The following is a 72089-nucleotide window of genomic DNA, read 5'->3' as shown; positions in this document are numbered from 1 at the left end:
ATATGATTATATTTTAATATTCTTAAATATTGGCTTATCTTTTTCATAAATATGAAAGAGACTGTGTTTTTGCCAAAAAGGAAGGCACATTTAAAAATAAAAATCAGGTAGGTGGATTGTTTCAGATAGACTTTTAGTATGAGGGATGAAAATGTCCCCAAATTTTGAATTATAATAGTACTAATTTTATTAAATTATCACTATATTAACTTATACTAAATATGACTTTAAAGTTTTAAATTATTGCAAAATATACATGGCTTATTTGGTAAATATTTTTTACTCTGATGCACCCTAACTTTTTTCAAATAATTTTAAACTTATAGAAAAGTTCAAGGATATTGTGAAGAACTCTCAAATAACCTTAACATGTATCCCCAGTTTTCAATCCTTTTTTGCATTAGAGGCATGTTATAAAAGATATTAAATATAATATAATCGTATTTAATTTTATTCCCTGTTTTTGTTGATTTTTTTTTTTTTTTGCATTTCAGGATCATGGTTTCTAGTTGCAGTGTTCCTTTAGTCTTCTATAACCTGAGACAGTGCTTCAGTCTCTGTCTTTAAGGACATTGACATTTTTTGAAACACATTACTGTTTTTAAAGGAAATGTGCCATCATTTGGGATTTCCTTTTTTTCCTCATCTCCAATTTGTAGGTTAGCATTTTTTACCATAGTATTACATTAGGATCAAACTCAAGGCACACTATGAGAAGATATCTTTATTTTATTCAATGGATTTTGAGATGTTACTGTTTTTATTTATTTCTACTCCAGCTGTGATCTCTGGGGCTTGGGAGATTAACACCTATGAATACAAAGGAAAGAGAGGTTTCTAAATTGGTAATTAGTAACTCAGATATGGGCCTGAGGTTTGGTCACTGCCCCTGAGGTTTCAGGGATTCTACGTCTTGTTGGGAGAACTTGTATCATAGGTTCCCACTGGGAGGTGCTGTTTCAGTACAACGCATACTGGATTCCTCCTTTCCTTCACTTCTTCCAAATTTCCATAATGGAAAGACAAGATTAAAAAAGTTAAATAATTTATTGTTTTCACAATCTTAAAATATCAGTGACACAATGTATTACTTCCACACTAACATCAATACAACGTCCTGCTTATATAAAATAGTTGAAAATTCATTATTGAGCTTTTTTCCCTTCTAGATTAAATACATATATTCTGAGTTCACTGTGGAAAAGTTATTTGGAATTGTTTCCTTTTTTAAAAAAATCAACACGTTATATTTTTCATTTAAAATACAGTTATTTCATTTGAGTCAATATTCATCAATTTTAATTTTTACCTCGGGAGGGTGAGGGAAGGCGAGAAAGGGCGTGGGAGTCCGAGGGATTCCAATGGAGGGCAAGGGTGTCCAGGGGAGTCCCAGGGAGGGCAAGGGATGCTGAGGGAGCCCGAGGGAGGGCAAGGGAGCCCTAGGGAGGGTGAGGGAAGGCGAGAGAGGGCTTGGGAGTCCGAGGGATTCCGAGGGAGGTCGAGGGTGTCCAAGGGAGTCTTAGGGAGTGCGAGGGATGCTGAGGAAGTCCGAGGGAGTGCGACGGGGTCTGTGGGAGTAGGAGGGATCCCGAGGGAGGCCAGGCCAGACACTTAGATTTTAGTCTGTTCCCATTTTTTTCTGGCTATGATTTTGGCAAGTCACAAAACCCTTGTGGGACTCAATTTCTTCATTTATAGAAATGGGAAGTATGTGCACAGACCATAAAGATAAACAAAACTTCCCTGTAAGATGCTCTTACATCCTGAACGTTTTAGGTAAACTACCATGACCATTGGGTGTTATTCTGCTGTTACTCCAGTAACATAGTAACATACAGGAGGCCAGCTCCAGGCATTTTCCCAAGGTGCGGGAAGGGCCAGCCATTGCTGGGCAATGTGTCAGAATGTCCAGGGCTGTGTCCACTCAACAGAGTCTCCAGGGTTTAATGCATTTGGGGCTGGCAGCAGGATGTCTCTCTACTGGTCATATCATGACTTCAGTAACTCCTCTTTGGTTTGCAGATATGTTTGTATAGGAGAGGCAACCATGTGTGTTAGCATATCCACAAGGCTCAAGGCTCCTTCTCAGTACTTCTCATTCAAACACCATAGAACTGTGTATAAGTGAACTGACAATCCCTGTAGACTATTGTTGTCTGACTTCAGGCCAGATTTCAACAAACCATTGGACCTCTCTATCATGCCTGCCCTGGTAAGGATATATGGTACATGAAACTTCCACTTTATCCCTAACTGATGTACAAATTCTTGTAATATGTGTCCAGTAAAGTGGGTGCCTTGATCGCTCTGTCACCTGTGGCTGGCCATAGGCTGCAAAGAGATGCTCTAGGCCCCTCTTGGTGTTTTGCTGATTTGCACAATGTGCAGGAAAAATAACTAACAGTCCAGTAGCTGTGTTGACACAAGTCCCGGTGTTCTGATACCTTCTGATATGGGCAGAGGCCCAATAGAGTCTAACTGCCACTTGACAAGGGGTATCAGAGCCTTTACTGTGGTCCATGTTGCTGTAGGATTTAGTGTAAGCCCCTCTTAGAGCACACAAGACACTCATTCTGGGTTTTTCTGACTTATTCAAAGGTCTACAGCAAGCCCCACTGACGGGCAACAGCCCCCATTGTCTTTTGTCCCGCATGCAACAAGTGCTGATGTAACTATTGGGCTACATCAAAGGCAGACTTTCCTTCTTGCCAACACAGCTGGGCCACTGTGTCTGCTGCTTCATTCCCTGGGGATGCCAAAGGCAAATTGCCAGTCGCATGATCTATGATAACTGTCTTAGTTTGACCGGAGGCCCATAGGTCTTGCCACAACTCTTGCCCCCAAAGAGGCCAGTGAAAAACTATCCTATTGGCATGGTGCCATAATGGTAGCTGTAGAGTCAAGTGCCAATAGACAGACCAGCTGTCAGGGCAGACAACTATAAGGGAGGTCTCCTGGTGGATCATGGGCCATACCGCGGGCATCTCAGCACATTGCCTGCTCTTCCCTGCTCCATCCTCCATCCATATTGTCTCAGCCTTAGGATGGAAAGTCGCATCCCTCCACTTTGGGGGCTGCCCATGACTGGAGCCATCTGTGTACCAAGCGTCTTCAGGTATAGAGGCTTTTCCCTCCTGATAAAGACTCATGGCTACAAAGGGCTCAAAATAAATTCTTCCCTCTTTCCACTGGTATATATTACTAGCCCCAATAAGCATTGGAGTTCTCCCTTAAGGGCTATTGGATGGGGTGCTGTGCTGCTGTAAATATGTGACCAATTGGCCAGTTTAGGTACCTGTGCCATGTGATATCATGGCCTTTGGGTCTAGCCTCACATCCTGTGATGGGATAGGTGGTTATTACGTAGGTGAGAGTTGTTCTAGTGATGGGTTCAGTAGCGAGCGAAGCATGGAACTCAGCAGCCAGCTGAGCAAAGTGTACTGGACTTCTGCTCCTTTCCATAGTTGTGACCAGAATCCAATAGGTTAGCAGGTCCATTCAAGCTGCTGCCAAAAGCCCCATGCATAACCATCTTCAGTTACATGAACATCTAGCTCATAGGGCCTTGATGAGTCCATTACATTCAAGGACTGTACAGCCTTGACTACCCACTTATCAGCAGTAAAACTAGCTGTATATGTTTCATCTCAGTCACACCTGATGCCCTTCCATACCAAGTGGTAAAAGGGCTAAGAATTTGTGCCCAGTGCAGGATAAACACTACAGAGTAGCCGGAAACACCCCAAAACTCTTGTAATACTGCCACAGTGGTAGGGGTGGGGAAATCCTCGACCTTGTCTATGACTGCTTCTGAAATAAGTTTAAATTTACCCAATCTGACAACCCCTTGGAACTGTGCTAACAAACCAGGTCCCTGAACACTGGTGCTGTTCACAGCCCATCCTTTCTCCTGTAGATGTTGCAGCAGTCTAGGGCAGTTCCTAGACTGTGAAAGTTGGTGGGACTGTGGAGGTATGCCTGTGGAAGGACAGTGAATGTACACTGCAAGCTTTCCCAGGTGAAGGCAAACTGTTTCTGACTTCCCTTTGTTATGGCAGTAGAGAAGAAAGCATGAGCAAGGTCCACAGCATAATGATACCTTCCATGACTGAGGGTGTCCACAAAGGGCTGCAATAGAGGAGGCAGCAGCATGCAAAGGGGGCGTTACTTTATTCAATACCCTGTAATCCATGGTCATATGCTTGGAGTTGTCTGGCTTCTTCACTGGCCACACTGGGGGATTAAAAGGACTATGAATGGCCTTTATGATGTCTAACTTCTCCAACTCCTATAGAGTTTCTCCAATTTCCTTGTGTCCCTAGGGGGTAATACTGCTTAGTATTTGTCTCCCAGTGAGGTACTCGCAGAGCTACAGGTGGGTGTTTAACGAGTCCCCTCAAAACTGCCTTTACCACATGTACCCTCAATCTGAACTCACCTGCAGTGGTCTGTAACCTCAAGTGCTGCAGGATATCCATACACAAAGTACATTCAGGAATGGGAGAGCTATACTCAGTATACTCTATTGGTGTAGTGCCCTATCCCCAGTGGGATTTGGGATTTATTCAGTCTAATTGCCTCACCTCCATAGCTGCCTTTCACAGCTGGGGTCCCAGGAAAATGCTCAGAGTTGCCATTAATCAGAAGATAACATTGAGCTCCTTTGCCTACCAGTGGCAGGACAATTTGTACATTCATGGGGGAATCAATGAATTGATAATTCTACATGTGGCCTCTGGCCCCCACCACATCCCCTAAGGTGGGGGCCTTTATCTCTACCTCAGTCAAAGCACGATGCCCAATCTTCCTCCTGTGTGGGTGAGGGCCCAGGCAGAGCCTGAGTACTGTCCCCCGGGAAGTCCAAAAGGGATACAGGCCAGACATGGGGCTTTGTCTCCAGCCTCCGTGTCCTGGACCTCAGTGGCTGGAACAACTGCTCTGGCTTTAACTGGTGTCACAGTTCTAACAAGATCCTATTACACTGTCCATTAATAGGCACTTTCACTACCCCGGCCTTTATCATATCAACCCACATCTGGGTCCTCGAAACCTTCCCTGGTCCTTTTCACCACTTCTTTCAGTAATAGCCTGTACTTCTTTCCATTCTCTTATTGTTTCAACCTCCTCCAGAGCTGCTAAACTATGAGGAGCCTCACTTATGGGCTGCTCTATGTGGGGGATAAGAACAGTCAATAGGGACACAAGGAGAGGTGAGGAGCTGTATGCAGCACCAGATTTCTCATTCCTACAGTGAACAACTCCTCACTGGGGCCCTAAGGGTCCATATTATAGATGATATTTTGCATGCCCAATTCCTGTAACACCTGCTGGAGCTCTGCATGTTTTCCAACTAGTGGGTAAGTATCGTAAATCACCCTGATTAGGCCAAACTGCCCTGGTGGCTGCTGTAAACCAATCCAGAAGTTCCTGATTCCCTGAGGTGTGATGGCCAGTTTGCCACCACTGCCAGAGACAAGGGTGAGTCATCAGCAAAGCCAGTCTACCCATTTCAGAACCGGACATAAGAATGTTTTCAACCCCCATACCCCAAAGATACAAATGCCATGTAGGCAGAGGTTCTGACAGCTTCTGCTGAAACTTGGTGCTCATGTGCATCAGCTCATCCTGGGTATAGGGGCAGAGCATGGAGTGATCCACCACCTAGGGAGGGGGCGGCTCCTTCCCTGAGGAGCACGTGGGTGTTGCATTTATATTTTCTTATTTCCAACCATGCGGGCCTTTAATATGAGAGGTGCTAATGCCTTGGGCTGTAGCCTCAGCAACAGTTCAGCCATCAGTCCCACCCACTCATCCTCTTCCGACATCTTCTCTACCTTCTCCAGGGCTGAAGCCACCACTCTTTCATCCCCCTCCTACATGGCCTTCTGCAAAGTGGATTCTCCTGCTGCCCCCTCTCTCACTGCTAATGTATCTTCCAGGAGCAAAACCTGTCTTCTCAGTAAATGTCTTTTAAGGGCATCCTATAGGTCACCACCCACCTCCTCCAGGTGAAGCCAAATTGTGTCTCTCTCCTCTAAAACACTTTCCCCTACCTCAAGAAACAAATATCCCACAATCCTGGCTTTGGTATGTCTACTCAGGGCCTCTGAGCAGTCTTCTATCTCACAGAGGGCTGATTCCAGAGCTTCTAGTGTCTCCACCCTTCTCCAATTCTGGGAAAGGCCCCACCCATCTAGTAGGAGTTATACCCTAGTCTAAATTTCCCACTAGGTGCTCCCCAGTTGGGAGCCCCACAGATACGGGTCTCCTGGCTGATGCCACACCCTCCACTGCTGGAGCCATGGGGGGACTCCCCACCATCCACAGGGACATTTCCTGGTATCTCCACATCATCTCCAGGGGCAGCCTGCCTAGGTATAACACCCACAAAGGTAGATTTTGGGTTCATATGTCCTACTGACTTTGCCAGATGTAACCCAGGGGTGGGGTAAGGAATAAGTTCCAAGCCCTGGGCAAATAATCTTTGAAGCCAAAATCAAAGGGAGAAATCAAGTGGGAAACACTTGTTTATTGCCTACAAGCAGTCATCCACTTCTGCTCAACTGTGTCTCTCACGAACTGGCTGCAAAAATGGGTCCCACCCCACCTCTCCAGTCTAGATATGCCCTCGATCCCCCTTGTAACCACCTGTTGATATGGAGATGGACTACTTCTTTCCACCCCTTGGCAACATCTGTTGATATGGTGATGCACTGAGACCAGGGGAGAGATTCTGGAAATATTGCAATTTTACCCACACTTGTGTTTCATTTTTTTAAGAGAAGAGCCATGTATGTTTTCTTATTTCATAGTATAGTATGTGGACTCTCTTACAGTAGCTTTTTCACTTACTACTTGCTGGGCATCATTACTTATCAGTTATAGAGATTGCCTTTCTTATATATTATAGTCAATGAATAACCTATTGTATTATGTATACCATAGTTTTACTAATATCCTGTGTTTGACATTCAGGTACTTTACAAAATTTTGCAATTATGAATAATGCAATAAATAAAAAACCTTTGAAATTTATTATTGAATTTAGAAGGTACATCATGGTAATACCTGAGCCAATTACTGTTTATCAACCTCTGTTTTTCACTTCTTCACAGCATTCTATGACTATATTCAAAGCCCAGTGCCCATAAACTCAAGTTTTCACACATTCAATTGTTTTGAATATAGCAAAAACAATCAACCCAATAAAGGATTATTTTGCCCATGTAGAGATTTCCCGCTTCAGATACCCCCAAAAAACTGCACCTAAGCTAGAGGATTAAAGATGGCAGCATAAGAGGAGAGACAGAGGCTTCCTCCTGAAACTGGATACAATTAGAAAATTTAAGTGGCGCAACTAGTCCTGGGAGAGTAACAGTAAAGAGGACGGCATCAGGCTGCACACACCTGGAGAAAAGAGCAGACCTCAGTGAAAGGGGTAACGTACCAGAGCTGTGGCTCCATGGGACCCAAGTTCCCTCCCCCACCCCAGCTCACTGGAGGGAGGAAGACAAATGGAGCAGGGAGGGAGTGGAAGGCTTGGGTCTGCTGAATACCTAGTTCCGGAGATCTGCTCTAGCAGCAAGAACCTACATTTCATGGTACTTTCATGAGACTTGCATGACTACTGGGTTGGAAAGTAAATACAGGCAGTCACTGGGATTCTGGCTGCTTGTGGAAAGCAGGGATTCACATCTGGCTGCTCTGGAACAAAAACTTATACCTGTGTGACCAGCCCACTGGCTCAGGCAGTGAAGACAGGTACAGCAGCCAGGAGGCAGGGAACAGCTCTTTCCTCCTCCCAGGTACCAGTACATTGCTTCAGGGCCTCAGCAGCGCCAGAGTGGAGCTTCTGGACACTGGAAGGTGCCATATACAAACATGAAACGCCAAAGGAACCTTGTCCAGAGTAAAATTGTTAATACAAATCCCTAGAAAGATTTTAATGATATGGACCTCATGACTCTTCCTGAAGAGGAGTTCAAAATAAAAATCATGAACATCCTAATGGAGGTACAGAAAGACATCCAAGAACTCAGGAATGAATTCAGGTCAGAGATCCATTTGTTGGAGAACACGATGGAGGGTTTTAATAGCAGGTTGGATATGGTGGAGGAGACAATAAATGAAATAGAAACTAGAGAAGAGGAATGCAAAGAAGCTGAGGCACAGAGAGAAAAAAGGATCTCTAAAAATGAAAGAATATTGAGAGAACTGTGTGACCAATCCAGGCAGAACAATGTTGGCATTGTAGGGATAACAGAGGAAGAAAGAGAGGGGGTGATAGAAAGTGTCTTTGAGGAGGTAGTTGCTCAAAACTTCCCCAATCTGGGGAAGGACATAGTCTGTCAGGCCATGGAGATCCACAGATTCCCCAACACAAGGGACCCAAGGAAGACAACAGCAAGACACATAGTAATTAGGGTGGGAAAGATCAAGGATAAGGACAGACTGTTGAAGGCAGCCAGAGGCAGAAATAAGATCACATACAAAGGAAGGCCCATCAGACTAACATCAGACTTATCAGCAGAAACCTTACAGGCCAGAAGGGAGTGGCGTGATGTACTAAATGACGTGAAGCAGAAGGGCCTGGAAACAAGATTGCTTTATCCAGCAAGATTATCATTTAAATTTGAAGGAGGGATTGAACAATTTCCAGATAAGCAAAGGCTGAGAGAGTTTACGTCCCACAAACCATCTCTGCTGCATATTTTGGAGGGACTGCTATTGATGGAAGTGTTCCTAGGTTTGGATAGCTGTCACCAGATGTAGTAAAATCATGCTAGGGAGGGTGGAGCAGGTGACTGCGAGGCATATGAAAAATTAAATTGACTATACTCAAAGTCAATCAAGGGATAGACAAAAAGTACAGAACTTGATACATAATATATAAATAATGAAAGAGGAGAAATAGAGAAGAACCTTTAGACTGTGTTTGTAACAACATACTATGTGAGTTAAGTTGGACTCTTAGATAGTAAGGAAAGTAACCAGGAACCTTTGGTAACCACGAATCTAATGCATGAAATGGCAATAGGTACATACCTATCAATAGTCACCCTAAATATAGATGGACTGAATGCACCAATCAAGGGACATGGGGTCACTGAATGGAAAAAAAAAAACAACACTCATCTATATGCTGCTTACAGGAGATTCACCTCAAACCCAAAGACATGCACAGACTAAAAGTCAAGGTACGGAAAAAGATATTTCATGAAAACAATAGGGAGAGAAAGGCAGGTGTTGCAGTACTAGTATCGCAAAAGATAGACTTCAAAACAAAGAAAGTAACAGGAGATAATGAAGGACATTATACAATGATAAAGGGCTCAGTCAAACAAGATGATATAACCATTATAATTATATATGCACCCAAGACAGGAGCACCAGGAGATGTGAAACAAATACTAGCAGAACTAAACGAGGAAATAGGATGCAATGCATTCATTTTAGGAGACTTCAACACACTACTCACTCCAAAGGACAGATCCACCAGACAGAAAATAAGGAAGGACACAGAGGCACTGAACAACACACTAGAACAGATGGTCCTAATAGACAACTACAGAACTCTACACCCAAAAGCAACAGGATACACATTCTTCTCAAGTGCACATGGAACATTCTCCAGAATAGACCACATACTAGGCCACAAAAAGAGCCTATGTAAATTAAAAAAGATTGAAATCCTACCGACCAACTTTTCAGACCACAAAGGTATAAAACTAGAACTAAATTGTACCAAGAAAGCAAAAAGGCTTACACACACATGGAGGCTTAACAACACGCTTCTAAATAGTCAATGGATTAAAAACCAAGTTAAAATGAGATCCAGCAATACATGGAAAAAAATGACAACTACAACATGAAGCCACAACTTCTGTGGGACGCAGCGAAAGCAGTCATAAGAGGAAAGTATATAGCAATCCAGGCATATTTAAAGAAGGAAGTACAATCCCACATGAACGGTCTAATGTCACAATTATTGAAATTGGAAAAAGAAGAACAAATGAGACCTAAAGTCAGCACATGGAGGGACATAATAAAGATCAGAGAAGAAATAAACAAAATTGAGAACAATAAAACAATAGCAAAAATCAATGAAACCAAGAGCTGGTTCTTAGAGAAAATAAACAAAATAGATAGGCTTCTAGCCAGACTTATTAAGAGAAAAATAGAATCAACACACATCAACAGAATCAGAAATGAGAAAGGAAACATCACGACGGACTCAACAGAAATACAGAGATTTATTAGAGACTACTATGAAAACCTATATGCTAAGAAGCTGGAAAACCTAGAAGAAATATACAACTTCCGAGAAAAATACAACCTTCCAAAACTGACCAAGGAAGAAACACAAAATCTAAACCAATTACCAGCAAAGAAATTGAAGTGGGAATCAAAAAACTACCCAAGAATAAAACAACTGGGCCAGATGGATTTAAATCAGAATTTTATCAGACATACAGAGAAGATATAACACCAATTCTACTTAAATATTTTTAAAAATAGCAGAGGAGGGAATACTCCCAAACTCATTCTATGAAGCCAACATCACCTTAATACCAAAACCAGGCAAAGACCCTACCAAAAAAGAAAATTACAGACCAATATCCCTGATTTACGAAGAAGCAAAAATACTCAACAAAATATTAGCAAACCGAATTAAAAAATACATCAAAAGGATCATACACCATGACCAAGTGGGATTTATCACAGGGACGCAAGGATGGTACAACATTAGAAAATTCATAAACATATTCCACCAGATCAACAAAAAGAAGGAAAAAAACCAATGATCATCTGCATAGATGATGAAAAAGCATTTGACAAAATTCAACATCCATTCATGATAAAAACTCTCAGAAAATGGGTATAGAGGGCAAATACCTCAACATAATAAAAGCCATATAGCATAAACCCACAACCAACATCGTACTGAACAGTGAGAAGCTGAAATCTTTTCCTCTGAGATCAGGGTCAAGACAGGGATGCCCACTCTCCCCACTGTTATATAACATAGTAATGGAGGTCCTCGCCATGGCAATTAGACAAAACAAAGAAATATAAGGCATTCAGATTGGTAAAGAAGAAGTTAAACTGTCACTGTTTGCAGATGACATGATATTGTACATAAAAATCCCTAAAGACTCCACTCCAAAACTACTAGAACTGATATCGGAATAAAGGAAAGTAGCAGGATACAAAAATAATGCACAGAAATATGTGGCTTTCCTACACACTAACAATGAGCCAATAGAAAGAGAAATCAGGAAAACAATTCCATTCACAATTGCAACAAAAAGAATAAAATACCTAGGAATAAACCTAACCAAAGAAGTGAAAGACCTATACCCTGAAAACTACAAGACACTCTTAAAAGAAATTAAAGAGGACACTAAAAATGGAAACTCACCCCATGCTCTTGGCTAGTAAGAATTAATATTGTCAAAATGGCCATCCTGCCCAAAGCAATATACAGATTTGATTTAATCCCTATCAAATTACCAACAACATTCTTCAACGAACTGGAACAAATAGTTCAAAAATTCATAATGAAACACCAAAGACCCGAATAGCCAAAGCAATCCTGAGAAGGAAGAATAAAGTCGGGGTTATCTCACTCCCCAACTTCAAGGTCTACTACAAAGCCATAGTAATCAAGACAACTTGGTACTGGCACAAGAACAGAGCCACAGACCAGTGGAACAGATTAGAGACTCCAGACACTAACCCAAACCTATATGGTCAATTAATATTCGATAAAGGAGCCATGGACATACAATGGGGAAATGAAAGTCTCTTCAACAGATGGTGCTGGCAAAACTAGACAGCTACATGTAAGAGAATGAAACTGGATCACTGTCTAACCCCATACACAAAAGTAAATTCAAAATGGATCAAAGACTTGAATGTAAGTCATCAAACCATAAAACTCTTAGGAAAAAACATAGGCAAAAATTTCTTGGACATAAAAATGAGTGACTTCTTCATGAATATATCTCCCCGGGCAAGGAAAACAAAAGCAAAAATGAACAAGTGGGACTATATCAAGCTGAAAAGGTTCTGTACAGCAAAGGACACCATCAGTATAACAAAAAGGTATCCTACAGTATGGGAGAATTATAGGTGTAAATGACAGATCCGGTAAAGGCTTGACATTCAAAATATATAAAGAGTTCATGCACCTCAACAAACAAAAAGCAAATAATCCAATTAAAAAATGGGCAGAGGAGCTGAACAGACAGTTCTCCAAAGAAGAAATTCAGATGACCATAAGACACATGAAAAGATGCTCCACATCACTAGTTATCAGATAAATGCGAATTAAAACCACAATGAGATATCACCTCGCACCAGTAAGGATGGCTACCATCCAAAAGACAAACAACAACAAATATTGGCGAGGTTGTGTAGAAAGGGGAACCCTCCTACACTGCTGGTGGGAATGTAAATTAGTTCAACCATTGTGGAAAGCAGTATGGAGGTGCCTCAAAATGCTCAAAATAGACTTATCATTTGATTCAGGAATTCCACTTCTAGGAATTTACCCTTAGGATGCAGCACTCCAGTTTGAAAAAGACAGATGCACCCCCTATGTTTATCGCAGCACTATTTACAGTAGCCAAGAAATGGAAGCAACCTAAGTGTCCATCAGTAGATGAATGGATAAAGAAGATGTGGTACATATAAACAATGGAATATTATTCAGCCATAAGGAAACAAATCCTACCGTTTGCAACAATATGGATGGAGATAGAGGGTTTTATGCTCAGTGAAATAAGCCAAGTGGAGAAAGTCAAATACCAAATGATTTCACTCATCTGTGGAGTATAAGAACAAAATAAAAACTGAAGGAACAAAACAGCAGCATAATCACTGAACCCAAGAATGGACTAACAGTTACCAAAGGGAAAGAGACTGGGGAGAATAGGAGGCTAGGGAGGGATAAGGTCAGGGAAGAAGAAAGGGGGTATTATGATTAGCATGTATAATGTGGGGTTGGGGGAAAGGGGAGGACTTTGCAGCACAGAAAAGTCAACTAGTGATTCTACAACATCTTACTATGCTGATGGACAGTGACTGTAATGGGGTTTGTGGGGGGGTCCTGGGGTAGAGGAGAGCCTATTCAACATAATGTTCTTCATGTAATTGTAGATTAATGATAACAAAATAAAAATAACTGCACCAAATATCTTTTAGCTCTTAAAAAAAAACACTCTGGAACCACGAAATATTCCAAGTTATTGAGTCTTCCATTATTTTTTGTTTCCACCTCTTTTCTGTTTTTCTGCTGTTTCTTTTTTCCTTGCAATTTTTAGTTATTATTTGCATGTGTTTTAGAATCTGTATTTTGTTGGTTTTCTTGCTATTTTTTTTGCTTATAGCTGCCCTAGGAAATACAGTGTACTTTTCTAAGTCATTTAAAATTCATAACCTACTCCTTCTTTAAAATATGTTTTGCAATTGCATAAAATCAGATACTCCCATTGATTTGTTACCCTTTCATATATACTATTACTATACATGCTATAAACCCCAAAAGGAAATGTAATACACATGGTTTCTGAAGTTATAGGTCTCATGAAGAAATAAAGAATCATCAAATAAGAAAAAAAATATGTTTGGCATTTATTCATATATGCCCCATTTATTTTTCTATTCACTATTTTTCTCAGAAATGGACTTTTACATCTTGCGTAATTTCCTTCTATCTGAGTAGTATTACTTTAGTATTCCTTCTTGAACAATTCTGTCATCAACACATTCTCTTTGTCCTTTACATAATGATTCCTCTAATTTTCTTTCTATATCCAATCATATTTTTGATGGGCATTCAAATTTCTGTTGAGCAGTTTTTCCCTTTCAGTCCTTTAAAAATATCATTCTACCCTCTTTGGGCTACCATTATTTCTAGTGAGATCATCCATTATTTGGAGCATATTTTCCCTTTTACATACTTTCGTTTTTGCTGCTTTCAACATTTGTTGTTTATACTTCGCTTTCAATAATTTTGAAATAATTTATCTTTGGGTTATGTGTATGTGTGTTTTTTGCTTGGTGTTTTTTTAGTACCTTTTATCTGCAGATTTCTATGTCATCAAATTAGAGGAAATGCTGGCTGTTGTGTCTACAAATTATTGGTGGAAAATTATCTCTTTTATATCCTTCTCCTTCACTGCATTATTTCTATCATTTTATGTTCAATTTATCAGCCCATTCTGTAAAGTTTTATTTTCAGAAACTTAAATTTCCAAATCTATAATTTCTAATTTATAAGTTTGCATTTCTTTTTGAGACATCTCGTTTGTGTGCTAAGATTTGACATGTATTATATGCACTGACTGTGTTATGAGTTGAAATGTGTCCCCAGGCATTTCACATGTTGAACTCCTAATCCATCAGAAAATGACTGTTAGGAGAAAGGGCTTTGAAGGCACACCTGGGTTAAAATGTGGCCTTTAGGGTGGCCTCATTCAATTTGATTGTTGTCCTTTTAAGAAGAGGAGATTAGCACACACAGGGAGACACAAGGGGCCTTTTGCACAGAAGGATGCGTCCATATAAATACACAGCCAGAAGGCAGGCTTTTGCAAGTCAAGGAGACACAACTTAGAGGAAACCAACTTGACTCATTCTTTGCTCTTAGACTTCTAGCTTCACATTGGTGAAGAAATACTTTCTGCTCTTTGAGTCACTAAGTCTGTGATTTTTTTTTAATGACAGCACATGCAAACACATTTGGACCAGAAAATGAAGTCTTAATGATATTTAGTATTATGACCATGAAAATGTTCCCTACAATGATTTGGAATCAATTTCAATAAAATTCTTCCAAGAGATTTGGAAATTGTTAACTTGATTCAAATGGGCTAACAGTCTTATGTTTTCTACTAAATGCAATCATGATATCAGGAAATAATGAGGATGAAGACATCATCTAAAAAGCATCTTTAATGAATGTGGGAAAGTAAAAAAGGCCTTACTAGGTGACAGAAAAATAAAATAGGCAACATGGAGGTGTACCATCCAGGATATGTTGAGAGTCAATTATTTGGCACAAACCAATGTACAGATTCATATACATTGGTTTGAAATTTATGTATGTTCTAGAAGAAAAGAATATTAGATGACTAGTCTCTGAGAATAGATGCCACTTATCCCAACAATGGAGAGGACACTGCTGCTTCATTAGGATGCTGCTCCCAAGAGGGGCCGTACATTTTGTGTGTTTATAAGAATGCCATTGACATCACTTGAGAACTGTTATAGATGCCTAAAATGAAGACTTCTGGGCAACTTCTACCCTGGCATCTCTGGTTCATTAGTGAGAATCTGAAGGGAAGTTATTCGCCCTGGAAGCTGCTTTAAATCCAGTGTAAAGGAAAAATCAACGAGGCATTTGGTGGCTCAATATCTTAAAAACCATGCTATCAATCCCAAAGTCGGAGGGCTGTGTCTCTCAATGTCCCTCTCCACTGAAGCTTAACTGAGATCGTCAGACTCAATCTAAAGGTTACTGGACTCAGACCTACATTTAAATTGTTGGATGCTTTAGAAGCAAATGAATATCTCATTATTCAATAGTCATACACATATAAGAAATACTTCAAAGGTTGCAGAAAAGCTTTTTCTAATGAAATGCAGTGGGATCTCATCTTTTGTGTCACTGGAGGAATGGGCGGTGATGTCAGCCCTCCAATCTGGGTTGGGAGTTAATGGCAGGGTCTCCAAGGACTTAGAATCTGAGAAATGAAATGTAAGCACAACTAAATGTCTAAACCATAGACTCTATGAAGGTCCTCTCATACTTGCACAAAAAGTCTCATCCTTTCCTGGGGAAATAATTGCCTGAGACACAGGACATGAAGGAAACATATTTCCCCTAGAAGTTGAATTCTTCAAGAAGGAAATAAATGCTGATATGTGGAAGACAGAGAAGCTCAGTCAAAATCATTGTGAGTTTGAATGGCACAGGTTTAAATTGAAACAGGAATCTGGAAGCACGTGGGAAAACTTTTGCTGTTCTCTAGCTTTTCCTATTTCTTGAAAATAAGAGCTTTCTCTTTAACAAAATTGATGAGAAGCCCCAAATTATTTAGCTGTTAAATTTTTATCTCCTCTCTTCACTAAAATTATTTGAAATCTAAACATTTGGGGAAATGGTCTTTTCAGAATTTTCTTTAAGTGTTGTTCTTATTGAACTTACTGGATAATGCAAACATTACCATGATTATAGACTCTAAGCAATTAGTTTTGATATAGTTTTGATTGAAGCATAGTTAATAATAGTATTGGTTTTAATTATACAACTACTGATTTCACAGTTATCTCCATTATTAAATGCTCACCGCAACTAGTGCACTTATTGCCAACATAGAAGGATGTTCAGAACTATGAAGCAGGTTTTCTCTTCTGTACTCTCACCCCCTGTGACTACTTTACATTATGAGTGTGATTTTGTGCCTTTTGTCCCCTTCAACCATTTCACTCACCCACTCCAAACCATCCCCACGGTAACCACTTGTCACTTCTCAGTGTCGATGAGTCTATGTTTTTCTTATTTTGTTTTGCTTTTAGATTCCATATAAAAGTGAACTCATATGGCATTTCTCTTTCTCCACCTGGCATATAAACAATAACTTTTCTCCCTCTCCTTTTAATTTTCCCATCCCCACCCTCTGTTTCTGCTCAAGGGGCAGATATGTTGTTCACAAGATGTTGAAACAGTGCAGGAACAGATCCACTGGGCCCTCCTTGATCTTTGGAGCTCCTTGGAGAAGGTCAGCTGGGACACAGCCCATAGGCTACTATTCAGGTACGTGGAATTGCTGTGAACAAGTGTGTCAACATATCGTGTTGGAGCTTTATGATATTTATATTGTCTTCAGTGCAAAGCACTCAAAAGGGAGAGAAAATCCATTATCAAAGTCAAACACAGTGGGGATTAGTGGAGCTTTAAAGGATGCTCTCTGGATGACTTACCCTGTCCATCCCTAAAGCACACAGGTTGAGCCAAAACCATGAAGGGTGATCCGCTAGTTTTAGACCAGCTCTCAGGGAAAGCAGACAGTGCTTAAAGATTTATTTTTCCAGCAGGTGAAACAGCAGAGTCTTTAAAAGTTGAGGTGTGTGATCTAGTTCATGTTGAGTTATGGATTTTGAGTTAGGCTTTTTAATACTTTCTTAAAAGTAGGTCAATGCTGTCTTTCCATTACAAAGGTATCCAAAGTTTGAAAAAAAACCCATGAAATTGTCATTTTCTTTTTGTTCTTTTTTATTGAACTACCATTGATATACAATCTTACATTGGTTTATTGGTTTCAAATATACAACACAGTGGTTCACCAGTTACCCACATTAGTAAATCCTCTTCCCCATGAGTGCAGTTACTGTCTGTCAACAAACAAAGCTGTTACAGAGTCATTGGCTATATTCTCCACACTGTACTACTATCCCAGCCACCAACTGACATCATGATTGAAAATTTTTGTGCGCCTTTTTCCCTCCCATCCTCCAAACCCACTGACTCCAAACACTCCCCCATGGTCACCACAAGTTACTTCTCCGTGTCTATGAGTCTACTGCTATTTTGTTCCTTCTGTTTCACTTTGTTTTTATTTTCCACAAATAAGTGAAATCATATGGTATTTGTCTTTCTCAGCCTGTCTTATGTCATTGTGCATAATACTCACTAGATCCATCCATGTTTTTGCAAATGTATGTTGTCATTTTCTTATGAGCCTTTTAAATTTGAAAACACTTGTAATTTTACTCTGTAAATTACCAGTACTGGAGAGGATGAATTCTATGAAAGTGCAAAATAGGCGTGCTCACATAGGAAAGCTCAAATTGCCCTTGTCGACCCTTCTCAGTATATGGATACAGGGGAAAAAAATAGCAATGTATATTGAAATGATCACATATTTGAGGGATTACTATTATTTTCTTCCCTTCTTCTCTGGATGGAAAGTTGCTTTTTCTCCCTAAATGTCTTTTGTGCCTTCCAATGCTTTTTGTTCTTACTCTCCTTTATTCTCTCAAAATATTGTGCTTCTCTCTACCTCCCTCCTAATCATCCATTTTATTACCCTCTTTCTCTATCTTTACTCTCAATCTATTCTTTTATCCTCTCTATGTCTTTTTCCTTTACAATCTTAATTTTTATCTTTAAATTTATGAGATATTGTATTCAAATCTCAAGAAAAATAATTGTAATTCCCACTGCTCAGTTATAATTCACCACTCCATTTTTTAAACCACCTTCCTTCTCGTACTCTCACCACTGAAATTTTTCCCAATGTTTTGGTGAATCCTCTGCAGATTCATGATCCCCATAAATTATAAAGTTTATATATATATATATATCTGTATATATAAGGTTCTGGAAAGTGGAACATATCCTGAAAGAAAAACTGGATGCAGAAAATGTGTGTAAATCTGAGTCATTATATCTGAAATTATGAGGGCTTTTTTCACTTGACTCTGTGTCTGTGATACCCTGGACTGATTCACAAGGCATACTTTTCTGGACAGTGCTGGGAGGAACATGTGAAGAGCATCTGTGTGTGTGGAGGGTGCATGTGGTGTTTGTGCATGTTGTGGGCTGTGTGTGTGTGTGATGTGGGTTTGACAGGCGCTCTGCATGTCCTGATTAGTTCTTCATTGTTAACTTCTTATCTATTTTAATCTTCCAGATTTAAATCATATTTAATTTCACTTTCTCATTGCCTTTGTCCTCTTTGATTTCTCTCCCCTCTATTTTACCTAAAAATAAAATAAATCAAATGCCTAATGTTTTGTATCAGATGTTCACTTTCATGTAATTTATTCAACTTTCTGATATTTATTATCTTTGAAAATAAAACATGAAACCAGAATATTCAAAAAATAAAGTTTTATAAGTGGTCTTGGGAGAAGAGGCTCTCCTTGTTTAAAGTCCGTGGGGGTGAAAGAAATTTTCAGTCTGTTAGAAATTTTTAATCATTTAATATTTATATGAACTTATTTTTGCATTAAAATATGACTATTTATTCTCCATTAGTACACTAGTTATTTAGAATTAGGTAACTTCAATAGGTTTTCCTATAAGATGAAAATAGAAAATATTAAGTTCTTTTGGTTTTGTAAATTTAACCTACCGTAGATGACTTACATTAGAAAATATTAAGGGAAAATTTCATTATAAAACGTTAATAATTGTGTTTGATTGCAGAAAATGCATCACACAGATGAAACTAATAGCTGCTAGGATACACCAGCACAATAATGGTACATTAAATACAACCTCATTTTTCAAACACATTAACACATCTCTTATGGAAGGTCCACTACCTAATATCTATATATTGATAAAAGTATTTGTGTAAAATTCATGAAATTCAATACAGGAATTTTAATATGCATAATTGTTCTGTTCTCTGTACATGATTTTTGAATTAGCTAAACTTTGATATATGAATTTAATGTTTGAAAATAAGATACAAATAGAAATAGTCCAAATTTGGTAGCCTTTTATTGTTGAAACTGCTAAACATACAAAATAATTGTATGAAAGTAAATCTGCTTAAGTCACTAAGATAAGTTCAGGGGTAGATTCACTAAGTGAAATACATAGTGATAAAAACTAGAGCTTTTTTGAAGCTGGGGGAATTCCAATCTTTCAAACTTAGATTTTTTTTAGAAAACCAACTGAGAAGAATTGTTACACATCCAATATCATAAAGACTGTAAATGAGAATAAGAAAGAAAAATTCAACTCTGACAATTGTATTTGTTTCTCCTATTTCATACTGCCTCCTAGTTTCCACAGGAGCTTTCTCAGAGCTGCCTTGATTTCCCTGTTCCTAAGGCTGTAGATAATGGGGTTCAGAGAGGGAGGAGCACTGAGCACAGCACTGAGAGCTGCAAGGCCAGGAGAGAGGGGTCTCAGGCACTGTTTCAAATAGGCAATGGCTCCTGTCAGGGGAAAGGTGGACACAGCCATGAGATGGGGAAGGCAGGTGGAGAGAGCTTCTGACCTGCCTTGTACAGATGGGATACTTAGCACTGTATTGAAAATATAGATGTATGAGAAAACAATAGCAAGTAAACAAAAAAAAACCCATAAAATATCCCAATGGCCACACTGACATTAATAGTAATATGATCTTTCAAGCAAGAAATCCTTAGTAATGAGGGAACATCACAGAAAAACTGTGGGACTCTTCTGGAACCACAGAAAGATAAAGAGAAAGTGCCAGTCGCATATAGACCTCCAAAGAATCCTCCGAGAACCCAGGAGGCAGCTGCCAACTTCTCACACACCAACTTGTTCGTGATGACTTCATAATGCAGGGGGTGGCAGATGGCTACATAGTGGTCATAGGACATGGCAGTGAGGATGAACACCTCAGACCTCGCAAAGTGTATCACCAGTAAGACCTGCAATACACATCCTGGGAAAGAAATACAGGTGTTGTTTGACAGAGAGTTGAGAATGGATTTTGGAATAATGATGGAAATAAGGCAGAGGTCAAAGAAGGACAAATTCTTCAGGAAGAAGTACATTGGGGTGTATGTACTTGGTCCATGGTCACAAGCACAATAATGAGAATGTTTCCCAGCAGTGTTGCCAAGGAATTCAGTAAAAAAAAGGAAAGGCATGTAGAAGTTGGAGCTCTGTAGTGTCAGAGAATTCCACCAGGAAGAATCCCATCACTGCTGTGAGGTTGGCCAATGTCCTTGCCTCTACCATGCCTCCTGTAGGATACAGCAATTTAATAATATAAACAGGCTTCCGTAAAGCTCTATTTTTTAAAGACTACATATTTCTTACAGTTCTTCAAGACAGTGTATGAAATCTGCACTTTATCAGTTTGCAGAGTGTGGGCTGGCTTTAAAGTGAGACCACACCATATACACGTGCTCTCTTTTGTTGAGAAAAAGTGGTGATGTTATCTCTTTTTTAACAGCATATATACATCTATAAAGCTTAATTGAATAGCAAAATTATAATGGAGTTGATTCATACTATGTGTTACTAAATGGCAAATGTTTCATTGTTGCTAAATTAATTGAATTAAAATTAACTATTATATATCAATCCTATATTGTAGAACATTTGCTTTTTAAGTTGTTTCTACTGCAAATTTATAGGGATTTTCTGTAAGCAACACAAATTTGAGAATGAAGCAATGATAAGTGGACATTATTAGTACAAATTTCAAATTAATAAACACTATGAAAAGAAAATGATCAACTAACAGATAATATATTAATTGAATTAATCTCTTATTTCATGCTATAAAGAGAAAAAGAGGAAAATGTAAAGAAAATGAAGAGAATGGATAAATCATAAGGCAGAGTTGGAAATCTAGTTGTAGGAAGAAATGAAAAATAAAGAAAAAGTGTTAGTTGGAGGTAGACAGGACTACTTCTTTTCACAATCTGCTCACCCTGTTTCTTATCTTTTCAAGTAAGGAGAATGTATCTCGTTTTTTTTTTTTTTGGTTGGTATGTCTTTTATTTATTATTTTTTTTGAGAGGGCATCTCTCATATTTATTGATCAAATGGTTGTTAACAACAATAAAATTCTGTATAGGGGACTCAATGCACAGTCATTAATCAACCCCAAGCCTATATCTCAACAGTCTCCAATCTTCTGAAGCATAACAAACAAGTTCTTACATGGTGAACAGTGCAAGGGCAGTCATATCACAGAAACTTTCGATTTTGATCACAAATCGTGAACTATAAACAATCAAGTTATATATGATTATTCATTTGATTTTTAAACTTGATTTATATGTGAATCCCACATTTCTCCCTTATTATTATCATTATTATTATTATTTTAAATAAAATGCTGAAGTGGTAGGTAGATGCAAGATAAAGGTAGAAAACATAATTTAGTGCTGTAAAAGGGCAAATGGAGATGATCAGGTGTGTGCCTATAGACAAAGTATTAATCCAGGCTAGACAAGGGCAACAAAGCATCCACGGATGCAGAAGATTTCTCTCAAAATGGGGGGGGGGTGAGGTTCTAAGCCTCACCTCTGTTGATCCCCAATTTGTCTCCTGATGGCCCCCCTGTGACTGTGCCATTCTTAAGTTGTTCCTCCCTTGCGGAATCTTACCCGTCTCTGGCTAACCAGTCATCTTCCGGGGCCATACAGGGAAATGTAAAGTTGGTAAGTGAGAGAGAAGCAATGTTGTTTGAAAAGGTTAGCTTTTACTTCTTTGCAGATTTATGCCCTGTGGCTTCTATGCCCAGCATTTGTCTTGAGGTATCTTTACCATTTGGAAGAATTATGATACTCGGTAATTTTCGATATGAGGCACGAATTCTACTAAAGGGTTGTAATTAGGAAGGAAGAAGAAAAGCTATAGAAGTAGCAGATGGAAGAAAACATGGAAAGATTGATTATTTCTTTGACATATCTTCTTGTAGAGTAACATAAGCATGTATAGGTTTTAAACTACCAATTAAATTACGAACATACATTAACATAATAGGAATACAGCTACATAACAAAAGCAGACCTACAATTACCAGCCATATCTAGTGAAACCAAGAAAACCAGTTAGGTACCCTAGGCATTTGTGAAAACTTATCAATGATATGATGGATATTGTCTAACTGAATTTGAATAGTTTGAGAAAAATCAGACAAATTAAAACAACACATTTCTTGGAACTGTTCACATCCTATATGTTCTTTTAACACTAGATAGTCTATAGTTGCACGATTTTTGAGCACTGCAACTTACACCTCTCCTAATTCTTGTTTGAGTTCTGACAGTATAGATCGAGTCAAATTTGTTGTTTTACTGTATGCACAGGCCAGCTTAGATATCTCCTTCTTCATTCCAATTGCAAGTCCAGGAACCAGTGGGATGACGGCAGCTACAACTGCAACAGCGCCAGGAATTTTGTTGAAGTTCTTTGATGTTCATCTTCTGGAATGACTCTTCCAGGGGATATTGATGTTCGAAGTTCTTCATATAGTATCTTAATTCGTTTTCTGTGTAGGGTAGGCAAATCAGGCTTTGATCCTCTGTATAAACACAAACAAACCCTTTTCCCACAGTTTGATATGACCTTTATACCATTGTGAAAAACCTATTGGAGATCACCACACAGGAGCTGCTTTTTTTTTTTAAGAGAAAAAAATATTATCAGAAAAATGTACTTCCATAGCTGATCATCTGACACCCTGTTAGTTCATTCTTGGGTTCTGTGATTCTGCTGCTGTTTTGTTCCTTCAGGTTTTCCTTTGTTCTTATACTGCACAGATGAGTGAAATCATTTGGTATTTCTCATTCTCCACTTGGCTTATTTCACTGAGCATAATACTCTCTAGCTCCAACCATGATGTTACAAATGGTAGGATTTGTTTTCTTCTTATGGCTGAATCATTTTCCACTGTGTATATGTACCACTTCTTCTTTATCCATTCATCTACTGATGGACACTTAGGTTGCTTCCAATTCTTGGCTATTGTAAATAGTGTTGCAATAAACATAGGGGTGCATCTGTCTTTTTCAAACTGGAGTGCTGCACTCCTAGGGTAAATTCCTAGGAGTGGAATTCCTGAGTCAAAATGGTAAGTCTATTTTGAGCATTTTGAGGCACCTCCATACTGCTTTCCACAATGGTTGAACTAATTTACATTCCCACCAGCAGTGTAGGAGGGTTCACCTTTCTACACAACCTCGCCAATATTTGTTGTTGTTTGTCTTTTGGATGGTAGCCATCCTTACTGGTGTGAGGTGATATCCCATTGTGGTTTTAATTTGCATTTCTCTGATAACTAGCGATGTGGAGCATCTTTTCATGTGTCTGTTGGCCATCTGAATTTCTTTTTTGTAAAACTGTTCAGTTCCTCTGCTCATACTTAACTGGATTATTTGTTTTTTGTTTCTTGAGGTGGGTGAGCTCTTTATATATTTTGGATGTCAATCCTTTTTCTGATTTGTCATTTACAAATATATTCTCCCATACTGTAGGGTACCTTTTTGTTCTATTGATGGCATCTTTTGCTGTACAGAAGCTTTTCAGCTTAATATAGTCCCACTTGTTCATTTTTGCTGTTGTTTTCCTTGCCCGGGAAGATATGTTCAAGAAGAGGTCACTCATGTTTATGTCTAAGAAATTTTTGCCTATGTTTTTTTCTAAGAGTTTTATGTTTTCATGACTTACATTCAGGTCTTTGATCCATTTCGAATTTACTTTTGTGTATGGGGTTAGACAGTGGTCCAGTTTCATTCTCTTACATGTAGCTGTCCAGTTTTGCCAGCACCATCTGTTGAAGAGATTGTCATTTCGCCATTGTATGTCCATGGCTCCTTTATCAAATACTAATTGACCATATATGTTTGGGTTAATGTCTGGAGTCTGTAATCTGTTCCACTGGTCTGTGGCTCTGTTCTTGTGCCAGTACCAAGTTGTCTTGATTACTATGGCTTTGTAGTAGACCTTGAAGTTGGGGAGTGAGATACCCCCGACTTTATTCTTCCTTCTCAGGATTGCTTTGGCTATTCGGGTTTTTGGTGTTTCCATATGAATTTTTGAACTATTTGTTCCAGTTTGTTGAAGAATGTTGCTGGTAATTTGATAGGGATTTTCATCAAATCTGTATAATACTTTGGGCATGATGGCCATTTTGATTATATTAATTCTTCCCAGCCAACAGCATGGGATGAGTTTCCATTTTTCAGTGTCCCCTTTAATTTCTCTTAAGAGTGTCTTGTAGTTTTCAGGATATAGGTCTTTGACTTCTTTCTTTTAGTTTATTCATAGGTATTTTATTCTTTTTGATGCAATTGTGAATGGAGTTGTTTTCCTCATTTATCTTCCCACTGGTTCATTGTTAGTGTATAGGAAAGCCACAGATTTCTGAGTGTTAATTTTGTATCCTGCAAATTTCCTGTATTCCGATATCAATTCTAGTAGTTTTGGAGTGGAGTCTTTAGAATTTTTTACGTACAATATCATGTCATCTGCAAATAGTGACAGTTTAACTTCTTCTTTTCCAATCTGGTTTCCCTGTATTTCTTTGTTTAGTCCAATTCCTGTGGGTAGGACCTCCAGTACTATGTTAAATAACAGTGGTGGAGTGGGCATCCCTGTCTTGTTCCTGATCTCAGAGGAAAAGCTTTCAGCTTTTCGCTGTCCAGTATGATGTTGGCTGTGGGTTAATCATATATGGCCTTTATTATGTTGAGGTACTTGCCCTCTATACCCATTTTGATTAGAGTTTTTATCATAAATGGATGTTGAATTTTGTCAAATGCTTTTTCAGCATCTATGGAGATGATCATGTGGTTTTTGTCTTTCTTTTTGTTGATGTGGTGGATGATGTTGATGGATTTTCAAATGTTGTACCATCCTTGCATCCCTGGGATGAATCCCACTTGGTCATGGTGTATGATCCTTTTGATATATTTTTGAATTCGGTTTGCTAATATTTTATTGAGTATTTTTACATTTACATTCATCAGGGATATTGGTCTGTAATTTTCGTTTTTGGTGGAGTCTTTGCCTGGTTTTGGTATTAGGGTGATGTTGGCTTCATAGAATGAATTTGGGAGTACTCCCTCCTCTTCTATTTTTTGGAAAACATTAAGGAAAATAGATATTATTTCTTCTCTGTATGTTTTATAAAATTCTGAGGTAAATCCGTCTGGTCCGGGGTTTTGTTCTTGAGTAGTTTTTTGATTACCGTTTCAATTTCTTTGCTCTTAATTGGTTTGTTTAACTTTTGTGTTTCTTCTTTGGTCAGTCTTAGAAGGTTGTATTTTTCTAGGAAGTTTTCCATTTCTTCTAGGTTTTCTAGCTTGTTAGCATATAGTTTTTCATAGTAGTCTTTAATAATTCTTTGTATTTCTGTGAACTCTGTCATGATTTTTCCATTCTCATTTCTGATTCTGTGGATGTGTGTTGATTCTCTTTTTCTCTTAATAAGTTTGGCTAGAGGCTTATCTCTTTTGTTTATTTTCTCAAAGAACCAGCTCTTGGTTTCATTGATTTTTTTCTTTTGTTTTATTATTCTTAATTTTGTTTATTTCTTCTCTGATCTTTATTATGTCCCTTCTTCTGTTGACTTAAGCCTCATTTGTTCTTCTTTTTCAAGTTTCAATAATTGTGATGTTAGACTAGTCATTTGGGAGCGTTCTTCCTTCTTTAAGTGTGCCTGGAACGCTATATACTTTCCTCTTAAGACTACTTTCGCTGCATCCCACAGAAGTTGGGGCTTTGGGTTGTTGTTGTCATTTTTTCCCATATATTCCTTGATCTCTATTTTAATTTGTTCGTTGATCCATTGATTATTTAGGAGCATGTTGTTAAGCCTTCATGTGTTTGTGAGCCTTTTTGTTTTCTTTGTAGAATTTATTTCTAGTTTTATGCTTCTGTGGTCTGAAAAGTTGGTTTGTAGAATTTCAGTCTTTTGGAATTTACTGAGGCTCTTTCTGTGAGCTAGTATGTGTTCTGTTCTGGAGAATGTTCCATGTTCACTTGAGAAGAATGTGTATCCTGTTTCTTTTGGATGTAGGGTTCTATAGATGTCTATTAGGTCCATCTGTTCTAGTGTGTTGTTCAGTGCCTCCGTGTCCTTACTTATTTTCTGCCCAGTGGACGTATCCTTTGGGGTGAGTGGCGTGTTGAAGTCTCCTAAATTGAATGCATTGCATTCTATTTCCTCCTTTAGTTCTGATAGTATTTGTTTCACATATGCTGGTGCTCCTGTGTTGGGTACATATATATTTAGAATGGTTATATCCTCTTGCTGGACTGAGCCCTTTATCATTTTGTAATGTCCTTCTTTATCTTTTGTTACTTTCTTTGTTTTGAAGTCTATTTTGTGTGATATTAGTACTGTAACCCCTGTTTTCTTCTCACTGTTGTTTGCCTGAAATATGTTTTTCCATTCCTTGACTTTTAGTCTGTGCATGTCTTTGGGTATGAGGTGAGTTTCTTGTAAGCAGCATATAGATGGGTCTTGCTTTTTTATCTATTCTGTTACTCTGTGTCTTTTGACTGGTGCATTGAGTCCATTTACATTTAGGGTGACTATTGCATGATATGTACTTATTGCCATTGCAGGCTTTAAATATGTGGTTACCAAAGTTTCAAGGTTAACTTCTGTATTATCTTACCACCTAACTTAGCTCGCTTATTGAGCTGTTATATATACTGTGTGGAGTTTCTTTTCTTCTCTCCATTCTTATTTCTCCTCCTCCATTGTTTATATGTTGGTTGTTTTATTCTGTGCTCTTTTGTGTTTCCTTTAACTGCTTTTAGTGGGTAGTTGATTTTATTTTTTGCCTTTAGTTAGTATCTGGTTGGTCTGCTTTCTTTGCTGTGATTTTATTTTCACTGGTGACATCTGTTTAGTCTTAGGAGTTCTCCTGTCTAGAACAGTCCCTTTAAAATACCCTGTATACGTGGTTTGTGGGAATCAAATTCCCTCAACTTTTGCTTGTCTGGGAATTGTTTAATCCCTCCTTCATATTTGAATGATAATCTTGCTGGATACAGTATCCTTGGTTCAAGGCTATTCTGTTTCTTTGCATTAAATATATCATGCCATTCTCTTCTGGCCTGTAGGGTTTCTGTTGAGAAGTCTGATGATAGCCTCATGAGTTTTCCTTTATAGGTGACCTTTTTCTCTCTAGCTGCCTTTAAAACTCTTTCCTTGTCCTTGAACTTTGCCATTTTAATTATTATGTGTCTTGTTGTTGTCCTCCTTGGGTCCTTTCTGTTGGGAGTTCTGTGTATTTCCGTGGTCTCTTCAATTATTTCTGCCCTAGTTTGGAGAAGTTTTCAGCAATTATTTCTTCCAAGACACTTTCTATCCCTTTTTCTCCCTCTTCTTCTTCTGCTAACCCTATAGTATGGATATTGTTCCTTTTGGATTGTTCACACAGTTCTCAATAATGTTTCATTACTGGAGATCCTTTTATCTCTCTGTGTGTCAGCTTCTATGCATTCCTGTTCTCTGGTTTCTATTCCATCAATTGCCTCTTGCATATTATCCACTCTGCTTATAAATCCTTCAAGAGTTTGTTTCACTTCTGTAATCTCCTTCCTGGCATCTGTAATCTCCCTCTGGACTTTATCCCTTAGCTCTTGTATATTTATCTGCATCTCCGTCAGTATGTTTATGATTTTTATTTTGAATTCTTTTTCAGGAAGACTGGTTAGGTCTGTGTCCTTCTCTGGTGTTGTCTCTGTTATTTTGGTCTGCCTGTAATTTTGCCTTTTCATGGTTATAGAGATAGTTTGCAGAACTGGCACAAGTGACGGCTGGAAGAACTTTCCTTCTTGTTGGTTTGTGGCCTTCCTCTCCTGGGAGAACAGCGACCTCTAGTGGCTTGTGCTGGGCAGCTGCACGCAGAAAGGGCTTCTGATTCTTGAATGGCTGCTATGGAGTTTATCTCTTTTGCTGCGGTGGGCGCAGCTTACCTCGGGCGGCTGCTCCGATATGGTGGAGCTGCGTTGGAGGGGGAATGGCCGGGAGGCTATTTATCTCCATGAAGGGCCTCCATGCTCCCTGCTGCTCAGGGGGTTTGAGTTTCCCGAGTTCCCCAGATTCCCTGCTGCTGGACTAAGTGACCCAGGATGCTTCCGTCCGGTGGTGGGGTCCCTGTCCCTTTAAGATTTCCAAAAAGCACTTGCTTTTCTTTGTTCTGAGTACAACATCTGCAGGGACCCGCTCTCAGGTCTTACTGTCCTGTTCCCTATTTTCCAGCACCTCACGCATGCACTGTCTGCGCTCTAGTGCGGATGGCTGGGGTGGGTATTTAGCAGTCCTGGGCTCCCTCTCCCTCCCCGCTCCAACTCCTCTCCTCCCGCCCGGAACTGGTTTGTGGGGTTCTCGGGTCCCACCAGGCTGGTTCTTGTATCTTACCCCCTTCGTGAGGCACTGGGTTCTTGCACGTGTGGATGTGATCTGGCTGTTGTCCTGTGTCTTCTGGTCTCTCTTTTAGGAAGAGTTTTCTTTGTTGTATTTTCAAAAATATATGTGGTTTTGGGAGGAGAAATCCCCTGCTCTACTCATGCCACCATCTTGGCCAGGAGAACATATCTTAAGAGAATAAATCTTCATTGTAAGTGAAAGGAGCTATTATTTCTATGTAAAATTAAGTGTCAAGTTCATATTTCAAGGAGAATGAAGATATCCTTTTCTGAGAAAAGGCAAAATACAGACTGTATACTGCCAAAAAAAAATGGAAAAAAAATACCAGAAATTTTGAAAAACGTAGTAACAATTAGAATGTTATCACTTACCAATATACTTTGACAACTTTTGAAATATCTAAAGGAGATTGTTTATTGATTACAAATAGAGAATTTGCACATTTTTGCAAAACCTATGAGCTTGCCAAATTTCTTAGAGATAAAATTAGATTTTCTAGCACCACCTTTATTTCAGATGTGCTCAATGTCGTTTTCCGCTCAGAGCTGATTTTCAGCTTATTGAATACTTTTAATTAAATATTAAATCCATCAAGTCAAAAACTCCTTAATTTGTTGTTAAAATTAATCTTTTCACTTCTTACCTTTTGATTAATTTCTCATGGATCAATTCATATATATCTCTAAATCACAAAGAACATCAAATCCAAATTGTCTTAGCTTATTATTATTCACCTAAATATTTCCAATATTTTCTGGGAGCTCATCCAGAAATGAAAGCAAGCATGAAAAGCAACTTTAGGATGAGAATATTCAGTATTTCGTTCTAAAATGAATCTCCAATGCTTATAATGACCTGTTGTGGTGAGAAAGCCCGCCTTGGCTGGATCTTAGGCTTTGCTTCCTCTTGGAGTGAGGTTCTCAGGAGAGGTACTAAAGCATCTCTGGGGGGTGAATTTGATCATCTAAAGCCACAGGGCCCCCGTGCCATGACTCCTGGCTCACCGCAGGACCCCGCACTGTTCCCCTTCTCAGAGAAGGATGTGTGGGAAGCCCTACAGGTCTCATCAAGTCAGAAAAACACCAGCGTCACTGCATTTCATTATCTGTTCTGTTTAAATCTAGAAGAACTGATTTTTCACAATTCTGAAGTCTCTGAGATGTGTAAGTTCTTTTTCCTAGGACCTATCTATTTATTTACCTAAATGCAACTAATAGAGAAATCAAGAAGAGGGAGGGGAAATAAAGAATTGTCATTGAACATGTCAGGGCCCTGATATCTATTTTTATCATAAACCCTGATTGGCAATATTGAATATACTAGAAAGTTTTGCTTGGCCTAGAAAACTGCACCCATTTTCCCTGTTGGACAACATTAAAATATCTGGCTTTCTCATTAGATTGCCAATGCATAGCCACGAAAATACAGATTAAGGCCCATTTGCTTCATTATTCAGAAAGTAGTTTTGGTATTGCTGCAGATCTACATGAAGAAAAGTATAAAAGAGTATTTCATTGACTTCTATACATTTAAATTTTATTCATATAAACAGACTCCAGGCAGAAAAATAAGCAGATCCTACAGCTTGAGTGTAACAATGTCCTGCCTTAGGGGATATGGCTTAGCAATGACAGTGGGAAGTCCTCTAAATATGAAGAGACTTAATTTTGAAGAGACTACTTTCCCTTGCTTTATCAATTCCATCAAAATAAGACCTGTGTTTCAATCTTTTTTGATATTAAGGTAAACTCTTCATATGGTTTTAAAAGTATTAAGTGAATTCATAAATACTATCTACAGATGATGGTCATAGTTATAATTTAGAGAAGATAAGGAAGGGATGCATCAAAAAGCCTCAATACTGGGTGCCTGATTTAAACATGATTTACATTAAACCTGTGATTTTCCCTTTGGTCTCTCCCATTGAGTAGCAAGCTGAATGCTGTTAAAAAATGTTCTGTATCTGTTGTTGGCAGCTCTATTTTATAGTAATCAAGTCATTTTGTCATAAGAAAGAGCATCTTCACAATTTTGTATCTTCTCAAGCATCAAGCAGTTTTTTATCTATTCATTCAAGCCTGATTTTGCAATTTGCCCAGATATAATTGTTTTTAAAATAGCCCAATATATTATTTGTAAACAGACTTTCCAGCATTTTATATTTCCAGCATTATATTCTGTGTCCTTTTGGTTAAGCATATTTTTCCATATGAAAGCACAATAGAATGATAAGTATAGATGGTGTTGAAATAAATTTTTGGCCCCAAATAGAGCCACTTCTGCATGGAGTTTCAAGTCAGATTCATGTATAAGTTTCATGTTCTTATAAATGTTCTTCTTGACCAGAAACACTATATCCAGTCCACCGATATCCACATGTCAGGTGCTCTCTGGGCTCTACATTCCTTGATATTTTAAAATAATGTCAGATATAAATCCTCAGCCAATCATGCCCTACTCCCCTTCCAATGCTCTATAAAACTTGCTTTTACACAAAATCCCTTGGGAAGGATGCTCCACTGCTTGTGAGCACTGTGCTCCCTCAGCCCGCGGACTGCTTCCCTTGGATAAAGGACATCAATCTAGTTATTAAATTGCTTTAGTTTGACAAGGGCTACTGACAGGTAACTAAATAGCCTGATAGAAAAATGGAATAGACAATAACAGCTACATCACTGGGCTTCTTTTTTTACATCACAATATTGTTCATGTGAATTTTTTACATTACAAACAAAAAAATACAGAAATGTATATATGAATACAGCTAAATGCAGAATGATGACCCTTTTTTTCCCTTTCAAGAGGTCATGATTCCCAATTCTATTAAAATGAAGAGACTGAACATAGGTAGGAATAGGTTGGTGGTTAGCTCCACAATTTTACCTAGAAATAGACTATAAATGCATTTTCCCCCTGCTACTTACCATGAAGTGTAAAAACAGAATTAAAGGAAAGTTCTTTTTGTTTCATGAAATATGAAAGATGCTATATTCTCTTTTAGCAGGACCAATATATGGAAAATACCTAAATTAAATGTTATTACAAAAAGGAAGCAGTAATGAGATTCTGAATAAAGAGGGTACTAAATAAGAATGTATATTTATAGAATCCAAAACAAACACACAAACAAAAGATTGTTATAAAAAACTCTAGGTGCATTGTAAGCATATAGTGTCTTTTTTCCATGTGTATTTTTAAACAATGGAAGTGTCAAAAATAGGGTCAACTGTGTTAGACTAAATTACATTATTATATACGCTGCATTGAATGGAACCTTTGTATTTTATTCATTATTGAGAAGCATAGTTTGCATCATATTATGGCAATTTATCCTCAATGAAAACCTTCCAGAGTCCTTTTATTTTGGAATATCCTGTAAACAATCAAACCACCAGAACATGATTGTACAACTGTAAAATGTTTTCTTGCATTAAATTGAAGACATCTGTTTAATAAAAAAAGAAAAGAGAATGTAGGAAAGGTACTTAGAGCTGTTAGTTTCTAAGTACACAACACCCTAGACAATTCGAGGCATCTTAATCTCCATCAAGAACAAAGAATAATAATTTTGTCATGCTATTAAATCCATCATTAAGGATTAAACTGGTGCAGATTGGTCAAATGGACACAACAAACACTGATATCCTAGCTGGCATACTGGCAACTAATACGTAAGTGGTGGTCAATTGAGGGTTTAAAAGATCTTCCCCTTCTGTTCTTTTCCAAGGTCCTTGAAGAGTTCTGTTGTTCTAAAATACGTTGTTGGGCTTCCCAGTTTGCTTTCTCATCTTCAAACTGACGACGTTTTTCCTCGAATTCTTTGTGCTGGGCTTCCGAATTCTTTTTCATTTGCTCATGGCGCCTTTCGAGCTCAGCCTCAGAGTCCTTCAGTTTTTGAACTTTTTCTTTGACCTTCATCTCAAACACCTGCTCCATCTCCATTTTCTTCATCTTAGCTATGTGCTCCCTTCTTTCTTCTTCCATTTGTGCACGTGGGCTCTTAGCGAGCTGCCCTTTATTCTTGCTATTATCAACTCCATTATAAGTCACAGCTGCCAGTTTTCTGCTCTGGTAGTTTTCATAGTGTACATTATTAGTGACATCTTTCAAGTCCTTCATGCGTGTTCTTATCAACATACTTCTTAGAATTGTAAAATCACAATGTTCCCCATTTTCAACTTCATCAACATGCAACATCTTCCTCTGATCCATTTGCCATTAAATTCAATGATAGTATTACTACCTACCACAGCAAGAAGGAAATGGTCCTTTATCTTTTTAACAAGCTTATTTTCTTCTTCATCATCTGTCTCTAGAAACTTATATCTTTTAATTTTACTTTCTTGGATTTCTTTCATTATCTGTTTTTTAAACTGTTGGCATTCCTCTGGTGTGAGTGTGTCTTCTTTGGCAATAAGTGGAATGATATTCACTTTTTCATGCAAACGCTTCATAAACTCAATATCCAATGGTTTAAATCCATATCCTGAAGGAGCAATGAAGTATGAACAGCACTGCACCCTGTTATCAGGCATTTGCCGTCTGTTCACTCTAGATTCGGCATTTAGGTAGTCCTCAAATTTACTATCAATGTAGTCAATAACAGGCTGCCGGCAATCACTATTATCCACTGCATCTCCAAATACTGGGGTATCAATTATTGGAGCAGCAACTAAACACCACCTTCTTTGATTAAAACTTTGGATTGTTCCACCCGTACAGTCTTTTTTATTCTATGAGAAGGACCTGGATACTCTGAAGAATACAAATCTGTGAGGAATAATGAGTTGATTAATGTTGACTGTGCCAGTCCAGATTCACCCACAACCATAAGTGTGAATTCAAACCTTCTCTTCACTGATTTTCTGTATACTTGACCTGGGAGATTTGCAAATCCCACCTAGCCTTCATGGTTCTTCTGTTGAGCCATGGTGCTGCTGTTGACGCTCCTGTCCTGAACAGCCGCGGATCTCGAACTGACCGACACCGCCCCCACTCCGCAACAAGCCGGGGCGCTGTGCGGCCCGCTGCTTCTCCAAGGCCGCCGACGCGGGTTCCGCGGCGCAGCCGGCCCGCTCACACAGACGGCAGCGGGCGGACCCCCACCGCGGGTCTCGCCTCACTCCCGCCCCCCTCTCTGCCCCCCAGCCCCGCAGAAGGGGCATCACCGGAATGTCCTACTGGGTAAGTGCGGTGAGCAGTCGGCAGGCCCCAGGCAGCAGGACGCCTCGCGGGGAAGAACGCTGGCTCACGTGACATTGGTTGATTTCTTAAACACGTTTTCTCTATGCAAAAATAAAGTAAGTCCAACATGGTGTTAAGATGTCACAGCTGGAAAAGGACTAAAGGTCATTTATTTTTTTCAAAAATCACTCTAATGAATGTGTTTTGTTTAAAACTTAGGAGATTTTTGCTCCCCCTCTGGCCTTTGTTCTTTTCATTGTAAAGTGAAGAGGATAGAGTACATGAATGCTGTAGAACTTTGATATCTAATCTGGGTTTATTTCCTGTGCCCGTCCTGTTTGGCCTGCTAGGACCATCAGTAGACCACTGTTGCTGACCAGCAGGCAGAGGGTGGAGCTGCCCAAAAGGAATCCCAGTAGAAGCTTCTCACATCACAGAAAGGGCTGGCAGAGGAGAACCACCAGCCCATGCTGACAGCGATCTCCTACTACTGACGGGAAGGCAGAGAGGTGGGCCCTACCCACAGCACAGCAGCAGGAACACAGATCCCCTGCAAAAGGAAACCAGGCACTGGCGAGCAAAGAGTTTTCAGCTTCTGGGCACCACAGGATGCATACTTCAGACAGCCACAGCATCCTAGACGAGGAGGCATAGCTGATCTATCTAGGACAAATGAAGAAATACAGGAACCCAGACCAAATATGGAGGCAGGGGAATATGTAACAAACAAAAGACAGGATTAACACACCTACACAGGGCCAAATGCAAGAGAAATTAGCAATCATCTTGAGAAAGATTTCAAAGTAACAGTCATAAAGATGTTCACTGAACTGTGGAAAATAATTGATGATCTCAGTGAAAACATCAGCAAAGACATAGAAAACATGAACAAGAGTGACTCTGAGCTAACGGATACAATAACTGAAATGAAAAACAGAATAGAGGGAATGAATATAGACTGATGAAAGAGAGGAAATAATCAATGTGATGGAAGATAGAGAACAGGAAAGTAGCCAAGCTGACAAACACAGAGAATAAAAAATTTCTAAAAATGAGAAGATGCTAAGAAAGCTTTGTGACAACTCCAAAATGAAACAATAGTGATGTTATAGGGTTCCAGAAGGAGAAGAGAGAAAAAGGAGTAGAAAAATCTGTTTGAGTAAATAATAGTTGAAAACCTCCACAATCTGGGGAAGGAAATAGACACTTAGATCCTGGAAGCACAATGTTCCCCTAATAAAAGGAACACTAGGGAGAAAACATCAATACATATGTAATTAAAATGGCAAAGATTAAAGATCAGAAGAGAATCTTAAAAGCAGCAAGAGTGAGGAAGACAGTTAAATATAAGGGAAACTCCATAAGGCTATCGGCAGACATCTGAGCAGAAATTTACAGGCCAGAAAGGAGTGGCAATAAATATTTAATATATTAAAAGGGAGGAACCTGCAACCAAGAATCCTCTACCCGCAGTTTGATCATTCAGAATTGAAGTTGAGAAAAAAGTTTCCCAGATAAATGAAGGTTAAAGAATTCCTCACCACTAAACCAGCTATATTAAAGGCTGTAAATAGAAATGTTATTAACCTATGTAATTTTGAACAGTGAAAATAACCCTATAGTAAACAGGATAAATAATAAATAGTAAATCCCATAGTAAGTGAAGACCAATTACTTACTACAGAAGAATGAACTTAAGAAAAACAAAAGCAATAAAACCAACTTTACACAAAATCAGTCAAGGGATAAATAAAAGATGTAAATTATGACATGTTATACAGAAAGTGTGGAGGAGGAAGAAAAATGAAAAATAGTACTCTTAGATTGTGTTCAAAATAGAGTAACACATAAAGCGTTATAAACTGTTATGTTCATAACTTAACATAAACTGTTAGATATTTAGAAAGTATCTATGAATCTTATGGTAACCACAAACTGAAAGCCTTTAACAGAAAACACAAAATTTTGAAAGAAAGAAAAAATATACAAGCATAACACAAAAAAAACCCACCAAATAAGAAGAGAACAGTATGAAAAGAAGAAAGAATCAGAGATGCACTACAAAAGCAACCAGAAAACAATTAATTAAATGGAAATAAGTATATACCTAACAATGATTACCTTAAATATAAATGGACTGAAATGCACCAATCAAAACATATAAGGTGGCAGAATGGGAAAAGAAACAAGACCCATCTACATGCTGCATACAAGAGACCGTTTCAGACATAAAGTTATACATAGACTAAAAGTGAAGCAATGGAAAAAGATATTTTATACAAATATATTGGAGAAATTAGAAGGAATAGCAGTACTTGTATCTGAAAAAATAAGACTTCAAAACAAGGAAAGCAACAAAAGACATGTAAGGGAATTAAATTATGATAAAGGAATCACTCTAACAAGGTATATAACAATTGTAAATATCTATGCTCTAAACACAGGGCACCTAAAAACATAAAACAAGTGTGACAAGACACCAATGTGGAAATAGACAGCAATTCATTCATATTAGAAGATTTTAACACCCCATTTACATCAATGGATGGATCGTCTGGACAGAAAATAAGGAAACAGAAATGTTGAAAGACACATTAGAGAAGATGGACTTTACAGATATATACACATCCTTCCACCCAAAAGCAGCAGGACACACATTTTTCTCAGATGCATATGAATAGATAAAATATTAGGATACAAGATATATCTCAGTAAAATAAAAAACATTGAAACTGTATCAAACATCTTTTCAGATTAAAATGACATAAAGCTAGAAATAAAGTACATAAAGAAAAAAGAAGCCTACAAGCAATTGAGGACTAAACAACATTTTTCTACCTAATCAATGGATTAGTGAAAAAGCCAAAGAAGAGATCCAGCAAGTCATGCAGAGAAATGAAAAAAATACAGCAGTTCAAAATCTGTGAGAAGCCACAGAAGTAGTTATAAAAGGGAAGTATGTATAGCAATGCAGACCTATCTCAATAAACAAACAAAAAACAAATGAAAAGCCTAACCTCACAGTTAAAGAAACTAGAAAAAGAAGAAAAAAATGAAACCCAAAGTTAGTAGAAGGGAATGATAATTATCAGAACAGAAATAAATAAAATAGAGAATAATAAAATTGTGAAAACAATGAAACCAAGAGCTGGTTGTTTGCAAAGATAATAAAAAAGAAACACTAACCAAATTTATCAATTAAAAAATGACATAAATTAACAAACTCAGAAATTAAAGAGGAGAAATTACAACTGAAACCACAGTAATACAAATTATTACTGAAGAAATCTATGAAAAATTATATGACAATAAACTGGACAACCTAGAAGAAATAAACACAGTCCTAGAAATGTACACCTTTCCAAGACTGACTCAGGAAAAAACATAAAATCAAACGGACTAATTACCAGTAAAAATGTTGAATAGGTAACCAAAAATCTCCCAATAAACAAAATACCACGGACAGGTAGCTTCACAGTTAAGTTCTATTAAACATTAAAGAGCTAATACCCACCCTCAGTAAAGTATACCCATTGTGGTTTTGATTTGCATTTTTTTGATGATTAGTGATGCCGAGCATAGTTTCATGTTGGTCACCGGCATGCCTTTGAAAAAAAAGTCTTTTCATGTTCCTGACCTTTTTTATATCACATTGTTTTCTTTGATCTTTCATACTAAGTAATTTTATGTATTTTCAATTTTAAACTCTTGTCAGATATATCATTTAAAAATATATGTTCCCATTGAAAAGATCGCCATTTTATTTTATTGATGACATACTTTGTTGTGTGGCTTTTGTTTGATGTAGCTGCACATATTTATTTACTTATTTATTATTCTTTCACCTCACTGGAGACAGTCTTCCGTATGAGTTCTTGCCATTAAGAGGAGTGATAAATGAAGCTTGCAGAATGTTAATGAGAGAAATATGAGCATGACTATGTGGATAAGCATATAAAATAATGTAATGGAAAAATTAATTTTTACTGTTATCTAACACTGCAATGATGTAAATTCAATCTTTATGGCTTTCTGTAAGGAATTTAATTATAATTTGTACTGTTTAGTAATTTTTCTTGTAGCATTGTAAGAATAGAATTACACTTAGAAAGTCATTAAATAGTATGAAATTACTGTTCGATAGTTATTAGCATTATTGCTCTGTTTAGTAAAGAAATCCGTGAAAAAATATACGCCAATAAACTGAACAACCTAGAAGAAATAAACACAGTCCTAGAAATGTACAGCTTTCCAAGACTGACTCACGAAAAAACATAAAATCAAACAGACTAATTACCAGTAAAAAAGTTGAATAGGTAACATTGCCATATAGCATAATCAGTAGACAGAGAATATGTTATAGAGATAACTGTTTTATGACATATTGAAACAAATAAATGTATGTCTTCATTTGCACAGAAAATGTAGAGGGTTCCAATTATATATCATAAATAACTATCTCACGAATCAGATGTCCATGTCAGGATGAAAAGTGGTATGTCAATAAATCATACTGATATTAACCAAGGTATTGAGACTAATGGCTGATACCTCGTAGGAGATGAAGTAAGAAAATAAAAACCATATAATTAAAATAATAAACTTAAAAAGATACTTTGCTGAAATACATATAAATAAAAGTGTTATTTCAGACTGGGAAAGAATGTCCCAGAAATTAGAATATTGGCCAACTGAAAATTTCTCACTGGTGCTAGAAAGAACTTAGCCCCATTCTCTCCTCTTTCTCTGCAAAACTGAAATAAAGCATTATAGCAGCTCTAGAGAAGCAGCTCAAAGCTACTGTCCTGCCTCCTGTGCTGCAACTAATGAAATCTGTTTTCTCACTCTTTCTAAGATTTGGACAATAAACAGTTACAGAATCTGCAAACATGACTGAACTTCTCCAGTCCCTGCTATGAAATGTATAAGCTGTTGTCTTCAGAAAAAATAAACCTAACCTATGAGCTGATGGAAGTCTGGAATATTTTAATGAAAGTTTAAACTAATGTCTTAGGTAATTTTTAAACCACCTGCACAGAATATATTTTAATTTACATTGTAATTTCTTGAAGAACATTAGAAATAATGTTAAAAACCAACTCTAATGTGTGACAATTCAGAAAAGGACACTGAACATATTAATTTTAGTATATATAGATTATCAACAATAACAACAAAATAAATAGGGGAGTGATTAAAGAAAATCCATAAGCAAATTTTAATTTTTAATAAATGCTCCAATATCAAATACTACAACTAAAACTGAATGCACATTAATTTCACATTTTTTATAATAGTGAATACTAGAGAAAATAGTCTAAAACAATTTTTCTGCTGAATTATAAAAATTTAGAGAGTAAGTATTGTGAACCTCTTATTTTCAATATTCATCAGCTTTTAATAAGACTTTGTTTCTTGGTAATCTTTCCTTCTCCCACCAGAAATTTAATTTAAAACACATATGTGGACATGGGTTAGAGGCTTGTTTTTATTTACTATCACTGTTGTAACAAATTCTCACAAATTCTGTGCCTTAAAACAGTTTCATTATTTTACAGTGCTGTCATTTAGTAATCCAAGCCTGGCCACTCCGGTGAAAATCTAGGATTAGCTGGCATGGTTGCATTCCTTTCTAGCGTTCTGGTGAAAATTCATTTATTTGTATTTTCCACCCTCTAAAGTCTGCCCACATTCCCTGGCTCATGGCCACCAACCATCCTGAGAACCGACAGTGCAATGTAAGACCTTCCTTCTTCCTAATGCTTATCTCACTTTGGACATAGATTAGAAAAGTTCTCCACATCAAGGTATTTATGTAACTACATTAGGCCCTCAGGATAATCCAGTATAATCTACTCAAGTTCCCTAAGTTTATCACATCACCAAAGTCTCCTTTTCTATGTAAGGGATCATATTTATACCTGCCAAAGATTAGGACACAGACATCTTCAGCAGACACTCAGAGGCTTACAGCTGTGTTTCAGAAAGACTATTTTGAATGGATCACACTCAAAACAGTAAGTGTTCTGCTTTTGAGAAAAGCAGTTTATTAATTTTCCTGAATATTCCTCTTGTATCCTAAAATAATATTGCATTTAACATACATATTAAATAATTTATACTAGGTCAGAAAAGCATGGTGCAATAGTAAAAAATATAATTCAATCAATTTAAATACTAGATATATTATTTTCTTGCAAAATCATGTAAAATTTCTGTACAAAGTTCCCTAAAGCTGCCTTGATTTCCTTGTTTCTTAGACTGTATGTTACTGGGTTCAGAAATGGAGACAACACAGCATAGAACACAGACTATACAACCTGTACAAAGAAAGCCCATATATGACCCCAAATGCTACACTAACATCAATGGCAGTATGTAACTCTGAGCAAGAAATCTTTAGTAGGGAGGGCACATCACTGAAAAATTGAGGGAGTTTTCTGGAGCCACAGAAAAATAAAGGGAAGGTTCCAGCTGAGTACTTAACCCCAAAGATGCTCTCAAAGACCCAGGAGGCAGCTGCCATCTTCACACAGATCCCCCTACTCATCATGCAGCGGGAGAAAGATGGCTGCACAGCAGTCATGGGACATGGCTGTCAGGATGAAGAGGTCACATGTGGCAAAGTGAACCACCAACAGGACCTGTGACAGGCATCCTGGGAAAGAAAAGAGGCTCCTGTGATGACTAGAAGATTCCCCAGGAGAGATGCCATGTAAATCAGCAAGAACAGAAATGCGAGGGAAACCTGGAGCTCCCTGGTGTCAGAGAATTCCAGGATGAAGAGTCAGTGCTGTGAGGTTGGTCATGTCCTGCACTCTGTTCACCTAACATGGGTCATAAGAAGGTAAGGACTCACAGAAGGTTCTTGCAAATTCTTTATCCCTTCCATTACTACCTTTCATTTCTGTTTAAATTCATCTGAATTGTGTTACTAAAACAGACACATTATCACTCTTCTTAAATGTATGTTGTCCCTAAGAACCTGTCATGGTGTCACAGGCCATAAATGTTAGGACAGCAGATACACTGCGTGAGTTTTTATTGTGTCTGTGTCTTATCAAAGTTTTACTTGCTCATTAGCTGAATTATCTATAAAGAACAACAAATTCAATTATTCAAGCAGTCAAAAGGACAGAATATTTTTTGTAAGTTACCAAAAAAATTCTTGTAAAAGTTACAGTTTTTATTTTATTGTTTAAACAAATTTTATTGAAATATAGCATACATGCAATATCATATTCATTTCTGGTAAGCAATTTAGTGATTCATCAATTATACACATTGCTGTGTGCTCACCATCATACATTCATTGACCAATATTATGGGCTATATATCCCCTATGCTATACTTTCATCCCTGTTGTTAAAATTATTGTGTCCTTGGAAGTCAGGCCCTCCTCGCCCCTCTCCCCTGCTTAGCCTGCCCCCCTCCTGTCTTTGCCATCCGTCCATTCTCTCTGCTCACGACTGTGCATTGTGCATTTCTTGCTTTGTTTTTTTCAGGCTCCTCATAGAAGTGGAACCAATTCATTCCTCTTTCTCTGTCATATTTTACATATCACAATACCCTGAGGGACATAAAGAGATCAACACCTCTAATCATCAGGGAAATGCAAATCACTATTACAACATATCACCTCATGCCAGCAGGAATGGTTAATATCAAGAATACAGTAACTAACAGGTGTTGGTGGGGATGTGGAGAGAAAGGAAACCTTGTACTCTGCTATGAGATTGCAGAGTGGTGCAGCCACCAAGCAAAACAGTATAGAGATTTTTCAAAAATGTAGTAAGAGAAACACCATACAATCGAGCAATTCTAGTTTGGAAATTCACTCAAAACACACTAAAAAATATATAAATACCCCCATGTTTATTGCAGCATTATTTACAATAGCCAGGAAGTGGAAACAACTAAGGTGGTTTTAAATAAATGAGTGGATAAACAGGTGGTACTTATTTAAAATGCAAGATTATCCAGGTGTGGAAAATAAAAAATTGCCATTCAAGACAGCATGAATTGACCTAGAATGTATTATGCTAAGTAATAGTTTTTGATACTCATACATTTATCTACAGAAAGTAAAAATATTTTCCCTTTAATTTTATGATGAAATGCATTATATTACAGAAGGGAAACACAAATTTATGGTAGAAAGGACATGGACAAGGAAGGCAAGAGGTGTATATCTATGGAGTTATAATAACATTATCATAGAACACTAATATCAATGATAAATGTAGGTAGAATTATTGAATATGGAGTAAAAATCAAATTTTCCCAACCTCCTGTCTTCTCATGTTCATAGTCACATACATGTGTCACACACAATCATACATTCACAAAACTACTCACACCCAGATTGATTTTTCAGTATTTTTAAGGACAGGATAAAGGCACACTTCAGAGGAAATGGTAGAAGTAGATGTGCAATTATAAAATATGTAGAAATACCAATGGTAAAGAGCATCATGATCAGAAATTCTTCCTGTGATGAAGAGAAGTAATTTAGTGCCTGAGAAATAATAAACTATACTGAATACATTATGAAGGCAAAAAGAATAATTTCAATGTCATTTAATATGCACAAAATTAGAACATTTTGTTAACATACTGGAATTTAGCTGAAGAACCCTTATTTTCTAAAAATCCATATTGGTTACTAATTTCAAATTTAGTTCCTTGAGTGGGAGAAGTAAATAGTTTCTCTATGTAAGACTCTTCTTTACAAAGCCCAAATTACAAGTGATGCTAGATGTTACCGTTGTAATCTAAGACACAGAGCCTATCACAGAAAGTGAAAATGTATCTCTTCATCTAAGGACCACATTAACTCCACATTTCTGATGCGTTTTCTGATTTAGGAGGAAAAGCTGAGATGGAGGGAGTCAAGTGTCCATGTTCCGGAGATGGGCATAAGGCCCGCAGAGCCACCCCCAGATGCTCACTGTGCTGTGAACAGAGCGGCTGCCCTGGGAGGCCAAGCAGCACTATTGAGCAGAGGTTTGTGGATTTCTCTAGAACCTGCACAAGGATAAGGTTTTATTGTATTCTTAATCACAAACTCAATTTGTATACATTTTAGTATTATTTCTTTTCATGGAAATTATAACTTTTTAGTTTCCAACATTCATTATTCACAGTAAATGTCTTTTGAGAGGAATGTGTACAATATGAATGTGTGTGACATATACAAAGAGTATAGTATTTTTCTTTTTATTGATGTATACTTGATATACAGTGTTATAGTGGTTTCAAGTATACAGCACAGTGATTCAACAGTTATCTGTATTAAGTCTTAATCCCACCAAGTGTATTTACTATTTTTTCAGCATAGATGTTACATGATTACTGACTATACTTGCTATGCTATATACTCATTCCCATTACTAATTTTTATTGTGATGAGATTTTGTTTCTCTTTATCCCTTTCACCTGTTTCACCCACCCATCCCAACCTCTCCCTCACAATAACAACCAGTCATGTCTCAATAGACTGAATCTATTGCTGGTTTGCTTGAATGTTTCATTTGGTTTTGTTTTTAGATTGCACAAATAAGGGAAACCACATGGTGTTTGTCTTTCTCCACCTGGCTTATTTCACTGAGCATAACACCTCTAGGTCCATCCATGTGTTTGAAAATGGCAAGATTTTGTTTCTTATGGATGAATAATATCCCATTTTATATGTGTATCACACCTTCTTTATCCATTCATCTACTGATGGACACACCTTCAACATTACATTTGACCCAAATTAAAAAGCCTAAAACCTAAACGTCCTTGACAATAATTAAAGACAAACAAGGGTTCAGAATGGTGAAACTGAATCAGACCAGAGATATACTGTATCCAATAAGGATTGTAATTAATGTGTTTTGTGACTTAAGAGGTTTTCTTTCTCTCTCAATCCAGTTCTATCAATTAGAAGGTAAAGAGGTTAGATTTCATTACTATAAAACTTCCATCTGTGAGTTGTGCTGCTTCAAGGACCCCCCGGTGTTCATCATGTTGAAGTGCATGCTGGCCACCACTTTGTGATTACCTTGAAAGTTAGGTCCCATCTGCATTCCTGGAGCAGCATGTTTAAGTAAGTATTGCTATCAGTGCTTTATTATGTGATAAGACAGGCTTACTTAGCTTAACAATTCCTTCTTCATACATGTAAACAGCAGAGTAGATGGGCCTTTTAAACATATATATATGTGACTTTAGTTACCATGTTTTTCAGTATGCAAGGTAAAAAATTATTCAACAAATTTTTATATAAAGATACCTGTTGAGGATGTTTAAGGACCTTAGATTAAATTTAGCTCCATGTCCATGTTAAAATATGAATGAGAATGAAGGACTCTTAAACATCTGGATTATACCCATTGGGATAACCTTACTTAGAGGAGACCGTATCACATATAATGCCTCATGTTACATAGACTGACAATTACCAGAATAAGCTCCATTCTTATTCTGGAAAACTTGAGCAAATATTGAAGTAATGCAAGCTGAAGACTATGAAAGCAATTCAGAGATTGCATATATCAGCTCTGTGCTTACAATCGGCCTTTGCACATTAAACATCTTTGCACCTACCTGGTCGCTGCAGCCCAAGGAAGGTCATTTCCTCTCCCTATTTCCCTGCAATCTTATAATGCCTAATATTCATACTCACCTATTAGCATTCAAAATGTTTATTTTGTGTGCTACCTAAATTCTTCTTTCTACTGATTTTCTCCTCTATATATCATGGTATGAGGGAGAATCCCTAAAGTTCCCTTTGTCTGAACACCTGTCCTTTTCTTTTATTCTAGAGAACATGAAATCATTTTCAATATTGTCCTTTGGGAAAACTGTGGACTGAGAGACAGGCATGATTCTCTTAGGGACAATGAGGGCAGTTGTGTAGGAAACCTTATTAAACCAGATCAATCAGTAGCATTTAACCATGGCATGAACACCTCACACCTCACCCTCCTCTCTCATGCTGTTATTTTTCCCTGGTGTATTTTTCCCTTACTGACCCTCTTCAGCAGTAGAAAAGATCACGTATTTTCCAGCATATGTTATTTGTTCAGTTCAGAGGGAAACATTGTATATGATCTCTATTATTGATGTTTTTGCATAATCTTCAATCTGTGCCTCTGCTTATCTCTAACTCCTGCCATCATTCATAAATGTCTATTAGTCCATGACTGATGAAAAGAGCAACACCAGAGTAGAATACATAACCTCAACTTTTGAAAAAGAAAACATTGTGGAGATAGTTATTTTATGATATGTTAAATAAACCAATGTATTAATACATTTGCTCAGAAAATCAAAAGGGTTCCATTTTTATGTAATGATTAACTATTTGGCATATCAGGTCTCCCAAATCAGGATTAAAATATCACGTGTCCAATAAATCATATTTAGGTTAACAATGGTATTGAGAATAATGGTGCATGCCATATATCAAATAAAGTATGAAATCAAATTCCATATAATTAAAATAATAAAGTTCAAAAAGATTCTCATGGAAATAAGTATGTTTGAGAATATGGTATCAGAAGAGAAAACAAATGTCACAGAGCTGAAGATACTGGCAACCTGGAAATGTCCCACTGGCCCCAGCAAGAAGGGCACACAAGGAGCTTCTCTTTTTTTAAACCAAAATTTTAACAATCAATCCATGTGAAGAAATAGCTCACATTTACTTCCTGATATTTTATCCTGTGACAAATGAATTCTGTTTTTTCACACCCTCCAAGAATTTGAACAATAAATAATTATTGAATATGTAAACATAGCTGAAATTCTTCAATTATTCTATTAAATATATAAGCTGCATCTCCCCACAAAAATAAACCTCATCCAAGAGCTGATCTCAGTTTGCAGTGTTTTAATGACAGCTTAAGCAAAAAAATTTTGGTAGTTTTAACTAATCCACACACAGTATGAGATACATATTAATTTCCATTTTCGTATTTTAAGAGCATTAGAAATTAAGCTAGAGGCAACTTTAAGTTTGAAAATAAAAATAATTGGACAACAAAAACAATAATTTTAATATATTTGATATGAATAACAACATAACAGGAATTAGGGACTTTATTATATGAAGAAATTCAGTAGATAAATGTTAATCTTTGTTCAATAACCTTTTATTCAAAATTCAATTAATGAAGTCTAACAGCCCACTAAAGCTATAAATGAAAAGAAGCATATTGTATTCTTATTTTTTACAATAGTGAATAATGCAAAAATAGCCTAAAAATATAAAAATTTCTGCAAAATGGGGGCAGAAGATGGCGGCGTGAGTAGAGCAGTGGAAATCTCCTCCCAAAACAACATATATCTATGAAAATATAACAAAGACAACCCTTCCTAGAATAAAGACCAGAGGACACAGGACAATATCCAGACCACATCCGCACCTGAGAGAACCCAGCGCCTCGCGAAGGGGGTAAGATACAAGCCCCGGCCCCGCGGGAGCCGAGCGCCCCTCCCCCCAGCTCCCTGCGGGAGAAGAGTAGGCAGAGCGGGAGGGAGACGGAGCCCAGGACTGCCGGACACCCAGCCCCAGCCATCCGGGACAGAGTTCAGGGCGCTCGATACTAGGAAAACAGGGCAGCAAGAACAGTGAGCAGGCACTGGAGGCTGGGCGACAGAGGGCATAAGAAAAGCGCGTGACCATTTTTTTTTGCTTTTTTGCTGTTTTGTTTTGGTGAGCGCTTTTTGGAAGTCTTAAAGGGATAGGGACCCCAATACTAGGAAAACAGGGCAGAAAGACCGGTGAGCAGAGGCCTGAGGCTGGCACCGGAGAATAAAGAAAAACGAACGACCACCTTTTTTTTTTTTTTTTTAATTAAAAACTTTTTTTTTTTTTTAATTAAAAAAATTTTTTTTTCTTTTTTTTTTGGTGGGCGTTGTTTTGTTTTGGCGGGTGCTTTTTGGAAGTCTTAAAGGGGCAGGGCGGGTCACTTAATCCAGAGATAGGGAATCCGGGATCTCTGGGCACCCTAACACCTGGGCTGCAGGGAGCAGGGAGGCCCCTTAGGGAGATAAATAGCCTCCCAGCCGCTCCTGCTCCAAAGCGACTCCACCACATTGGAGTAGCTGCCCGAGCCAGGCCACGCCCAGAGCAACAGCAGAGATTAACTCCATAGCAGCTGGGCAGGAAGCAGAAACCCTGTCTGCGCGCAGCTGCGCAGCACAAGCCACTAGAGGCCGCTGTTCTCCCAGGAGAGGAGGGCCACAAACCAACAAGAAAGGAAGTCCTTCCAGCCGTCACTCGTCCCAGATCTGCAGACTATTCCTATCACCATGAAAAGGCAAAGCTACAGGCAGACAAAGATCACAGAGACAACACCAGAGAAGGAGACAGACCTAACCAGTCTTCCTGAAAAAGAATTCAAAATAAGAATCATAAACATGCTGACAGAGATGCAGAGAAATACGCAAGAGAAATGGGATGAAGTCCGGAAGGAGATCACAGATGCCAGAAAGGAGATCGCAGAAATGAAACAAACTCTGGAAGGGTTTATAAGCAGAATGGATAGAATGCAAGAGGCCATTGATGGAATTGAAATCATAGAACAGGAACGCATAGAAGCTGACATAGAGAGAGACAAAAGGATCTCCAGGAATGAAACAATATTAAGAGAACTGTGTGACCAATCCAAAAGGAACAATATCCGTATTATAGGGGTCCCAGAAGAAGAAGAGAGAGGAAAAGAGATGGAAAGTATCTTAGAAGAAATAATTGCTGAAAACTTCCCCACACTGGGGGAGGAAGTAATCGAACAGACCACGGAAATACACAGAACCCCCAACAGAAAGGATCCAAGAAGGGCAACACCAAGACACATAATAATTAAAATGGCAAAGATCAAGGACAAGGAAAGAGTGTTAAAGGCAGCTAGAGAGAAAAAGGTCACCTATAAAGGGAAACCCATCAGGATAACGTCAGATTTCTCAACAGAAACCCTACAGGCCAGAAGAGAATGGCATGATATATTTAATAAAATGAAACAGAAGGGCCTTGAATCAAGGATACTGTATCCAGCATGACTATCATTCAAATATGACGGTGGGATTAAACAATTCCCGGACAAACAAAAGCTGAGGGAATTTGCTTTCCACAAACCACCACTACAGAACATCTTACAGGGACTGCTCTAGATGGGAGCACTCCTAGAAAGAGCACAGCACAAAACACCCAACATATGAAGAATCGAGGAGGAGGAACAAGAAGGGAGAGAAGAAAAGAATCTCCAGACAGTGTATATAACAGCTCAATAAGCGAGCTAAGTAAGGCAGTAAGATACTAAAAAGGCTAACCTTGAAACTTTGGTAACCACGAATTTAAAGCCTGCAATGGCAATAAGTACATATCTTTCAATAGTCACCCTAAATGTTAATGGATTGAATGCACCAATCAAAAGACACAGAGTAACAGAATGGATAAAAAAGCAAGACCCATCTATATGCTGCTTACAAGAAACTCACCTCAAACCCAAAGACATGTACAGACTAAAAGTCAAGGGATGGAAAAACATATTTCAAGCAAACAACAGTGAGAAGAAAGCAGGGGTTGCAGTACTAATATCAGACAAAATAGACTTCAAAACAAAGAAAGTAACAAGTGATAAAGAAGGACACTACATAATGATAAAGGGCTCAGTCCAACAAGAGGATATAACCATTCTAAATATATATGCACCCAACACAGGAGCACCAGCATATGTGAAACAAATACTAACAGAACTAAAGGGTGATATAGACTGCAATGCATTCATTCTAGGAGACTTCAACACACCACTCACCCCAAAGGATAGATCCACTGGGCAGAAAATAAGTAAGGACACGGAAGCACTGAACAACACAGTAGAGCAGATGGACCTAATAGACATCTATAGAACTCTACATCCAAAAGCAGTGGGATATACATTCTTCTCAAGTGCACATGGAACATTCTCCAGAATAGACCACATAACAGGCCACAAAAAGAGCCTCAGAAAATTTCAAAAGATTGAAATCCTATAAACCAACTTTTCAGACCACAAAGGCATAAAACTAGAAATAAACTGTACAAAGAAAGCAAAGAGGCTCACAAACATATGGAGGCTTAACAACACGCTCCTAAATAATCAATGGATCAATGACCAAATCAAAATGGAGATCCAGCAATATATGGAAACAAATGACAACAACAACACTAAGCCCCAACTTCTGTGGGACACAGGAAATGCAGTCTTAAGAGGAAAATATATAGCAATCCAAGCATATTTAAAAAAGGAAGAGCAATCCCAAATGAACGGTCTAATGTCACAATTATCGAAATTGGAAAAAGAAGAACAGATGAGACCTAAGGTCAGCAGAAGGAGGGATATAATAAAGATCAGAGAAGAAATAAATAAAATTGAGAAGAATAAAACAATAGCAAAAATGAATGAAATCAAGAGCTGGTTCTTCGAGAAAATAAACAAAATAGATAAGCCTCTAGCCAGACTTATTAAGAAGAAAAGAGAGTCAACACAAATCAACAGTATCAGAAACGAGAAAGGAAAAATCACGAGGGACCCCAAGGAAATGCAAAGAAATATTGGAGAATACTATGAAAACCTATATGCCAACAAGCTGGGAAACCTAGGAGAAATGGACAACTTCCTAGAAAAATATAACCTTCCAAGACTGACCCAGGAAGAAACAGAAAATCTAAACAGACCAATTACCAGCAATGAAATTGAAGCGGTAATCAAAAAAATACCAAAGAACAAAACCCCCGGGCCAGATGGATTTACCTCGGAATTTTATCAGACATACAGGGAAGACATAATACCCATTCTCCTTAAAGTTTTCCAAAAAATAGAGGAGGAGGGGATACTCCCAAACTCATTCTATGAAGCTAACATCACCCTAATACCAAAACCAGGCAAAGACACCACCAAAAAAGAAAACTACAGACCAATATCCCTGATGAACGTAGATGTAAAAATACTCAACAAAATATTAGCAAACAGAATTCAAAAATACATCAAAAGGATCATACACCATGACCAAGTGGGATTCATCCCAGGGATGCAAGGATGGTACAACATTCGAAAGTCCATCAACATCATCCACCACATCAACAAAAAGAAAGACTAAAACCACATGATCATCTCCATAGATGCTGAAAAAGCATTTGACAAAGTTCAACATCCATTCATGATAAAAACTCTCAGCAGAATGGGAATAGAGGGCCAGTACCTCAACATAATAAAGGCCATCTATGATAAACCGACAGCCAACATTATATTGAACAGCGAGAAGCTGAAAGCATTTCCTCTGAGATCGGGAACTAGACAGGGATGCCCACTCTCTCCACTGTTATTTATCATAGTACTGGAGGTCCTAGCCACGGCAATCAGACAAAATAAAGAAATACAAGGAATCCAGATTGGTAAAGAAGAAGTTAAACTGTCACTATTTGCAGATGACATGATACTGTACAAAAAAAACCCTAAAGACTCCACCCCAAAACTACCAGAACTGATATCGGAATACAGCAAATTTGCAGGATACAAAATCAACACACAGAAATCTGTGGCTTTCCTATATACTAACAATGAACCAACAGAAAGAGAAATCAGGAAAACAACTCCAGTCACAAAATAAAATACCTAGGAATAAACCTAGCCAAAGAAGTGAAAGACTTATACTCTGAAAACTACAAGTCACTCTTAAGAGAAATTAAAGGGGACACTAACAGATGGAAACTCATCCCATGCTCGTGGCTAGGAAGAATTAATATCGTTAAAATGGCCATCCTGCCCAAAGCAATATACAGATTTGATGCAATCCCTATGAAACTACCAGCAACATTCTTCAATGAACTGGAACAAATAATTCAAAAATTCATATGGAAACACCAAAGACCCCGAATAGCCAAAGCAATCCTGAGAAAGAAGAATAAAGTAGGGGGGATCTCACTCCCCAACTTCAAGCTCTACTATAAAGCCATAGTAATCAAGACAATTTGGTACTGGCACAAGAGCAGAGCCACAGACCAATGGAACAGACTAGAGAATCCAGACATTAACCCAGACATATATGGTCAATTAATATTTGACAAAGGAGCCATGGACATACAATGGCGAAATGACAGTCTCTTCAACAGGTGGTGCTGGCAAAACTGGACAGCTACATGTAGGAGAATGAAACTGGACCATTGTCTAACCCCATATACAAAAGTAAACACAAAATGGATCAAAGACCTGAATGTAAGTCATGAAACCATTAAAGTCTTGGAAGAAAACATAGGCGAAAACCACTTAGACATAAACATGAGTGACCTCTTCTTGAACATATCTCCCCGGGCAAGGAAAACAACAGCAAAAATGAGTAAGTGGGACTATATTAAGCTGAAAAGCTTCTGTACAGCAAAAGACACCATCAATAGAACAAGAAGGATCCCTACAGTATGGGAGAATATATTTGAAAATGACACATCCGATAAAGGCTTGACGTCCAGAATATATAAGGAGCTCACACGCCTCAACAAACAAAAAACAAATAACCCAATTAAAAAATGGGCAGAGGAACTGAACAGACAGTTCTCCAAAAAAGAAATACAGATGGCCCACAGACACATGAAAAGATGCTCCACATCGCTAATTATCAGAGAAATGCAAATTAAAACTACAATGAGGTATCACCTCACACCAGTAAGGATGGCTGCCATCCAAAAGACAAACAACAACAAATGTTGGCAAGGCTGTGGAGAAAGGGGAACCTTCCTACACTGCTGGTGGGAATGTAAGTTAGTTCAACCATTGTGGAAAGCAGTATGGAGGTATATCAAAATGCTCAAAACAGACTTATCATTTGACCCAGGAATTGCACTCCTAGGAATTTACCCTAAGAACGCAGCAATCAAGTTTGAGAAAGACAGATGCACCCCTATGTTTATTGCAGCACTATTTACAATAGCCAAGAATTGGAAGCAACCTAAATGTCCATCAATAGATGAATGGATAAAGAAGAAGTGGTACATATACACAATGGAATACTACTCAGCCATAAGAAAAGGGCAAATCCAATCATTTGCAGCAACATGGATGGAGCTGGAGGGTATTATGCTCAGTGAAACAAGCCAGGTGGAGAAAGAGAAATACCAAATGATTTCACTTACCTGTGGAATATAAGAACAAAGGAAAAACTGAAGTAACAAAACAGCACCAGAATCACAGAACTCAACTATAGACTAACAGGTACCAAAGGGAAAGGGACTGGGGAGGATGGGTGGGTAGGGAGGGATAAGGGGGGGAGAAGTAGGGGGGTATTAAGATTAACATGCATGGGGGGGTAGGAGAAAAGGGAGGGCTGTACAACACAGAGAAGTCAAGTAGTGATTCTACAACATTTTGCTATGCTGATGGACAGTGACTGTAAAGGGGTTTATAGGGGGGTCCTGGTATAGGGGAGAGCCTAGTAAACATAATATTCGTCATGTAAGTGTAGATTAGTGATACCAAAAACAAAGCAAAAAAAAAAAAAAGGGCAGTTCCTGTGTGGTAACCTCCAACGAGTTCTACACAAGGGTATAAAGGGCATATAAAAGTGTAGGCAAAGGGTCTGTTTGTGTTTATACAGAGGATCAAAGCCTAATTGGGCTACCCCGAAAATTAACTAAGATACGATATGGAATATAACTTCCAACATCTGCACTCTCTGGAAGACTCATGCCAGAAGATGATCATCAAAAAACCCCAACAAAGATCCACGCACTGCTACAGCTGTAGATGCACTCATCCCACCAGTTCCTGGACTTGCCATGGGAATGAGGAAGGAGATATCTAAGCTGGCCTGTGCATACAGTAAAACAACAAATTTGACTGGATCTATACTGTTGGAACTCAACCAAGAATTTGGAGAAGTGCAAATTGTAGCGCTCCAAACTCTTACAACTACAGACTATTTACTGTTAAAAGAACATATGGCATGTGAACAGTCCCCAGGAATGGGTTGTTTTAATTTGTCTGAATTCTCTCAGACTGTTCAAGTTCAGTTGGATAATAACCACCATATCATAGATAAGTTTTCACAAATGCCTAAGGTGCCTTAATGGTTTTCTTGGTTTCACTGGAGATGGCTGATAATTACAGATATGCTTTGGTTATGTAACTATACTCCTATTATGTTAATGTGTGTGCACAATTTAAGTAGTAGCTTAAAACCTATATATGCTGAAGTTACTCTACAAGAAGATATGTCAAAGAAATAATCAATCTTCCCATGCTTTCTTCCTCCTGCTACTTCTATATCTTTTCTTCTTCCTTCCTAATTACAACCCTTAAATAGAATTCGTGCCTCATATCAAATTTACCGAGTATAATAAATCCTCCAAGTGGTAAAGATACCTCAAGACAAATGCTGGGCATAGAAGCCACAGGACATAAATATGCAAAGAAGTAAAAAGCTAACCTTTTCAAACAGTAAGGCTTCCCTCTCACTTACCAACTTCACATTTCCCTGTATGGCCCCGGAAGATGACTGGTCAGCCAGAGACGGGTAAGATTCCTCAAGGGAGGAACAACCTAAGACAGGCACAGTCACAGGGGGGCCATCAGGTGAGAAATTGGGGTTCAACAGAGGTGAGGCTTAGAACCTCACCCCCCCTGTTCTGAGAGAAATCTTCTGCATACATGGATGTTTTATTGCCCTGGTCTAGCTTGGATTAACACATAGTCTACAGGCACACACCTGATCATCTACATTTGCTCTCTTACAACACTAAACTATGTTTTCTACCTTTATCTTGTATCTACCTACCACTTCAGCATTTTATTAAAAATTATAATAATAAAGAGAGAAATGTGGTATCCACATATAAATCAAGTATAAAAACCAAATGAGTATTCATATTTGAACTGACTGTTTTGAGTTCATAATGCATGAGCAAAACCGAAAGTTTCTGTGATGACTCCCCTTGTACTGTTCACTATGTAACTTATTCATTATGTAAGAATTTGTTCTCCATGTAAGAACTTGTTTGTTATGCCTCAGAAGATTGGAGACTGACGAAAATTAGTCTTGGGGTGGATTAATGATTGTGCATTGAGCATTGACTCCCCTATACAGAATTTTATTTTCGTTAACAACCATTTGATCAATAAATATGAGAGATGCCCTCACAAAAAAAAAAAAAGGACAGACTCCCAATGGTAAAATAAGTAAGTAACCGGGATGTAATCCTAGAATTATGTATATAAATGTTCTACCACTGTGTTGTACCCTTGAAACTAATGTAATGTAATACTGTGCGTCAACTACCCTTCAATAAAAAGTAATTATTAAAAAAAAAAATTTCTGCAAAATTATAAAAGTTTTGATAGTAAGTAGGATTGTGTTTGTTCTATATTCCTTACTTTTTACCCAGACACAGTCATCATACCTGTTCACATCAGAAATTCTTATTTAAAAAACTGTACATGGACAAGGATTTTAGGCTTATTTTTTTTTATTGCTGTAACCAATTGTCACATTTTGTGGCTTGAAGCAATTTTACTATTGTAGAGTGCTGCGTTTTAGAAATCCGAGCCAGGTCACTTGGAGTGAAAATCTAGGATTAGCTGGCATGGCCGTATTCCTTTCTAGAGTTCTACTGGAAATCCATTTCCTTGTATTTTGCATCCTCTATAGACTGTCAATGTTTCTTAGCATGACCACTTCAATCTTTAAAGCCAGCAATGAAAGAAAAGACCATCCTTTTTCCATAGACAATCTCTCACTAACATGGCTAAGAAAAGTCCTTATACATTTAGGTGTTTATATAACTATGTTACTCCTGTCTAGAAATCTGGCTAAATCCCCCATGTCAACCTCCTTAAATTAATCATATCCTCAAATTCACATTAGCCATGCAAGTCTCATATTCACAGGTACCAATGATATACCATCTTTCCAAGTCTCTTCTGGGACTCACAACAGTAAGTCTGAAGTCTGACTTAAGTAAAGCACACTCTAAATAATAAGTAGTCAGATTTTGATACAATCTGAGATACAGTTGAATAATAAATATGAACCATATCATTGTATATTGAAATAAAATATTATTTTAATAGATATTTACATGCACTAGATCATGAAAATCCAAAGCATCTCTAAAAAGCAAAATTTAATCTTTCTTTGTAGTAGTTCTATTCTTTTTCTCGTAAAATCTATAATGATAAAGTTTCCATATAACCATCCCTAAAGCTGCCCTGATTTCCTTGTTTCTTAGACTGTGTATTACTGGGTTCAGAAATGGAGGCAACACAGCATAGAACACAGACACTAAAAAACCCACAAGATGTGGTGAGTCAGGAAGAGGCTTCAGATAGGCAGTGGTGGCTGTTATAAGAAATGTCATCACAACATTGAGATGGGCAGGCAGGTGGAGAAGGCTTCTGACCATCCTTGTAAGGATGGCACCCTCAGCAGTATGTTGAAAATGGAAGCATATGTATAACCTATAGAAACTAAACAGAAAAGTCCATATATGAGCCCAGTCACAATGCTAACATCAATGGTAGGGTATAACTCTGAGCAGTAGGGAGGGCACATCACAGAAAAACTGAGGGAGTTTTCTGGAGCTGCAGAACGATAAAGGGAAGGTTCCATCTGAGTACAAGACCCCAATGATGCTCCCAAGGACCCAGGAGGCAGCTGCTATCCTCACACAGACCCCTCTGCTCATCATGATGTCGTAATGCAGTGGGAGACAGATGGCTGCACAGCGGTCATGGGACATAGACGTCAGGATGAAGAGGTCACATGCGATAAAGTGAGCCACCAGCAGGAACTGTAACAGGCATCCTGGGAAAGAAATGAGGCTCCTGGGAGAGAGAAAGTCCAGAACAAACTGGAAGTGTGATGGAAATGAGACAAGCATCAAGGAATGATAAGTTCCTCATGAATAAGTACATGGGGGTGTGAAGACAGTGGTCCAAGGTGACAAGGATGATGATGAGAAGATTCCCCAGGAGGGATGCCATGTAAATGAGCAGGAACAGAAAGGCAAGTGAAATCTGGGGATCCCTGGAGTCAGAGAATTCCAGGAGGAAGAAGCCCATCAGTGCCATGGACAAAAGAGGGTAAGGAGTCATACAAGGTTCTGGCAAAGTCTTCCGTTACTACTTTTTCATTTCTGTTTTAGTTAATCTAGATTGTGTTACTAAGACATGCACGTTCTCACTCTCCTTAAATGCATATTGTGCTTAAGAACCTCTCATTGTGTCACAGGTAGTAAATGTTAGGACGGCGTGTACATTGAGTGAGCTGATACTGAATATTCAAACAGTATTCTGTATTATGGGATGGGCCTATTTATTGTGTCTGTGTCTTATCAAAATTTTCTTGACTTACTAGCTGAATTTCCTAAAAGTACATTTGCATAATGAATTCAATTATTAAAGCATCTCAAAAGGAGAGAAAGCAGTCACTTTCTTTTATTATTTGTAAAAGTAATAGCTTTTATTTTATTGTTTGAACATTTTATTGAAACAGCATATAAACAGTATTTGTTTCAGGTAAACAATTCAGTGATTCTTTTATGTTCACCATGCTAGTGCAGTTACGATCTGTCCCCATACAGTGACTTACCAATATTTTTAGTTATATATTCCTGATGGTATATTTCCATCCCTGTTTTTAAATAATTTTATAATTTGAAGTTTGTCCCTCATTATCCCCTTCACCCGCTTAGACTGTCCATTGTCCCCCTCCCAAGGTAACCATCTGTCCATTCACTGTTTATGATTCTATTCATTGTTGGTTTATTTTGTTTTATTCAGATTCCACAAATAAGTGAAACCATATGGTATTCTTTCTCTTTCTTATTCCACTTATATAGGACCCTCAGACACATAAAAAATATGTTAACCATCAATAATCTGCAGTGGGAAGAAAATCAAGTTCAAAGGAGAAGTCAATCATAATACATGATAGTTACAGGGATGAAAGAGCAGATGAGATGAGCCTCTTAAATATCTGCATATGATCTCAGTTACCATGGTTTTTAATATGCAAGATAATTAAATGTTCAAAAAATTATAAATATGTGGTTCCCTGTTGCAGATGTTAATGAACCTATCTTCATTGTTTTATAAAAATGATTAAGTTTAGATACATGTCCCTGTTTATTCATCAATGTGAGAATAATGATTTCTCACATATCTTGATTATAAACATTTGGATAACCATAAATACAGTAGACAGAAAACATACAGTGTTATATATATTATAGAGCAAAGACTGACACTTTTGAGATCATTCTGTAATCTTATTGTAGAAAATGTGAGGAATAAAGTACTAAGTCATTAAAATTAATACTTTCAAAAAAATAGATATTCTTCTAAGAAGGAAAAGATGTATCAGCTCCTTAAAAGCTACCTTTCCATATTAAAAGTCTTTGCGAAGGCAGAGCCAAGATGGCAGCATGAGTAGGAAAGTGGGAATCTTCTCCCAAAAACATATATATTTTTGAAAATACAACAAACACATCTAATCCTAAAAGAGAGAACAGAAGACACAGGAAAACAGCCAGACTACATCCACACCTGCGAGAGCCCAACACCTGGCGAAAGGGGTAAGATACAAGACCTGGCTCGGTGGGACACGAGTGACCCTCATTCCAGCTCCTGGCAGCAGGAGGAGTGGAGTCGGAGTCCTAGTCATCTGCACCAGAGCACAGACTCAGTGCATGCTTGGAAGGCTGGAAACTAGGGAAACAAGGCAGCAAGACCTCTGAGCAGGTCCCGAAGCTGATGCCCCGGAGACAAAGAAAAGCGAGTGCTTTTTGAAAGTCTTAAAGGGACCGGGATGCCACAGCTGGATGGATACAACCCAGGTCACAGTCCAGCAGTTGTAAATTCCAGGGAAATCTGGGAGCACTAACACCCTGGGCAACAGCTCTGAGACCCCTCACGGAGGTAAACAGCCAAACTGCCCCCCGGCCATTATCCCTCCAGGGCCTTGCCAAAGCAGAGAAACAGCCTGAGGCTGGCCATGCCCTCAGCAAGGGAGCTTCCTCCGTACTGGCCAGACAAGATACAAAGACCCAGTCTACACCCAATTGCCCAACACAAACCACTAGGGGGTTGCAATTGTCCCAGTAAAGAAAGGCGAGGAGCCAAGTGGAAAGCTGATAGACACGTCAATAGCACTCAACTGCATCTATCAACATGAAAAGGCAAAAAAATTTGATCAAGACAAGACTAACCCAGAAAGCTTCAGCATCAGCTACATCTTCCCCTAAGAAGGAACCTGGGACGATAGATTTAACCAGTCTTCCTGAAAAAGAATTCAAAACAAAAGTCATATCCATGCTGATGTACTTGCAGAGAAATATGCACGAACTAAGGGAGGAGAATACAGAAATAAGCAAGCTCTGGAAGGACTTCAAAACAGAATGGATGAGAAGCAAGAGATCATTAATGGACTAGAAAACAGAGAACAGGAACGCAGAGAAGGTGATGCAGACAGAGATAAAAGGATCTCCAGGAATGAAAGAATTCAAAGAGAGCTGAATGACCAATCAAAACAGAACAATATCCTCATTATAGGGGTACCAGAATAAGAAGAGAGAGAAAAATGGATAGAAAGTGTCTTTGAAGAGACAATTGCTGAAAAATTCCCAAAACTAGTGGTCTGAGAGTAAATGGCCTCTCAGACCACAGAGGTACAGAAATCTCTCATGACAAGGGATCCAAGGAGGGCAACACCAAGACACATAATAATTAAAATGGCAAATATCAAAGACAAGGACAAAGTATTAAAGGCAGCCAGGGAGACAAAAAAGGTCACATCAAAGGAAAACCCATCAGGCTATCATCAGACTTCTCAACAGAAACCCTACAGACCAGAAGAGAATGGCATGATATACTTAATGCAATGAAACAGAAGGGCCTTGAACCTAGACTACTGTATCCAGCACGAATATCATTTAAATATGAAGGAGGGATTAAACAATTCCCAGACAAGCAAAAGTTGAGGAAATTTGCCTCCCACAAACCACCTCTACAGGGCATCTTACAGGGACTGCTCTAGATGGGAGCACTCCTAAAAAGAGCATAAAACAAAACACCCAAAATATGAAGAAGGGAGGAGGAGGAATAACAAGGGGGAGAAATAAAGAATCATGAGACCATGTTTATAATAGCTCAATAAGCGAGTAAAGTTAGACAGTAAGATAGTAAAGAAGCGAACCCTAAACGTTTGGTAACCACAAACTTAAAGCCTGCAATGGCAGTAAGTACATACCTTTCAATAATCACCACAAATATAAATGGACTGAATGCACCAATCAAAATACAAAGAGTAATAGAATGGATAAAAAAGCAAGATCCATCCATATGATTCTTACAAGAGACTCACCTCAAACCCAAAGACATGCACAGACTTAAAGTCAAGGGATGGAAAAAGATATTTCATGCAAACAACAGAGAAAAAAAAGCAGGTGTTGCAATACTAGTATCAGACAAAACAGACTTCAAAATAAAGTAACAAAAGATAAGGAAGGACATTATGTAATGATAAAGGGCTCAGTCCATCAAGAGGATATAACCATTATAAATATATATGCACCCAATACAGGAGCACCAACATACCTGAAACAAATATTAATAGAACTAAAGGAGGAAATAGAATGCAATGCATTCATTCTAGGAGACTTCAACACACCACTCACTCCAAAGGACAGATCCACCAGACAGAAAATAAGTAAGGACACAGAGGCACTGAACAACACACTAGAACAGATGGACCTAATAGACATCTACAGAACTCTACATCCAAAAGCAACAGGATACACATTCTTCTCAAGTGCACATGGAACATTCTCCAGAATAGACCACGTACTAGGCCACATAAAGAACCTCAGTAAATTCCAAAAGATTGAAATCCTACCAACCAACTTTTCAGACCACAAAGGCATAAAACTTGAAATAAACTGTACAAAGAAAGCAAAAAGGCTCACAAACACATGGAGGCTTAACAACACACTCCTAAATAATCAATGGATCAATGACCAAATCAAAATGGAGATTCAGAAATATATGGAAACAAAAGGCAATAACAACACAAAGTCCCAACTTCTGTGGGATACAGCAAAAGCAGTCTTAAGAGGAAGGTGTATAGCAATCCAGGAATATTTAAAGAAGGAAGAACACTACCAAATGAATGGTCTAATGTCACAATTATCGAAATTGGAAAAAGAAGAACAAATGAGGCCTAAGGTCAGCAGGAGGGACATAATAGAGATCAGAGAAGATATAAATAAAATTGAGGAGAATAAAACAATAGCAGAAATCAATGAAACCAAGAGCTGGTTCTTTGAGAAAATAAACAAAATAGATAAGCCTCTAGCCAGACTTATTAAGAGGAAAAGAGAGTCAACACAAATCAACAGAATCAGAAACAAGAAAGGAAAAATCACAACAGACCATCCAGAAATACAAAGAATTATCAGAGAGTACTATGAAAACCTATGTGCTAACAAGCTGGGAAAACCTAGGAGAAATGGATACTTCCTAGAAAAATACAACCTTCCAAGCCTGACCAAGAAAGAAACAGAAAATCTAAACAGACCAATTACCAGCAACAAAATTGAAGCGGTATTCAAAAAACTACCAAAGAACAAAACCCCCGGGCCAGATGGATTTACCTCGGAATTTTATCAGATGTACAGGGAATACATAATACCCATTCTCCTTAAAGTTCTCCAAAAAATTGAAGAGGAGGGAATACTCCCAAATTCATTCTATGAAGCCAACATCACCCTAATACCAAAACCAGGCAAAGACCCCCCCAAAAAAGAAAACTACAGACCAATATCCCTGATGAACGTAGATGTAAAAATACTCAACAAAATATTAGCAAACTGAATTCAAAATACATCAAAAGGATCGTACACCATGACCAAGTGGGATTCATCCCAGGGATGCAAGGATGGTACAACATTTGAAAATCCATCAACATCATCCACCACATGAACAGAAAGATAGACAAAAACCACATGATCATCTCCATAGATGCTGAAAAAGCATTCGATAAAATTCAACATCCATTCATGATAAAAAATCTCAACAAAATGGGTATAGAGGGCAAGTACCTCAACATAATAAAGGCCATATATGATAAACCCACAGCCAACATCATACTGAACAGCAAAAAGCTGAAAGCTTTTCTTCTATGATCGGGAACAAGACAGGGATGCCCACTCTCCCCACTGTTATTTAACATAGTACTGGAGGTCCTAGCCACGGCAATTAGACAAAACAAAGAAATACAAGGAATCCAGATTGGTAAAGAAGAAGTTAAACTGTCACTATTTGCAGATTAAATGATATTGTACATAAAAAACCCTAAAGACTCCACTGAGAAACTACTAGAGCTAATATCCGAATTCAGCAAAGTTGCAGGATACAAAATTAACACACAGAAATCTGTGGCTTTCCTATACACTAACAATAAACTAATAGAAAGAGAAATCAGGAAGACAATTCCATTCACAATAGCATCAAAAGGATTAAAATACCTAGGAATAAACCTAACCAAGGAAGTGAGAGACCTATACCCTGAAAACTATAAGACACTCTTAAGAGAAATTAAAGAAGTCACTAAAAAATGGAAACTCATCCCATGCTCTTGGCAAGGAAGAATTAATATAATAAAAATGGCCATCCTGCCAAAGCAATATACAGATTCAATGCAATCCCTATCAAATTACCAACAGCTTTCTTCAATGAACTTTAACAAATAGTTCAAAAATTCATATGGAAACACCAAAGACCATGAATAGGTAAAGCAATCTTGAAAAGGAAGAGTAAAGTGGGGGGGGGAATCTCACTCCCCAACTTCGAGCTCCACTACAAAGCCACAGTAATCTTGACAATTTGGTACTGGCACAAGAACAGAGCCACAGACCAATGGAACACAATAGAGACTCCAAACATTAACCCAAACATATATGGTCAACTAATATTCGATAAAGGGGCCATGGACATAAAATGGGGAAATGACAATCTCTTCAACAGCTGATGCTGGCAAAACTGGACAGCTACATATAACAGAATGAAACTGGATCACTGTCTAACCCCATACACAAAAGTTAATTCGAAATGTATCAAAGACTTGAATGTAAGTCATGAAACCATAAAACTCTTAGAAAAAAACATAGGCAAAAATCTCTTAGACATAAACATGACTGACCTCTTCTTGAACATATCTCCCCGGGCAAGAGAAATAAACACAAAAATGAACAAATGGGACTATATTAAGCTGAAGAGCTTCCGTGCAGCAAACGACATCATCAATAGAACAAAAAGGTATCCTACAGTATGGGAGAATATTTTCAAAAATGACAGATCAGATAAAGGGTTGACAATCAAAATATATAAATAGCTCACACACCTCCACAAACAAAAAGCAAATAATCCAATTAAATATGGGCAAAGGAGCTGAATAAATAGTTCTCTAAAGAAGAAAATCATATGGCCAACAGACACATGAAAAGATGCTCCACATCGCTTGTCATCAGAGAAATGCAAATTAAAACCACAATGAGATATCATCTCACTCCAGTAAGGATGGCTACCATCCAAAAGACAAAGAACAACAAATGTTGGAGAGGTTGTGGAGAAAGGGGAACCCTCCTACACTGCTGGTGGGAATGTAAAGTAGTTCAACCATTATGGAAAGCAGTATGGAGGTTCCTCAAAATGCTCAAAATAGAAATACCATTTGACCCAAGAATTCCACTCCTAGGAATTTACCCGAAGAATGCAGCACTCCAGTTTGAAAAAGACAGATGCACCCCAATGTTTATCACTGCACTATTTACAATAGCCAAGATATGGAAGCAAGCTAAATGTCCATCAGTAGATGATTGGATAAAGAAGTAGTGGTACATATAAACAATGGAATATTACGCAGCCCTAAGAAAAAAAAATCCTACCATTCGCAACAAGATGGATGGAGCTAGAGGGTATTATGCTCAGTGAAATAAGCCAGGCGGGGAAAGACAAGTACCAAATTATCTCACTCATATGTGGAGTATAAGAACAAAAGAAAACTAAAGTAACAAAACAGCAGCAGAAGCACAGAACCCAAGAATGGACTAATAGTTACCAAAGGGAAAGGGACTGGGGAGGACGGGTGGGAAGGGAGAGATAAGGGTGGGAAGAAAAGAAAGGGGACATTACTATTAGCATGTATAGTGTTGGGGGGCATGGGGAGGGCTGTGAAACACAGAGAAAACAAGTAGTGATTCTACAGCATCTTACCATGTTGAATGACAGTGACTGTGATCTTGGTGACAAGTAGTGATTTTACAGCATCTTACTATGTTGATGGACAGTGATGGTGAACGGGGATGTGGGGGGAACTTGGTGAAGGGGGTGGCCTAGTAAACATAATGCCCTTCATGTAATTGTAGATTAATGATACCAAAATAAATAAAAATAAAAAATAAAAAATAAAAAGTATTTGCACATATCTGGTCATATGCAGACCAAGGATGGTCATTTGTTCGATTTCTTTTCTGCATTCTTAGGAAGACTAGTATTTGTACTCACTGGTTTTGACTCAAAGTGCTAATTCCTTGCTACCCAATGTTTCATTTTGCTCATTACTTTGGATTGAGAGAGAAAGAGATATAGTTCATCTTATCTGTGCCGTCTTCTTGTATTTTTTTCGGTATCATTAATCTACAATTATATGAGGAACATTACATTTACTAGACTATCCCCACTGCCAAGCACCCCCCCACATACTCCATTACAGTCACTGTCCATCAGCATAGTAAGATGCTATAGAATCACTACTTCTCTTCTCTGTGTTGTACAAACCTCCCTGTGCACCCCCCTGCTACATTATGTCTGCTAATTGTAATGACCCCCTTTTTTCTTCCCCCCTTATCCCTTCCTTCCCACTCATCCTCCTCAGTCCCTTTCCCTTTGGTAACTGTCAGTCCATTCTTGGGTTCTGTGAGTCTGCTGATGTTTTGTTCCTTCAGTTTTTCTTTGTTCTTATACTCCATATATAAGTGAAATCATTTGGTACTTGTCTTTCTCCACCTGGCTTATTTCACTGAGCATAATACCTTAGCTCTGTCCATGTTATTGCAAATGGTAGGATTTGTTTTCTTCTTATGGATGAATAATATTCCATTGTGTATATGTACCACATCTTCTTTATCTATTCATCTACTGATGGACACTTAGGTTGCTTCAATATCTTGGCTATTGTAAATAGTGCTGCAATAAACATAGGGGTGCATATGTCTTTTTCAAACGGGGCTGCTGCATTCTTTGGGTAAATTCCTAGGAGTGGAATTCCTGGGTCAAATGGTATTTCCATTTTTTGTTTTTTGAGGAACCTCATTAATGCTTTCCACAATGTTTGAACTAATTTACATTCCCACCAGCAGTGTGGCAGGGTTCCCCTTTCTCCACAACCTCACCAATATTTGTCGTTGTTTGTCTTTTGGTTGGTGATGATCCTTACTTGTGTGAAGTGATATATCATTGTGGTTTTAATTTGCATTTCTCTGATGACTAGCGATATGGAGCATCTTTTCATGTGTCTGTTGGCCATCTGAATTTCTTCTTTGGATAAGTGACTGTTCAGATCCTGTGCCCATTTTTTAATTGGATTATTTGCTTTTTGTTTGTTGAGGTGCATGACCTCTTTATATATTTTGCATGTCAACCCTTTATCATATCTGTCATTTATGAATATATTCTCCTGTACTGTAGGCTGCCTTTTTGTTCTGTTGGTGGTGTCCTTTGCTGTACAGAAGTTTTTCAGCTTAATATAGTCCTACTTGTTCATTTTTGCTTTTGTTTCCCTTGCCCAGGGAGATATGTTCATGATGACTCTTCTTTTTCTTTTAAAGAGCCTGAACTCCTGTTCAGTTTGTTAAACATTGTCCTTTGGGAAAGCTGTGGATTGAGAGAGAAGCATGATTGTCCTGGGGACCAGGAGTGCAGTTCTGTATGAGACCTTATTAGCCCGGAGCAGCCTGTGGCATGTAAGCCCTGCAGGAATCTGTAGTGCATCACACTCTGGGTCTCATGCTCTTACTTTTCATGGGTATAAATATCATTGGAAATGTATTACTGGGCCTCTCCAAATAAAAAAAAAACATATTGTGTAATTTATTTCCTATTTATTTCACTCTAGAGGAAATAAATATGTATCTTTCTTAATAATGTGTGGCCATCCTACTCATTCTGTGCCTCTGCTCCTCTCTCACTCCCAGCATCTTTCATGAATGGCCACCAGTCCGTGAACGATGGAAGGAGAAATACCAGAAACAACCACAAAGTGAGCCAACCATGAAAAGACAGGACATTACTTCTAATTCCTCATTCAATATTCTCTTTGTGGCACTATTTCACTTCCAAAAATTAAAGACACCTGACAAAAATTAAAAGAAAATAGGGGGTCTGGTTTCTGTAATTGTGAGGAGATGAGTAGATCCTGAGAGTTCTCATCACAAAAGGAATTTTTTCTTTCTTTCCTATGGTGTCTATGACATGATGGACATTACCTAAACCTGTTTTGGTCATCGGTCTACAGTATGTGGAAATCAAACCATCATGGTGCACAGCTTAAACTTATACAGTGATGCATGCCGGTCATTTCTCCATAATAATGGAAAGGAAAAACAAATAGAAGAAACCTGAGAATAGAGTTCAGTTACACAGGGAACCAAGGAAACAATACAAAAAAAATTAATGAACTAAACAGAAATAGACTCATTATTCCAGAGTAGAAACTAAATCTACCATGAGCACAGGGTAGGAAGATGTGGATGACATATGTGAGGATACAAAGAGGCACAAATATTTCAGTTATAAATTAGTCATTGGGATGAAAGTAAAGAGTGGAGAATATAGTAAATAATAGTGTAATGTCTGTCAATGATGACAGATAGTAACTATACTAATTGGGTTGAGCATTTCATAATTGTAAATAAACTGCTGAAACACTATGTTATATAATTGAAACAAATGCAATATTCTGTATCAACTATATTTCAGTAAAATGTTCCAGGCAATATTCCTTATACTATAGTTTACATACCCGTGATTTATTAACTATGTAACTGCAAGCTTGTGCCTCTAATTCCCCCTCAGCTCCTTCAGCAGCACTCACACCCCTCTCCTGTGGCAACCATGAGATTGTTCTCTGTAATTATGAGGATGTGTCTGTTTTATTTCATTTTGCTTCATCATTTGGTATGTTTCTTAGATTCCAAATTTATGTTGAATCATATGTTATTAACTTGAACAGTCTTACATATCTCATTTATCCTAATATACTCCAGGGCCATCCATGTTGTTGGAAATGATATTATGTCATTTCCATTAGTAATCCATTATATATATAAACTACATTTTCTTTATCCAATTATCTATCTGTGGGAAGAAGTTCCTACCATATCTTGGTGATTAACAATAATGTCACAATGAGCATAGGACTTCAAAACATTTCCAAATTAATGTTTACATTTTCTCTGAGTAAACACACAAAAGTGGAAATGCTGAATCATATGTTAGTTCTTCATTTAAATTTTAAAATAAGCTCCATACTATTTTCCATAGTGGCTGCATCAGTTTACATTCTGAGCAACATTGTGCAAAGGTTTCCTTTTCCCACATTTTTGCTCACACAGTTATTCCTTCTTTTTAGAAGGTATCCATTCTGACAGGTGTAAAATGATAGCTCATGTGGGGATTTTTTAGTATCTTTTTTTTATTGATGTATGGTTGATATACACTCTTTCATCAGTTTCAAGTACACAGCACAGTGGTTCAAGAGTAAACCGTATGGTTAAACCCTCATCCTGGGCAGTGTGGCCACTATTTGTCCATACAGGAGATGTCACAGGATAGCTGGCTGTGTTTCCCCTGCTGCACTCCTTTCCCCATGACCACGTTATATTGTGATTGAGAATTTTTGTGCCCCTTTAGACCTTCCCCCTCCCCCATATAACCACCAGTCCCTTATCAGTGTCTGTGAGTCTACTGCTATTTTGTTCATTTCTTTTTCTCTTCTTTTATTAAACAAATAAGTGGAACCATATGGCATTTGTCTTTATCTCCCTGACTCATTTCACTCAACATAATACCATCTATGCCCATCCATGTTGTTGCAAATGGCAAGATTTCTTTCTTCCCTATGGCTGCATAATATTCCTTTGTGTATATGTACCACACATTCTTTACCCATTCATCTACTGATGGACACTGTGGTTGCTTCCATATCTTGGCTTTTGCAATTAATGTGGCAATGAACATGGTGGTTCATGCATCTTTTAAAATCTAGGATTATGTTTTCTCTGGGTTAAGTCCTAGAGGTGGAATTACTGGGTCATGTGGTATTCCTATTTTTAGATATTTGAGGAATCTTCATACCTCAATTGGCTGAACCAATTGACATTCCCACTAAATAGTGTAGGAAGGTTCCCATTTCTCCACATCCTTGCTAACACTTGTTATTTCCATTTTATTGGATAGTGGCCATTCTGACTGATGTGTGGTGATATTTCACTGTAGTTTTGATTCATATTTTGAGATGATTAGTGATGTGGAGCATCTTTTCATGCATCTGTTTGCATCTGTGTTTCTTCTTTGAAAAAATGTCTGTTCAGGTCCTCTGCCCCTTTATTGGGATTTTTGTTTGTTTGTTTGTTTGGTTTTGGTTTTGATTTGCTGTATCAGAGATGGAGGCTTATTCTGGTCCTTAGCTCTTGTAGTTATGAAGGTGATGACCATTTTCACCCCCTCAAGGGGTGCAAGAGACAAGAGGCTGCAGGAAGCAGCGGGGGAAGTTTACTGGCAGGCAGATATGGTCCACACACATTTAACTATCTGACAAGTTCCATGTTCCAAATTAGAATAAAACTGTGCTAAATCCAATAAATCATATTGAAGTTAACCATGGTATTGAGGGTAATGATAGACATCACATATCAAATATTGTATGACAAGTAATGCCATATAATTAAAATATTAAAGGCCAAAGTGTTCCTGCTGAAATATATGAGTGAATATATGGCTCAGACTGGAAAATAATGTCCCAGAACTCAGAATATTGGCCAACTGAAAATTTCCCAGTGTCCCTAACAATAACATTTCTATACATCCCTCTTCTTTTTAAAACTAAATTTCAAAAACTCAGTGCTGTTAAAAAGCAGCTGAAAATTGCTGCCCAGCAAGCAATGTCATACAACTAATAACTAATCTTTTTCCTCAGACCTCTCATGAATTTGAACAATAAAAATAACTGAATAACTATTAAAAACTGATCTTCCCCACTATGTTCCATTAAATGTCTGAACCGTTCTTCCCCACAACAGTCAGCCTGCTCTAAGTGCCGATCTGCTTGCAATATTTCCATGGAAACCTAGGCTAATGATTTTCAGTAGTTTTTAATCTATACATACATAATGAAATACACTTTAATATCCAGTTTAATATATAAAAGTGTATTAGAAACGATGTTAAAAGTCAGCTTTAAGTTGTGAAAAGAAATTTTAGCTGGCAAAAATAAAACTTTCCTCAGTAGAGTATTAGTTATAACAGAATAACAAGAATAGGGAAAAATTAGAAATTAGGGAAGTGATTAATTGAAAATATTCAGCAAAGAAATCTCAATCTATTTTTCATGCAATTTTGAAAGTCCAATAACACTAAAACTAATGAAAGTATATTAATCTCTTATTTATTTGTAATATAACAATGAATAAATGCAAAAATATTCTGCAAACAAATTTTTAGCTAAATTGTAAATGTTGAGAATATAGATTGTGAGTTTCTTCTTTTCAATATTCCTTAACTTCATTTTCACAGTAGGCATACCTGCTCCTACCAGAAATTCTGATTTAAAAAACATTTCTGTGAACAAGGGTTTTCTGTGTCTGCTAGTTTTCTCTCACTATAACTGACTGTCACACATTCTGTGGTTTAAAAACATTTTATTTTTGTTGTACATCACTGCCATTAATTGACCAAGGCAGGTCACACTGTGCTAAAAAACAGAAGAACATGGCCTGGCTGCATTCCTTGCTGGTGGCCTAGTGGAAATCAATTTTGACAAACTGCCAGCCCTCTAGAGTCTGCCCACATTCCTTGGCTCATGGCCGTCATCTATCCTGAAAGCCAGCATTTTAGGCCATTCTTCCATCGACATGTTTCTAACTGACAATGGCTAAAAAGCCTTCCACATTTATGTTTCTATGACTACATTAGGCACATCTGGAAACTCCAGTAAAATCTCCACATGTCAAGCTCCTTCATTTAACCATACCCTCAAAGTCACATTAGCCAAGCAAGATATCATATTCACAGGTGTCAGTGACAAGGGCAGGGACACCCTGGCAGACTCCTCAGGGACTTATAATAGCGTTTCTGAAGCTGATTTCAGTAAAGTGTTCTCTAAGTATGAAGTATTCATCTTTTCAAATGTTCAAAGATAATCACAGTTGATTAATAATCATGAACCTTATACTGGTATCTTTAAGTAAAATACATCATTTAGTAGAGTAAAGTATTTACACTAGGTTACAAAATCATTATGAACTTTGAAAAATAGAATTTAATCCTGCTACATACTAGTTCTATTGTTTTTCCCATAAAATGTGTAATGAAAAATTTTCCATAGAATCTTCCCCAAAGCTGCCTTGATTTCCTTGTTTCTTAGGCTATATATGATGGGATTCAAAGAAGGAGGCAATACAGCATAGAACACAGTCAGCAAAAAATCTACAAGATGTGGGGAATCAGGAACAGGCTTCAGATAGGCGCTGGTGGCTGTTATAAGAAATGTTGTCACAACTATGAGATGGGGCAGGCAGGTGGAGAAGGCTTTTGACTTCCTTTGTAATGACTGCATCTTGAACACTATATTGAAAATACAAATATATGAATAACCAATACAAACTAAACAGCAAATTCCAAATATGACACCAGATACTACAGTAACATCAATGGTAATGTGTGTTTTTGAGCAAGAAATCTTCAGGAGGGAGGGCACATCACAGAAAAACTGAGGGACTTTTCTGGAGTCACAAAAATACAAAGAAAATGTTCCAGCTGAGTATAAGACCCCAAAGAGACTCCCAGTGCACCAGGAGGCAGCCGTCATCCTCACACAGACGGCCCTGCTCATGATGGTGCCATAGTGCAGTGGGTAACAGACGGCCACATAGCGGTCATAAGACATGCCTGTTAGAATAGACAGCTCAGATGCTGCGAGGTGAGTCACCAGGAAGACCTGTACTACACATCCTGGGAGAGAAATGAGGCTCCTGTGGGTTAGAGAGTCCAGAATAAGTTTTGGAACTGTGACGGAAATAAGACAAGCATCAAGGAATGATAAGTTCCTCAGGAAGAAGTACATGGGGGTTTGGAGACACGGGTCCAAGGTGACAAGGATGATGATGATGAGATTCCCCAGCAGGGATGTGACATAAATGAGCAAGAACAGAAAGGCATGTACAACCTGGAGCTCCCTGGAGTCAGAGAATTCCATGAGGAAGAATCCCGTCACTGCTGTGAGGTTGGTCATGTCCTCCACTCTGTTCACCTGGTATGGGACAAGAGAAGGTAAGGACTCCCAGCAGTTTCTTGCTAAGTCTTCAAGGCTTCCATTAATACATATTTATTTGTATTAGAATTAGCTAGTCTGTGTTTATAACATGCCCAGATTTACTCTTTCTAAGTGCATGTTAGCCTTATGAACCTCTCACTGGTTCACTCTCAATATGCGACAGAATTGCATATGCATTGAATGAGCTGAATTGGTGGGAACCATGCTACTCAACTGTGTATCAAAGCTCACGCTGGAGGAGACCCCGCAAAGCAGGGGCCTTCACAGCTGGCTCCACCTATTTACCCACCTTGATTTTGTTATTCTCCATCATACTATTGGCTTTGCTTTTGCTTGCATTTTTGCCAAGGGCTAAGCTAAGCTTTGATAAGCAGCATGGAAAGGAGGAGAACATAAACTTCCCAGAAGCCTTTCAGGACAGTGGTCCTGAAGAATGAACACGCAGGGGCCAGATGGTGATCTTGGCATGGAATACCCAACCCTGCAGGTAGTTAGTCAAACACTGACCACTCCATCTCCACCTAAGTGGGAATGCCCCACTTTTCTGCAATGCTAGTGAAATTAGTGATGAAGAGTTTTATAGGAAAATTAGAGAAATAGAGTTATGGGAGAATACCAAATAGAATAACCCTGTTAGTCAGCAATGCCATGAAAAGAAAAACTTCCGGTTTAGTCCCTCCAGTGATGAGGCCATTGGGACCTGCATATTATATATCAGGGAAAATTTGGTATCCGCCTAGAGGAAAGAGAATTATGGGTAGGATAGGTAAATTTATTTTGCTGCCTACTGTGCCCTATGAAAGGGTTTATGATGAAGATATGAATTTATGGTTTTAGATTACAAATTTATTAAAGCCTCTAGAAATGTCAATGATAACACCTGCCTAACTAACTGTGGCAGTGGGTGACCTGTATGTCACCCTGAGCTGATAGACTCTATATTACTGCTACATGCTGCATGCTTCTGTGGTCACATGCATTACTTAGAAACCACTTTGCATAGAAATGAGAGACACAATAGAGTACATGTTACTGAGAAAAGTTTAGGGCAAGGAACAGGAAAAGGTCATCTGTCTGACACTTGGCTAACCATGTATAGATCAGAAGGAAATAGAAAGAAAAAGCTTGCCTGTGCTTGTTAATCAAAAGAATGAATAAAAAATAATCATATCCTTGTGTAAAATGGTATATATAAAGATGTCAGCAGCACTTTGTCGAGGGACCTCCTCCCACTGACTCCACATCCTGTCTCTCCGTGAGCCAACTCTGTCCTGCCCCTTCTGGCATCCCAGCCCTCAGCTGCAGCTGGACTCCGGCACTGAATGTTTCATTGTAAGGCCAATATTGCAAGTGTGACATGCAAGTCATGTT

General features: G+C 38.1%; 1 protein-coding gene and 2 pseudogenes across 1 annotated transcript; all 3 read right to left on the bottom strand.

Annotated features, from left to right (window-relative positions):
- Positions 1-19789: 19789 nt before the first annotated feature.
- LOC130680185 (olfactory receptor 14K1-like) lies at positions 19790-20556 on the bottom strand (annotated as a pseudogene).
- An 11639-nt stretch (positions 20557-32195) lies between these two features.
- Positions 32196-33898, bottom strand: LOC118920002 (septin-7-like; annotated as a pseudogene).
- A 35815-nt stretch (positions 33899-69713) lies between these two features.
- Positions 69714-70676, bottom strand: LOC130680184 (olfactory receptor 14K1-like). The gene has a single exon (XM_057490461.1). The coding sequence runs from the start codon at positions 70674-70676 to the stop codon at positions 69714-69716; it is 963 nt and encodes a 320-aa protein (XP_057346444.1).
- Between the last annotated feature and the right edge of the window lie 1413 nt (positions 70677-72089).

This window comes from Manis pentadactyla, chromosome 13 (genome assembly GCF_030020395.1).
Source record: "Manis pentadactyla isolate mManPen7 chromosome 13, mManPen7.hap1, whole genome shotgun sequence".
Classification (NCBI taxonomy): domain Eukaryota; kingdom Metazoa; phylum Chordata; class Mammalia; order Pholidota; family Manidae; genus Manis; species Manis pentadactyla.
The sequence above is the reverse complement of the archived record's forward strand: the minus strand, read 5'-3'. Positions and strand labels throughout refer to the sequence as shown.

Coding starts and splice junctions, on each gene's coding strand:
- LOC130680184 (XM_057490461.1), bottom strand. CDS start 70,676: ATGACCAACCTCACAGCAGTGACGGGATTCTTCCTCATGGAATTCTCT.